This window comes from Sorex fumeus, unplaced genomic scaffold, assembly GCF_029834395.1.
Source record: "Sorex fumeus unplaced genomic scaffold, SorFum_2.1 ptg000013l, whole genome shotgun sequence".
NCBI lineage: Eukaryota > Metazoa > Chordata > Mammalia > Eulipotyphla > Soricidae > Sorex > Sorex fumeus.
This window is the reverse complement of record NW_026606070.1, coordinates 13,471,579-13,543,667: the sequence shown is the minus strand read 5'-3', so window position 1 is coordinate 13,543,667 and position 72,089 is coordinate 13,471,579. Positions and strand designations below refer to the sequence as shown.

Genomic DNA, 72,089 nt, shown 5'->3' with positions numbered 1-72,089 from the left:
TGCTGATTTCCGTGGAAGGATAGAGTGGCTTCTTCCAGTTACCCTGCAAGTAGGCAGGCACAGAAGCCTACCAGGGAGAAGTGGGCACTATACTGTGCCTGGTCACATATTATTATTATTGTTATTATTATTTTGCTTTTGGGGTTACACCTGGAAATGCACAGGGGTTACTCCTGGTTCTGCACTCAGGAATCACCCTTGCGGTGCTCAGGGGACCAGATAGGAATCGAACCCGGGTTGGCCGCGTGCAAGGCAAATGCCCTACCTGCTATCCTATTGCTCCAGTCCCCATGGTCACATATTATTAAGGAGGATTGTTTGACTGGAGGACTTTACCCAGAGAATACTGGGAGAGAGAACTTATTTAACTCATTACAACTTTCCTGTTTCAGGTGTTGAAACAGCCTGTAAGATGAAACCTGAATTTTTTATCTTATATATCAAGAAGTGAGGGGACTCCATGGTGGCATGCTGTCGTGTAGAGAGCTCACATTTTGTACCGCTAACCATTCCTGAATTACAGGTCTCACTGAAACCTCCCATTTTGTTGAGGAACTCTGGGGTTAGTGCCAATAAGCGTTTATTGCCTGCCTCTCTAGGTGGCGATTACACTGATACTCTCCCTTTATAACTGTAACAGAGCAAACCGAAGCTCTGCTCCGTGGGCAGATCACACTCTCTAGACAGAGTTCAGAAATATTATTTCTCACAAAAATACTATTTCTTTTTTTTACCTTAGAGTAGGAGTTGCTGGCTTTACAATTATGTGAGTGTTATAGTTGCCTTTTAAAAATTAAAATGTGGTTAAAATATAAGCTTTAAAAGGATTCTGAATACTGTTATAAAAATAATACAGAGGGAGAGTTATTGAGAAAAGCAGTGCACTTGGAGCAGATTACATAGTGGGCGTGTGGCATCTGATCCATGTGGTCTGGTCACTGTGGTTATGACTGTCAGTTTTAACTGAATTCACCAGTCTTGGATTGATACTGTCTGAGAATGTTCTTATTTCAAGACAACCAAAGACTAAAGGCTACAAAAAACTTCATTTGATGGGTTGGAGAGGTAGTACAGCAGGTAGGGTGCTTGCCATGCATGTAGCTGACCCAGGATCAGTCACTGGCATCTCAGATGGTCCCCCAATTCTCACTAGGAGTGATCCCTGAATTCAGAGCCAAGAGTAAGCTCTGACCACCACTGGGTGAGGCTCAAAAACAAACAAACAAACAAACAAACAAAATTCAGTTACAAAGATCAGAACCCATACTACAAAGTCAATCGACCAAATAGCAAATAAATAATATGTATACACACACATATACACACATACACAGAATCTAAATACATGACAGAAGGAAAGGCATAATGTTTTTTAATGACAATACTATCTTCTTGAGCTATTTTAGTGTTAATTAGTATTTTTTTATAAGGACTGTCCAAGCTATAGAAAATATTCAAGTAATCACAATTAGAGCAGTTCAGGCTTCATCCAAAATTCAGAATATATGTTGCTTTTCTAAAGCTGCTGTTCTCTGAGAAATCTTCAGGATAGAAGATTGAAATATTTCTCAGAAATAATTTCAAGATAAAATAATTGACTATGAGACACAGTGAATTGGGATAAAATGTCCTAGATGATCAGCCTGTGAGTTTGGGAGTCCTGGCTAGGAGATCAGCACAGAACTCACTTTGCTAGAACCCTCTTCTCATCCGTAAACCAAAAGATGGGCATCTTGGCCTTTAAAATAACTTTCGCTTTTAAAAATTTTATTATAGGACATCAGAAATGTCCAAATCAGTTTGATATCACCTTTAGTGGATGACAGTGAATGAATTGTTTCTGTCTTACACTTTTCACATATCTTAAAATTTTTACAGTGAACCATATTTGCCTTCAAAGTCAGAAAGCAGCAAGAATAAAGAGTGCATGAAATTGCATGCATTTTTATTTTTATGTCTAAAAATGGAGACCGATGGGTCATTGAGACAATTCTAAGAGCTGGAACATCTTCCTGGTGTACACAGGACCATGGGTTTAATCCACAGAGACTTATAGCCTCACTGAGTATATCTCTAGGTGGTCCCAGCACACTGGGGAGGCACTAAGGTAAAGGCCCAGGCCCCCAAATTCTTTGCAGTGGTACTTCTTTACCATTAAAATAATTTATTTGCATTGATTGAGTCCTAGGCCTGCTTCAAGATTCTCTGGCTATAAGTCTTCTTGCACAATGGGAGTGGCTCTGAGCTCTGCTTTTGTTCTCTTAGGACTCACCGGTGCTTTGAAGGCACTGCACAGTAGGGTGAAGCAAGGTGTCCGATGGGTCTGGGGGCTAAGCCAAACTGACAGTCTCTGTTCTGGGGAAACTGAGCAAAACCAGCGCTGCAGGGTTCTAATCAAACCTGCCATTTTTACAACTGTGCCTTTCTAAGGAAGGCTAATTTAATCCTCAGTAGCCTTTGGATTTGTGCAATGGGCCCAGAAGCCTTGTTTAAACTCCAGATGACTCCTAAAATGCTATAAATCTTTATTATTCTTATCAAGCCTTTGCACATAGCATCCTACCCAGGTAGAAACTAATCTGCAGGGTCTGGCAGCTCACATATGGTAATTTACTGTTCTAAAGACTTTCAGTCTCATCATCCCATGCATCATTAGACTCAGCTCGGAAATAATGAAGGTAAGACTCACTCAGATGATAATTCAAAAGCAGCATATTCAGCTTCACGTCCCTTTTACCTTTTCCCCCATCTCACCTAGGCAGGCATCTGTGAACACAAACCCCCAACATCTTCGGAAGTTGTTCCAGAGTCTGGCTGTAGCATAATCTACCCAAGCACGGTTGCCATGGCAATGGATTTCTGTCATATCTTTCTTTTCAACTAAAGTCTGACTGGAATATATTTAGCAATGGACAGTAAAGTCTGTTTGTTGAAATTGTTATTAAAAACAGCAAGAAAACCAAGAAAGGTAAAGCATTTTTCTTGGAATCAGAGAAATCTCAGGCAGGTAACAATGTTTTTTTCTCCATGATCTGAAATATAAACAATGCCACTGACAAGAAAGATACTTGAGTGAAGGAACCAGAGACAAGGGGTCTGGCATCGTTGTACATGAAGCATGATCCCAAATGACCAACTACATACTGAATGATAGAATGGACTTGAACATAATGTAGTATACACATACTCTGTCTTTTTAAAAAATTTTTATTAGTGAGACATCGTGAGGTACAGTTGTAGACTTACAAATTTTGTGCTTGTGTTTCAATTATACAATGATCAAATACCCATCCCTCCACCAGTGCCCATTTCCCACCACCACGGATCCCAGTATCCCTCCCACCCCCCATATCCCTCATCCCACCCTGACTCTGTGACAGGACATTCCCCTCTGTTCTCTCTCTCCTTTTGGGTATTGTGGTTTGCAAAAAAGACATTGAATGGCAATGATGTACACCCGAAACCACATAGTCTTAGAATGCAATGTTAATAGCCCAAAAATCTATATAAAAATGATGAACTCCTCTGGACTGGTCTTCACTGTTGTAAAGGACACCCCGGGTCAGCTTTCTTTTACCATCTGTGTGCTGTGGAGTTGCGGAGGCGCCCAGGATGTACCTCCGAGACATCGGAGGTTGAGGGCCCCACACTCAAGTTTTTAGTCTGTTACACACATCAATATTTAAGATTATAAGTAGAATTTTCTACATACAAGTAGGATTTAAAAAGGATCATTGTTTAATTAAGGTTAATTTAAAATGGGCATAGTTGGGGCCTGAGAGACAGCACAGTGGGTAAGGATAAGTGCCCTGTATGCAGTGGACCCAGGTTAGATCCCTTGAATCCCATATGGTCCCCTGAGCCCACTGAGAATGATTCCTCAGTGTGGATCCAGGAATGATCCCTGGGAACTGCTGGGTGTGATCCAGAAAATCATATGTAAATAAATGATTAAAATGGGATTGGTTAATATTCCCATTTTCAATAATGGTAATACCTGTAATAACAAAACATATTATTTTTATATTTTAAAAGGTCTAGTCCTATCAATTCTTTACTTCAACATCTGTCACATTTATTTATTTATTAGTTTTATTTAGATTTCACAGCAATGCTTCAGGAAAGACCACATTATTTCCTTTTTACAGGTAAAATTGATGTTCAATCACATCCTAGCCCCTCTCTCTCTTACGCATTCAATCAGAATGACACAAACTGTAGATGAGGCCTTAGCTGGAAACAGATTTCTGTGGCCAAAATCTTGATTTCTCAGTTTCAATAATTTTTTTTCAAACCCAAACTCCTTATGTATCTTACTGTTTCCTTCTTTCAAGAAACTTAGGATCCTCATTATAATTCACTTGGAGAACTCTTTCCTTCACTAACTCTCCTCACTAGGTATAAGTTTGTGAACTTCAACAAGACCCTGAATTTATACACACTCCTATTGTTCGGTACTCATTGATTCCCAAAAGCTATTGAACTTTCTCTGTAGCAAGCACTGCAGATATAAGAGCAATTAAAATATAGGTGAAGGGGTCAGAAAGATAGCACAGTGGGTAGAGCATTTGCCTTGCACACGGCCAATCCAGGTTAAATACCCGGAATCTCATTTAGTTCCCAAAGTCCATCAGGAGTGATTCCTGAGTGTAGAGCCTTGAGCACCACCAGGAATGCGCCCTTCACCCCCAAGATAGATTGATAGATAGATGGATAGATAGACAAATGGACCCTGTCCATATGAGGTTTCCGATCTATACACTTGAAGCACCTGCCCCAATATTTTAATCATCTTATCACAAGCCTTCATGATCTTTTTCCAAAAGCAATATTACCAAGTACAAAATTTTCCTCAGCACTTACCCCATCATGCACCTTGGTTCTTCTTAGAAAGAATATCAGCTGTTGTGATGCTGATTGAGTCATTGATGGTGTGGTTCACTTGCCAAGCACTGTGGCCATGCAGAGTAACTCGAATTTCCAAACACAGGAACATTGACAATGTCTCTTGACTCCCCACTAGCTATTTTTAGATACATAGGCAATTTTATTAGATATTACACATTATACTCTCTCTCTCTCTCTCTCTCTCTCTCTTTCTCTCACCACACTCAAGGATGTCCAGGGCTTACTCCTGGTTCTGAACTCAGGAGAACTCCTTGTGGTACTCAGAGAACCATGAGGGTGTCAGGGATTGAACCCAGTTCTGCAACATGTACGGTAAATAACTTACCTGCTACACTATGTCTCGATAGAATATATTTATTGGATGTCTCCATTTGACCACCTATTTCTCCCACTTCTGGCTACTGCACCTTTCTTACCTAGGCTTCCTGAAAACTCTTTCCTAGCGTCATCCCATCTTATCTCTACCTTCTGAGCTTCATCCTCTGAACTCTTTATCACAAAAACTCAGTCAGTGCAGTAAGGTAGGCACTTTCTCAGAGAGCAGGAGAGGCTGGCTGGAGACATGTAAAGGTGGGGAATGTGGGTCAGTTACTCATGCCAGCATATCCTGAAGTTACTGAAGATTCTTGTCCACTTGACTCTGAGACACTTTAAAATTGAAATTGTCTTTTTATATTTTATATTTTAATTGGATCACCATGAGATCTGAATTCATTATTATTTTTGCATGTCGCTGACCAATTTTCCCAGCACCACTTGTTGAAGGGGCTTTCCTTACTCCACTTCATAGTTTTGTGGAGCACAGAGATGGACATTCCCACCAATCTATCTACACTTTTCTAGTCCTGGGATATGGATTGATATGTAGGTAGATTAGTAGCTTTAATAAAAAAAAATGCTCATATTTAAAATATTATTAAATATTATGGCAGGCTACCAAAAGTATCCTGCCTATTCGTCAGAGTCTGGCAAACTTCCCGTGTCGTACTCAATATGCCAAATACCAGTAATATTGATGGGTCTCATTCTCCTAATCCTGAAAGAGCATTGAAATGGCTCTTTTAAAATCTCAGGGCTAGGAAGAAGGAGATGTTACTGGTGCCTGCTCGAGGAAATCGACGAACAGCATGATGATCATGATCATGATTAAATATTATATATCAAGATAACATATGGATACATACCCATACTAGAATAATAGCAATTATTTATAAATATGTATATACATATGCTTGCAACGTGGCCGACACGACTGACCCGAGTTTGATTCTTCCACCCTTCTTGGAGAGTCTGGCAAGCTACCAAGAGTATCTCGCCCACACGGCAAAACCTGGCAAGCTACCCGTGACGTGTTCGATATGCCAAACACAGTAACAAGTCTCACAATGTTACTGGGCCCACTCGAGCAAATCAATGAACAATAGGAGGACAGTGACAGTGACAGTGATGCATATTTTTGTATTTATAAATAATTTTTAGATCATCCTAATATACTCACCCACACAGAGACTTCTGGTACATTGTCTGACATGAGATGCCATCTCTTTTCTACTCTAAAGCACCAACCAGTAAGTTCTGCATTTCTCCTGAGCACTCTACTATTGAAGTGGCCTCCAGTTTATAAAAATAAAAAGAACTGTGAACTGCCAAAGTGCTTTTCTAATTATAGCAACTAATTATTATGAAATTCAAGTCAAAATTCCAGAATGTAAAGAATCTGTCCTCTAGTCTCCCTTCCCCCACAAAAAGTTATATTAAGTACTTTTTTTGTTGTTACTGTGTTTGGCATATCGAATACTCTCGGTAGCTTGCAGGGCTCTCCGAGAGGGGCAGAGGAATCGAACTCGGGTCGGCCACGTTGGCCGCTTGTAAGGCGAACGCCCTACCCGCTGTGCTATCTTTGTTAGTGGTGGTTCAATTGAGAAATCCATATCTCTGTTATTTTTAAATCTAGAAAGATAATTAATCGGTCCTCGCAAGATGTAGATAAGGAAATGGAGGATAAGTAAAGGATCTTGCTCAAGGTCACACTGTTACTAAGAGGCAAAATCAAAACTTAAATCTAGTTCACAGTTTTTTAAACAATCACAAAAATGCAATCTCCTAACTTCAAACTCATCTAATGGTTTTGTCACCTTTAGCTCTGTTAGACGTTCAATCAGCTGCTCTTTCTACCGCCAGCTGGTTGCATTTCTAAAAAGAATATAAATTGTGTTTCATTATATGTCATCAGCAATATTATCCAAGATTAATTACACAAGACTTCCTCCAGGAATATCCCCATCATGAGTCTGTGTTCATCTCTTCCACTTTCCTTCCATATCTAGTTTCCTCTATCCTAGTAATAGCCAACTTTCCTGAGTATATGCAAGTGAAGATAAGCCATATCAAGAATTAATTGCCAGTTTTAAAATGTTTAATAGTTGGTTAAAAATAGTTTTAACAACTTCACACCAAACTGAGGCCATGAGTTGCCCCCATGAGTGTCTCTCCGGCACAACCATAGCCTCAGAGGCACACAGACCTAATTCAGAACCCAGCAGCTTGCAGCAGAAATGTGAATGGACTATGCGTTAAACTATGGTGCGGTGCCCTCCCGCCCCCTGGGAGGGAAAGGGTGTCTGTCTCTTCTGCCTCCCCCCCCCCCCCCACACACACACCCGCCAGCAGGACCCAGGACCGTGGCTGCCACCTCAGAGTTTATTGGACAGCCAGCTATGAGCCTATGAGCCGGCAGTGATGGGGCAACAGCAGCCTCATTGGTTGGGGTGGGGGGGGTCATGGCTCTGGCACGTCCTTCATGCCCTACCAAGGCCACGAGTCCGCCCCCCCCCCCCCACGAGCAGCTCTCTAGCAGAGCCATGGCCCCAGAGGCACACAAACCAATCTTGTAATTATCCGGCTTTTGGCAGAAATCCCTCCAGACTTAATTAGTAAAATATCAGAAATCCAAAATTGCGCAGCCGTGATATCACATGGTCTTCATGAGCAGCAATAGAAAACAAATTATTTCACAGTACCTTTTCAGCAGTTCTGATTGTTGGGGGGAAATTCCAAATAATAATGGTGCATCTTTTGTCAAAATAATGAATGTGATTAAAGTAGAGAGAGAGTTAAGTAGAAATCATCTGCCTCACAGACATCGGGAGGAGTGAGGAGGGGGTATATTGGGGTTCTTGGTGGTGAAAAATATGCACTGGTGAAGGGATGGGTGTTTGATCATTGTAGGACCGAGACTTAAACCTGAAAGCTTTGTGACTTTTCTCACAGTGATTCAATAAATAAATTTAAAACAAAAATAGTTTTAACATACACCGTCAAATGAGAAACAGTGATATTTTATAGCATCTACTTAGCTAAATTCTATATTCTTACAACCTAGATACAATTGCATCTTGATGCATAAATATGCAAAAAAAAGAATATTCCAAAATTGTCTCTTTCACCAGGATCTCCTCAAGCCAATTAACCAATATGTTGCTGTGTCTATGTCAACACCATCCCCAAACTAAGAAAAAAATTTTAGGCCTTACTCCACCTCCAACAAGCATGTGGAATTAATCAATCTAGTCACCCATGGACTCACAGTATGGTTCTATTTTTTATTTGTTTGCTTTTGCTTTTGTAACTTAAGGGAAAAGATGAATAAAATGGATAATCTCTGAGTTCCCTTTCAACTCTAAAATGGTATGCTAAACAGGGAACATTTTTTCATATACCTATAGCTTTTCAGGAAATTCATACTCAAAAGGTATAATTACCCGCTCAAGTTTAGTTAGTTAACAAATTCCATGATCTGAAACTGACAATTTATGATTCCAAATTTATTCTATAAAGCTTCCTGAAGTTCTAGTAAAATTTGTTCTTTGGGACCCTCCCAAAGAATGATTCTGGGATTACTGATACAATAATAAGCATTTTAATTTACAATAATGTCCTAAAACAATACATGTTAAATCAGTGAAAATGAAATTCCTGAGAATCTTCTAATCAGAAAGGAAATACTTGGTGATTCTTATCACTTTGAACTACTTGTGTCAGAATACCTTTAACAATAGCACACATACCCAAAACTGTGTATTTCCAGGAAGTAAGTCTCTAATTTGTACATGACCAATAAGATGTGCCAAGAAAAATGTACTGGTTCTTGAAAAGCACTTTTCACGTTCAAAGATAAAATGAGAGCTTCTCAACTTACAAAATAAATTGTCAAGATACCCTTATGTCATTAGTCTGCAATGTCTAAATGCTGATGGAAAAATATCCAGGTGGAGCTGAGATGCAGACCCAGCGTGGTCCTATCACTCTCCCTCACTCTCACTGAGGTACTCTGTCTCCAGAGTCACTTGCAATTGCTCTTTTCTAGACTCTTGAAAAGGGATAAAAAGAAGAGGAAGTACTGGGGGAAACCATCTCTGAAATGCATAGAAACAGTGCTGAGGAATGACTTTAGAATTCACTTAGTGTATCTGAAAGAAAATAGAAGCTCACACCTTTATAGACCAAAAAATTTCAGAGTTGATCAAATAAATCACCTCAGCTAAACAAATCTTTAATATTCAGGCTTATCTTTCTATTCTCCTTTGGATGGGTTTCCACAGCAACCAATATTTATTGGACAACTTCATGTGTTTTGCTGAAAGCAGGTGATTGCTTTTGCTCATCCTCGGGGAAAGGGGTACCAGTCTAGAGGGAGGTCATTTAAGAGAGGGAATCTGATTTTGTCATTTAAGAGAGGAAATCCAATTTTATGAGAACTCAGGCTAAATCTTTAAAAACAACTGAGTTGATTCCATAAATTTTGTGGTATCCTAAAAATGATTTAACTTAAAATTAATAAGAAGAGGGGAGTGAGCAAAGTGCAATAGAGAAAGTAGAGGAGGAGGAGGATCGGAGTGTGAAGGAAGAGAGTGAGAAGGGAAATAAACATGAGTGTGCAATGTAGACTTTCCCTGAAGACACTAGATAATTTTCAGCCATTTTTCACTGCTTGCCTTCAGACTCTTAAGGCATTTTCTCTACATTAATTTCTCTCTCCACATTTCTCAGTCTTCGGTACTCTGATTCTAGGGCTAAAGCCATCACCAGAACTTGAATATCGGTTGCATGTAATTAGACACACCACCATCCTGTTTTGTGTTCTGTGCTCTCAGGAGGAGACCTTCTCCATTGAAGAAGGGGGTTAATCCACTGGTGATAGGATAGCCCAAAAGTTTGCAGGACTTAATATTACCAGTAGTAATCAACCAATGGAGGGTATATGCCTTGAATAAGTACTCCATCATAACACAAGTCTTGGTAGAATTCTTCTGAAGGCATTTTAAAGTTCCTCAAGTCGATCAAGAAAAACTAAGCTGGATTGTCCAGAGAAAGTTTCTTACTAATATACACATATATATGTATAAACATACACACACACACACACACACACACACACACACACACACACGGAACTTCTCTCCTCTCTCTGCTTCATTTTCTCCATCTCTTCACTTGTATATCCTGAAACTATCGCCAAGATAAATGTTGCTCCAGAGAACTAATCTTTTATGTGAATGGAAACTTAAGACATAAAGATAATCTTTTCTGGCATTGTTGTATGTGGAAAATAATAATAATTAAATATTTAAAGCAAAAGAAAGTTAATAGTTTTGAGGGTCACTGTCCCATTGCTTAATAGTTTTGCTAACCCCTTGCTTAATTCTGTGTTTTATCAGGTAAACAGATCCTCCCAAAGTTCTCGTGTGAAAGCAATTCACTCCAGGAATTAGAAGCCTTTACAAGCTGTGAGAGAGCTTGGAACCAAAGGTCAGAGAGCGACAGTTGGAAGCATGTGAGTCTCAGGAATGCAACTGCAGGCCTGTGATCTCTGAGATATCACGCACAGAGAATAATAGTTCTTTTCTTCTACCTTCCAGGGGGAGGATATTTACCTAGCACTATAAAAGAAAAAGATTCAATAAAATAAGGTTCCAAGTCTTGCCCTGCAGAGTGAAATGTAGAAAAGGAGGCTTTTGGGCTGAGGTTATGGTAGCTGACCACTCGCGGTGCTGGACAAACAGACCCTGGGGGTTCTCACCTCCTCCCTTCCTTCTCTGCTCTCACTAATGACAAGGATCATACAGACACTGGCTGTGGTGCTGCCTATCAGTCACACACCAGGTCTCCATGCTCACATTGCACTGCAGTGCCCACCTGGGACCACAGTCCCAGAGTTGCAGTCCTTGATTGATTGTGTGCTTGCCAGGGTTTCTCTCTTTTAATGGTAGGACTCACACATGGGCTTTTCAGGATTCACACATCCTGGCTGTGCTGCTTGCACACCTTTGTCTGTTGCTCTTGTTGTTCATCATGATTTTATTTTGTTTTTATGTTCATTTTTTTCTGTACATTATCTTCCTTCTATGTTTATTTTTTATAAAGCTTTTCATGATTTGATTTCAGTCATACAGTATTCCAAAGCCATTCCTCCTCCAGTGTATATTTCCCAGCACCAGTGTCCCCAGGTTCCCTCCCATCACCCCCCACCCCCAACTCCTCCCTGCCTGCCTCTATGGCAGATTCTTCTCTCTCTCTCTCTCTCTCTCACACACACACACACACACACACACTCTCTCTCCTTTTGGGCAATTGTGGTTTGTAATATGGTTACTGAAAGGTTATCCAGACTATCCCTCACATACTTTTAACCCTCAGCTATGATCCAGCTATGATTGTTATAGTGGTCTCTTCTCTATCTTATCTACCCTCGGGGGTTAAGGAGACTGGTCAATGCTTGGTCTTGCACATCTTTTAGCTGTGGTGTCTGCCAGGATTATGAGAGATGCATCCCTTTATTTTTTTTTATTTGTAAAAATTCGCTAGTAAATCCATCTGGACCTGGGCTTATGTTTTTTTTTTAAATTTATTTTTTCCCTTTATTTTATTTTTTTTACAGTTGTAGATTTACAATTTTTTGTGCTTGGGTTTCGATTATACAATGATCAGATACCCATCCCTCCACCAGTGCCCATTTTCCACCACCATGGATAATATCCCCCCACCCTCATCCCCCCATCCCCCCCGTCTCTGTGGCAGGGCAATCCCCTGTGTTCTTTCTCTCCTTTTGGGTGTTGTGGTCTGCAAAAGAGGCATTGAGTGGCAAACATGTTCAGTCCATAGTCTACTTTCGATATGCATCTCCCCTCCTGGGAGGATCCTCCAAACATCCTTTATTTGGTGCTCCCTTCTCTATCTGAGCTGCCCTTTCCTCTAGGATACCCGGCTGGCCTCTAAGTTATGGAGTAATCCTCCTGGTGCTGATCTCAGCTATTAGAGATGCATCCCTTTAAGTATCACATCCACACACACACAGGTGCACCTGGGAGCAGTGTATCTAGAAATCACTTGTGCTACTAAGGAGCACAGACAGCAGTGCTCCCACTCTCAAAGCAGTCTTCAGGATAGTGCTCAGCATGTGTGGCTGCGGGGGTGGGGGTTAACCATCAGCCCTACACCTGCTGTTGGATTTGCTAACCAATTTCTTTTCTAGATTCCATGAGTGTAAAAAATCACGAGGCCTATTATTCAATGGAGTCAAATTAGACATAGAGGTTCCATTTGTAAAATCAGAGATTTCCTAAGTTATGTCACTCAATCGTTTTTCCAAGTGAGATATCCCTTACCTGGGCTTCTCAGCAAGATATTTAAAAATCTTCTTAATGTATCCAATTCTTAGATGATTTGGGTCACTCTGTCCCATAATAAACACCAACAAAACTAATGCTTAATTATAACCTTCCCCAGGTTCCTGAACTTAAATCAGCACCATAAGTATCTATTTGTGCATAGACTTCTTCATCAAGTAAGATTTGGTTACCAAATGATGCTCACAGGCTTTTCTTACAGAGGACCATATGCCAAGGCATGGACATATCAGTGTTCTCTATTATCTAGAAGGTGCTTCTCAAAGTAAGTGACATCATCTCCCTTTAGGGAGCTGGGATGGTTCAGAGTTGGGCTATAGTCTTGGGAGCAACTGAACAGTGCCTTTTGATTTTGAGTTAAACCAGGTATATTTCTAGGGAACCCTGAAGAGGGCACTGAGTAATAATTTTCTTAAAATGGGCAGTAAGACAAATAAGCTGAGGAAGCTCTGATGCTGGCAGGTTCTTAAAACCTCTGACTTTAGTCTCACCTTTGTAACATAGGCCATCACGGGTCACCTTCTCCACTTGTTTCCTTTCCTTTTTTCCCTCTGGTAAATGCACACACATATCTATTAGAGTAGTGTTAATTTGGGGGGCATATTGTGACATTTTCAGGTTATGACCCTGGTAGGATTCCATGGTCCATATAGGTGCTGGAGGCTGAACCTGGATGTACCATGTGCAAAGCAGGTACCTTAGCCACAATACTGTCTTTCTGGACCCTTCCAGTACCGTTCTTATGTCACTTGTAATCTGCCATTTCTGTCCCTATTCCCCACCTATTCCCGAGTACTTCTACCCACCCAATTTGTAATTAGTTCTGTTGTCAGAGTTTGTTTTTATAGGGTTTGTTTTTACTGGACACTGTCCATTCCCTTTCTTTGTTTCTTTAGATAACACATAAGAGTATTTTCATTCTCCTCCTGACTTACTTCTCTTAACAATGTGACTTTCCAGTTCCATACAATTCACAGGAAAAGGCAAGATTTTATCTTTTTTTATAGCTGAGTAGAATTCTATTATGTGTATGAATTCTATTACAATTTCTTTATTTACCTGTTATTGGGGGCATTCTGGTAGTTTTCAGATCTTGATTATACTAAAAACCATTGCAATGAATGTAATGTTCATCGATCATCTTCAACTTTTTTTGTGTTCTTAGAGTAGAATCAAGAAACAGAATAGTTGCATCATATGGTAATTCTATTTTGTATATATATATTTTTAATTTTGCATAGAAGTTGAAACATAAGACATTTCCACCAATAGTGAATGAAGATTATTTTCATCACATCCTCCATGATATTAAATTTAAACATTAATTTTCTACTTTTTTGCATCACTGAGTACACAATCCTGTCCTAGTCTTGTCTTTCTCAATCCTGTCAGCTACTGATAAAAAGAAGCATCAGTATCAGTATGCTCTAGATTTTGTATTGAGAAATAGACTAAAAATCCATATGGTCTGACACTGAAAAGTGGCATCATACTATGGAGAGTGTGGGGATAAGAGATGGAAGCCAATGAGATTTAAGAAGTTGAGTTAGATAATTAATACAGGATGGCCTTGTTCCCTGTAATCATGATGGCCCAGAAGATAAAATCATGAAGTCACCTGCCTCAGAGTTTAGCATCTGGAGTCAGTAGAATATATAATGGAGGTGCCACAGGGATACTTTAGTTAGCAGTGAAGATCTTTTAGAACAATCCTGGGATCTACATCAAACCTACACTTCCTACATTTTACACTTTTTAATTTCACTGAAGTGAGATACTGTTATAATCTGAGCTCTCTATTCCAGGAAATTTATGAAACAGACTCTATATTATTCATCTAGGCTAAGTTTAAACCAATTAGATGTTTAGTTTGTATTCTTCCCACATTCCCTTTTATGAGCATTCAGGTGAGAAAAACTAATTAGCAATGGGCTAAATATTTACTTTTTACTGCACAGTTGTTTTGAGTGTGAGTCACATTATTTTATGGAAATGCAAATACAAATTTGTGTCTTTCCAAAGAATTTACAGTACTATTGGGGGTAGGATGTAAAGACTGTATTCTACATTAATGCTTTCAAAAGCACTATTCACTCATCATGGTTCTATGTGTTTCCAAAATTTATATTTTCAATTATTATGTATAACTTATGGGCTGGAGCGATAGCATAGCAAGTAGGGTATTTGCCTTGCATGCAGCCAACACGGCCAACCCGAGTTCAATTCCTTCACCCTTCTCGGAGAGCCTGGCAAGCTATTGAGAGTATCTTGCCCACATGGCAAAACATGGCAAGCTACCCATGACATATTCGATATGCCAAACACAGTAACAAGTCTCACAATGTTACTGGGCCCACTCAAGCAAATTGATGAACAATGGGAGGACAGTGACAGTGACAGTGATGTATAAGTTATATATTGCAACCATTAGCAAGATACATTAACTTACATGATATGTAGACAATCTGAAGCTCAGTAACTGTAAGGAAAACCTCTACTCTCCTAGAAAATCTGTTCTCATCTTACTCTTGTTGTCATGAACACTCTGTGTCCATGTCTATTACAGCATCATATCTATCTCTATCCCCTTCCTTTTCATTTATTTACACTGTATTTTATGTCAAATTCAGTGTTTTCCTATGATTCACATCTAGGTTTCACCTTTATGCCTCTATTTCACTTACATATGATTAATGCATGTAAAGCTACTGGAACACTTCCCAGATACTCATGACCTTTATTCCATCTCCAATAATAGTCTTGGATGATTTTTTTCTTAAGCTGTTATTTTATTAAGTGTTTCAAAGGCAAGTTTCATCTCTTTTTTTAACCTGTGCTTTTCTTGAATTCCAACTCTATATTCTCAATTGCTTGCTGGAACTTCCACAAAAATATGTGCAGATCAAATATAAATTTTCAAACCAGAGTCATTATCTTTGCAATTTCACTCTAACCTCTACCAACAGACTGGTCTTCTTCCTCCAACCTCAATGAACTATACCAACAACTTCAAATTTGAGGTTGTCTTCAAAAACTATTCCCTTTTTTATTTATCCAAATCCAATACATCACAAAATTATTCCGATAAAATTATATAATATGAGACTGACACCCAAAGACGGTAAAGACAGGGCCAGAAATATTGCTCCATGGTTGACAGCCTGCCTCATGAGGTGGAGGAGACGTCAGCTAGAATAGAGAAGGGATCACTAAGTCAAGGACGGTTGGAGGGATCGCTTGGGATGGGAGATTTGTGCTGAAAGTAGACAAAGGACCAAACGTGATAGCCTCTCAGTATCTGTATTGCAAACCATAATGCCTAAAAGTAGAGAGAGAGTATGGTGAAAATTGTCTGCCATAGAGACTGGGGGAGGAGTGGGATTGTGGGGAGGGATACTGGGGACATTGGTGGTGGAAAATTTTCACTGGGGAGGGATGGGTGTTCAATCATTATATGCCTAAAAGTCAAACATAAAAACTTTCTAACTGCATCTCACGGTGATTCAATAAAAAAATTATTCTGATTATTTAATTAATATATTCTTTATATTTAAAAGTCTCATCTCTAGTTCTCATTTCTATGCCTCAACTTTACAATTTACCTTTCATATTGCCTGAGGATAAATTTTATCATGTCACCTACCTTCTCAGAACCTTTGTTTGCCATGTAACTAATGAGTCTAACAATCCTTGACATGACATTTTAGTATGCTGTTATCTTGTATTATGCATATGTGACTATGTCATCTTAAAGCATATTCCACCTCCAACTCCACCTACCCCATTCACATTTATAAACACATCAATCATATTTGTATTGATTGCTTTTTCTCTGTTTGGGGGATGTGTCAAACCTAGTGGTGCTCAGGGGTTATTCCTGGCTCAGCTCTTAGGAGTTCCTCTTAGTAGGGCATGAGGGGCCATGTTAGATGCTAGGGATCAACCAATCCAGGTTGGCTGTGTGCAAGTCAAGTCAAATGCCCACCCATTGTACTTTCTCTCCAGCCCCAGGATTGCTTTTTCTTCTTCTTTTTTTTTTTTTTTTTTTGCTTTTTTGGTCACACCTGGAGATGCACAGAGGTTACTCCTGGATCTGCACTCAAGAATTAAGAAATTACTTACTCCTGGCGGTAATCAGGAGACCATACGGGATGCTAGGAATCGAACTCAGGTCGTTTGTATGCAAGGCAAATGCCCTACCTTCTATGCTATTGCTCCAGTCCCTCCCAGATTGCTTTTTTTAAGTGGAAAACTAGTTCTATTTCTTTTTACTTGAAAGGCAGAAAATTTCATTCTATTTTTTATTTCAAAATCTTATAGAAATTTAAATGTAGAGGACAATTATTTACTCAGAATATAGTTTGTACTGTGATTAAGATTCCTGAGTTTTAGATTTATTATATAATTAGTTATATAATTTTTATTATACAGTCACATTTAAATAAAAAAGATGAATGTCTATTCATAATTGGCTAGTCCAAACAATTTTTAACATCTCCCATGATGTTGCATTTACAAAAGTGAAGTCCAACTCCACTCCAAAAATTGCTAGCCTAGGGGGTATGGTGCCGCCAGCAGGTCAATCTATACCTGTGAGGTGAGAGCATCAGCAGCCTGATGGCACCATCAGACTTTCAGATACCTCAAAATTGCTGCTGTGCCTTTGGCCAGACCCCAAAAACTTGGGGCAAAGTTTACCAAGAAAGTAAATGGCCAAAAGTTAGGTATGTGGGAGACACCCCCACAAACCACCTCCAGCTCAGCTATATAATTGGAGGCATGGACTCTCTGGTTCCTGATCAGACTGCTTAACAGTCATGATCCTAGAGACTCAGAAACGAATCTTGGAACCCAAAGGCTTTTGGCAGAAATGTGTCCTGTTCCTGCAGTAGGTTACTGGTGCTGGGCCACTCCAGGTGGGAATAAGTTTCATGCCTTGGCCTGTTCTCCCTGGCGGCCTGGTGACTGTCATCCTCCAGAAGCCACAGGACAGTAGGTCAGGGCCTGCAGTGATGAGACATGTGGGGCCTCGCCAGATGGAGGTGGAACCAGCCCTTTCCTCCCCATCACAACGAGACCCCAAGTCGCTGCCTACAAACGGCCTCTCTGGCTCCTGATCAAGCAGATTAATGGCCATGATCCCAGAGACTCAGAAACAAATCTCAAAACCCAGCGGCCTTTGGCAGAAATGCATCTGGACCACATACAAGGTGGCCGCCACCTCAGAGCTTATTGAAAAGCCAGGTATGAGCCGGTGTGACGGGGCAACTGCAGTCTCATTGGAGGGGGGATGGTACCGGTTCATCCTTCACGTCCTACCGAGGTCACGAGTTGCCTCTCACTAGCAGCTCTCCGGCACGGCCATGGCTCCAGAGGCAAGAGGACTTAATCCAGAGCCTGGCAGCTTGTGGCAGAAAAGTGAATGGACCATGCATTAAACTATGGTGCCATGCCTCCCCGGGAGGGAGAGGGTATTGCTCGCTTCCACTTCCCCCCCACCCCGGAAGCAAGGTGGCTGCCACCTCAAAGCTTATTGGAAAGCCAGGTATGAGCCGGCGGTGACAGGGCAACTGCAGTCTCATGGGAAGGGGAGCAGTACCAGCTTGTCCTTCAGCCCTACCAAGGTAACGAGTTGCCCCCCACGAATGGCTCTCTGGCACGGCCATAACAGCAGATGCACAGAAACCAATCTTGTCTTTGAAGAAATCCAAAATCGCACTGCGGCTATTGCGGCTGCATGACATTATATGATTCTCATTCTAGCTATAGAAAACAAAGTATTTCACAATGCCTTTTCAGCAATTCTGATTGTTGGGGAGGGGAATTCTAAACAATAATGGTACGTCTTTTGTCAAAATAATGAATGTTATAAATGTAGAGAAGAGTTAAGTAGAAATCATCTGCCTCACAGGCATTGGGAGGGGTGGGAGTGGGGATATATTGGGGTTCTTGGTGGTGAAAAATGAGTACTGGTGAAGGGAAAGGTGTTTGATCATTGTATGACTGAGACTTAAACCTGAAAGCTTTGCAACTTTTCCCACAGTGATTCAATAAATAAATATAAGAAGAAAATAAATAAGTAAATAAAATTATGAAAAAAAAGTAAGGTGGAGTTCATGCCCAATTCAATCAGCTAATCAGTGGCTGAATAAATAGCAGTACTCCTACATAAAAAATTGCTAGCCTATCTCAACATAATTAAAACTTACAATATATTTAAATATTTTTTATTGAATCACGATGAGATAGTTACAAAGCTTTCGTGTTTGAGTTTCAGTCATATAATCATTGAACACCCATCCCTCCACCAGTGCATATTTTCCACCACCATTGTTCCCAGTATCCTCCCCCATCACATTCCTCCCCCTGCTTCAATGACAGACAATTTCCCCCAAACTCTCTCTCTACTTTGGGGCATTATGGTTTGAAATATAGATACTGAGAGGCTATCACTTTTGGTCCATTATCTAATTTCAGCATGCATCTGCCATCCCAAACTATCCCTCCAACCATCATTGACTTAGTGAGCCCTTCTCTATTCCAGCTGTGAAATATTTTCAAGTATAATTGTAATAATTCTTCCTTTCTTTTTCTTTTTGAATATTTCCAAGAAGAAAGTAGAAAAAGTAGTGAGAAAATTACAGGGAGAGAAATGGAATGATCTCATAGGATCATTCTTGAGCTAAAATTTTTCACATAAATATGCTTCTGAGAATATGGGTGGAAATATTTTTCTATAGGAATTATAAATCCTCAGGAACACAGATAACTTTCACTGTAACAATACAGTAACTTCAGAAAATCATCTTGTTTTACATAAGAGTGATTAAATAATGACTTTATTACTATTATAATTGATCTCATTAAAAATTAACATTAATTGAACCTTTATATAGAAAGTACTGAGCAGAGCCCTGGCAGCTGAAGACCTCCAGTTCCAGCCACAGCCATGCTTAAGACCACTCTCCACATGTTCGGACGAACCACACCCATGAGGAAACCAGGTGTGTGGGACCCAGGGCTTAGATCTCCAAGCCTGCTTGGATCGGGACTGGGACTCCTCCACCCAGATTTCCCATCTTCCAGTATGTAGGCATTACACCCACCAACTGCCTCCCGGCGCCATGTAATCCCATCAACGGCCAAGACCCAGAGACTATAAAACCCAGATCCCGGAAGCGACATCTTATTATCTAGCTCTTACTCTGGAGAACCTGGCAGGCTACCGACAGTATCCTGCCCACACAGCAGAGACTGGCAAACTCCCCGTGACATATTCAATATGCCAAAAACCAGTAACAATGCTGGGTCTCATTCTCCTGACCCTGAAAGAGCCTTGAATGTGGCACTTTCTAAAATCTCAGGGCTAGGATGAAGGAGACATTACTGGTGCCTGTTCAAGGAAATCGATGAACAACAGGATGACAGTGATACAGTGATAGAAAGTGCTGAAGATATTCTAGGTGTTGGGTGAAGCATTTTGGTAGCATGATCTCATCAAATTCACCCTACTTATTATTGGTTTTCAGCTTGTGAAGACCAGGTCTTCACAGTGATAGCAAACCTAGGAACAAAGTCCAAATCTCTGTGAATAAAGTCTATGCTGATAGCCTCTGCACTAATAGCTCACAAAGTCATTTTCAATCCCTTTGCCATTTATAGAATGATCAAAAGCACTAGTATGGTTGTGGATTCAGATATCTTAAAGTGTAATTTGAGTTAAAAAGCAGAGGGTTTTGGGTTCAGTATCCAAGGCTAGATTATTTTTTGGAGTAAAGAGAACAAAACCAATAATTGACCCAACATGTACTGTTTAAATGATTGTTTTAGAATAGAAAGTGTTGGGGCTGAGTGATAGCACAGTGGGTAGGGCATTTGCCTTGCACACGGCCAAACCGGGTTCGATTCCAAGCATCCCATATTGTCCCCTGACCACCACCAGGAGTGATTCCTGAGTGCAGAGCCAGAAGTAACCCCTGTGCATCGCCAGGTGTGACCCAAATAGAATAGAAAGCGTTGATTTATTGAGCAGACAAGCATTCCTATGGTGTTTACAATAATACACTAGAAACATTCATTAAAATCAACTTACACATTGCAGTATTTAAACATGGCTTCATGAGAGCAAGTTAGATAAAAGTTAAAACTGTGCATACAGAAATTCATTATATATAATCACTTATCACTTAATCACTTAACTTCCCGTTAGTCGTTCGATTTGCTCGAGCGGGCGCCAGTAACACCTCCATTTGTCCCTATCGTGCGCTAGTGTAGCCCAATGGCATCTGTTCACTCCGGGAACATGAAGAGCCTCAAACCGATCGTTCATGATCTTAACGAAGAAGTCTGACCAACTGGTAGGTGGGTGGCCACGCGGTCTTTTGACATCCTGTGGAATCCAGTCAGTAACAGCTCTAGTCCAGCGGTCATCTTTAAATCTCATTACGTGACCAACCCATCTGATTTTTGACACCTTGGCAAATGAGACAGCATCCCTGATTCTTGATCGTCAACGGATGTCAGAACTCCGGATTCTTTCTCTCATTTGAGTGAAATGTGATATTCCAAGCATAGCTCTTTCAATTCCTCTTTGGGAGACCCGAATAGCATTCTCATCCTGTTTACATAGGGCCCAGGTCTCTGAGGCATATGTTAATGCAGGAAAAACAGTTGAATCAAAGAGATGTGCCCGGAGCAGGAGGTTCTTTGTCCTCTTAGCTATTTCTTCGACGTTCTTGAAGGTGTTCCAAGCCGCTCTCTTCCTCCTGCGCAGCTCGGGTGCCAGGTCATTTGCCATGTTGACTTCTCGACCTAGGTACACAAAGCTGTTGCATTAGGAGATGGTCGTTCCATTGAGAGCGAACGGGGCATCAGGAACGAGGCTGTTTCTCATAAACATTGTCTTCGTAAGATTCAGCTGTAGTCCTACCTTTCCACACTCACGGTCGAAGTTGACCAGCATTTGTGCCGCTTGGCTGATGTTTGGTGTTATTAAAACAATGTCATCAGCAAAGCGGAGGTGGTGTAGTTGCCGACCATCTATCTTCACTCCCATTCCTTCCCATTCCATCGTCGCATGATGTTCTCGAGGGTGGCACTGAAGAGTTTCGGTGAAATGGTATCACCCTGCCGCACCCCTCTCTTGACATCAACGATCACTTCTTTGTAGAATGGTGAGATCCTGGTAGTGAATCTGCAATACAGCTCACGGAGGATCCTGATGTATTGGGCTTGAATGCCCTGATTGGCTAGGGTGCCAATTGATTGGCGCATGCCTCAGGCAACTGCAAGCTAACGTCAGAGCTCGCAAAGCAGTGCAGAGATGCGATCAAGGAAGACCTCAAAGAGCAGAAGTACTGGTAGATGCAGCAGAAGCCGGGAAAAGTATTCGTTACGCCCGCCTGTCCTTTGCCAACTATAAGACCAAGATGACTGCCCTCCGACGTCCTGATGGATCCATCACATCCTCCAGAACGGCAATGGAGAAGATTATCCATGACTTCTACTCAAATCTCTTCGATAGCCATGTCCACTTGCCGACATACCAAATTCCACAGGATGGATATGTCGTTCCCAACGTTCTCCCTTCCGATATCCGACACGCCATTTCGTTGGTAAAGAAACAAACAGCACCTGGCCCAGACAAAGTCAGACCTGAACACCTGAAGAACCTGCCGTCAGTACTCATCAATACACTGGCTCAGCTCTTCACTCGCTACCTGTCTGAATGCAAGGTTCCATCCCAATGGAAAACCAGCAGGACCGTACTACTGTTCAAGAAGGATGACATTGGCAACTATTGCCCGATCTGCCTATTGTCTGTCATCTACAAGTTGTTCACTCGAGTCATCCTAAATAGGATTGGCAGAACACTAGATGAAGGACAACCATGCGAGCAAGCCGGGTTCCGCAAAGGATTCAGCACCATCGACCATATCCACACGATAACCAAGCTCATTGAGGTTTCTCGGGAGTTCAAGATGCCGCTCTGTATAACATTCATTGATTTAAAGAAGGCCTTTCATTCTGTTGAGACGGAAGCGGTCATTGAAGCCCTAGCCAATATGTATCATATATAATGAATATCACAACTGCAAAGTATTTTGTTATTCTTCACACATTTTATCAGAATAATTATGCATGACACATTAATAACATTAAAGAAGCATACTCACAAAAAACTTTTTACTTCTTTTAATAAACTCAAGAAGTAAAAAGAAAAAAAAAGTGGTAATCAGAAGTAGCATCATGCGACAGTCTACAGAATGGGAAAGGATATTCGCCGAATACACATCCGACAAGGGGTTGGTATCAAGGATATACAAAGTACTGGTTGAACTCCACCAGAATAAAACATCCAACCCCATCAAAACATGGGACGATGAAATGAACAGAAACTTTCTCAAAGAAGAAATCCAAATGGTTACAAGGCACATGAGAAAATGCTCCACATCATTAATCATCAGGGAGATGCAGATCAAAACCACAATGAGATATATTTCACACCACAGAGACTGGCACACATCCACAAGAACAAAAGCAACCGGTGCTGGCGGAGATGTGGCGAGAAAGGGACACTCCTTCACTGCTGGTGGGAATGCCAACTGGTTAAGCCCTTTTGGAAAACAGTATGGACAATCCTCTAAAAATTAGAAATTGAGATCCCATTTGACCCAGCAATACCACTCCTGGGAATATATCCCAGAGAGGCAAAACAGTATAGTCGAAGTGACATCTGCAATTGTTTGTTCATTGCAGCACTCTTTACAATAGCCAGAATCTGGAAAAAAAAACCTGAGTGTCCGAGAACAGACGACTGGTTAAAGAAACTTTGGTACATCTACACAATGGAGTACTATGTAGCTGTTAGAAAAGATGAAGCCATGAAATTTACATACAAATGGTACTACATGGAAAGTATCATGTTAAGCAAAATGACTCAGAAAGAAAGGGATAGACATAGAAAGATTGTTTTCATCTGGGGAACATAAAGTAACAAAATAGGAGACTAACACCCAAGAATGGCCGAGATTAGTACCAGGAATTTCACTCCATGGCTTGGAGGCCAACCACAGATGCAAGGGGAAAAGGGAGCTCAGATAGATAAGGGAGCACCAAATAAAGGGTGTTGAGAGGATCCTCCCAGGATGGGAGATGCATGCTGAAAGTAGATTATAGACTGAACATGATTGCCACCCATTGCCTCTTTTGCAAACCACAACATCCAATAGGAGAGAAAGAACAAAAGGGAATGCCCTGCCACGGACGCATGGTGGGATGAAGGGATGGGGGGTGAGAGGGATACTGGGATCCGTGGTGGTGGGCAATGGGCACTGGTGGAGGAATGGGTGTTTGATCATTGTATAATTGAAAGCCAAGTACAAAAGTTTGTAAGTCTACAACTGTACCTCATGGTGTCTCACTAATAAAAAGTAAAAAAAAAAAAGAAGTAGCACCATGTACATGTATTTTTCTTATAGTTTAAGCTTGAGTAATACAACAAAACTTGGAGAAAAAAGTCTTTTAAAATTTTTAAAGTTTTTAAAAAGGTGAAATTTATGTTGGGTAACATTTCTTTTTTTTATTAAAAAATGTTTTAATAGTGAGACATCATGAGGTACAGTTGCAGACTTACACATTTTTGTGCTTGGGTTTCAATTATACAATGATCAAATACTCATCCCTCCACCAGTGCCCATTTCCCACCACCACGGATCCCAGTATCCCTCCCACCCCCCATCCCCCCCATCCCATCCTGCCTCTGTGGCAGGGCATTCCCTTTTGTTCTCTCTCTCTTATTGCGTGGGTAACATTTCTTTTATAATTAGAGCACTGACTATAACTGTTGATCAACTCAACTGCATTTGCACATTTTGACGTTTTCTGTGATAGGAACATTCCTACTAATTTGTTTTTTTCTTAGTCACTTAAATGTAGATTTTTGTGCCTATATAGTTTAGTTAGCTTCCTAATATATAATTTTAGACTTCTTCAAACAGCAATAGCTGACAAGTCCCAGGGAAGAATAAATTTACCGAAGTGCCAACTACATGTTATTACTAGATACACATTCCCAGGATTCAGTAATATTAGCAAAGAGGCAAGAATAGACTATTTGTACATTATGTTCTGGCATTAACACTCAGTTGCCAAAAATCATCACATGGGAACTGATTCCTTCACAGAAAAATGTTTTGAAGAATAGAGTATTTAAAAAAAAAAAGAACAGATTCCCGAATGTAACGCTTCTATATTCATCAGTTATAGCAAAAATTAAAAAATTATAAATAAAAATTTTTACACAGGAGAAATGTAACTATACATTTTAAATCATGAGATTCATTGTTAAAATATGTAATGTCAGGGTCAAGGGAAACTTGTTAATCTGACTATATACTAAGATTTTCTGAAAATGGCCATCTTAAGTTTCATGCTGCCAGACGTGTTATTGGTTAAAAAATGTTTAATCACAATGTCCTATGGAAAATGTAAATTCTTGGATAAGCTTTGTTTTAAATTCTCTGCTAAGAAAAATTGTATCCATTAGATTATAAGCTACAAGAGATGACAGTTTTTAAAACATTTTATCCACTGATGTGGCCATAGCACCTAAGGCGTTAGACATTTAGTAGGTACTAAATAAGAGAACTTTTGAATTAATGAATTACAGCAATAGCCCATATGTTTAGCCTCTCATTAATAATCATATGCTGAATCTCTTAAAAGGAAGGCCTTGCTAAAACAATAGTTTGGGGTCTTAAAATCATGAGAACTAAAATATGTTCCTGGATTTTTCCCCCAAATTTTGCACAGACCTGGACTTTATATAAGTTTTGTGACCCACACCATTTCACTCTTCTCTTGAAAGTGGGAAATATGAAAGACTGAAAGAGTTCCATGCACACAAAGAGATCATCTCAGCCCATCACTTAATAATATAATTACTGTTATATTATCACTGGACACTCTTAGCTCACCATGAGCATATATTCTGTCCTGTTATGTCTGGATTAAGTCTAGAATGAAATGTAAACCTTTGGATCCTTCTCTTTTCTCATTCCCTTGTGAAACCACCCACTGGTTCCTCAACCACTAGAGAATGCCTTTGAAACTGTAAAATTTAACAAGAATTGAGGAAATATCTGTCCTTATCCAGGATTTGGGATAAAGGTCTTGATTTCTTAGAAGAATTTTTAAGTTTAGATTAATTTCTGTCAGGAATCACACAGCCCAAAACCATTTTTTCAAATTAACTAAATCATCCTCTTTTTTTAAAAAAAAAATTTATTAGTGAAACACCATGAAGTACAGTTGTAGACTTACAATTTTTTGTGTTTGGGTTTCAGTTATACAATGATTGAGTAACACATCCCTCCACCAGTGCCCACTCTCCACCTCCAGTGCTCCCAATGTCCCTCCCAGACCTCCCAACCCCCGCATCCTACCCCACTCCTGGGGCAGGGCATTCCCTCTTGTTTTCTCTCTCCTTTTGGGTGCTGTGGTTTTCAAAAGAGGCATTGAGTGGCAATCATGTTCGGTCTATAGTCTACTTTCAACATATGCATCTCATCCTGGGAGAATCCTCCAACACCCTTTATTTGGTGTTCACTTCTCTATCTGAGCTGCCTTTTCCCCTAGCATGTGCGGTTGGCCTCCAAGCCATGGAGTGAACCTCCTGGTACTTATCTCAGCTATTCTTGGGTGTTAGTCTCCTATTTTGTTACTTTATGTTCCCAAGATGAATGCAATCTTCCTATGTCTGTCCCTCTTTTTCTGACTCATATCACTTAGCATGATACTTTCCATGGAGTACCACTTGTATGTAAATTTCATGACCTCATCTTTTCTAACAGCTGCATAGTACTCTATTTTATAGATGTACCAAAGTTTCTTTAACCAGTCATCTATTATCAGGCACTCGGTTTTTTTTTTCCAGATTTTGGCTATTTTGAATAGTGCAGCAATGAACATAGTGCAGAAGTCATTTCAACTGTAATTTTGCCTCTTGGGGATATATTCCCAGTAGTGGTACTGGTGGGTCAAAAGGTAGCTCAATTTCTAATTTTTTGAGAATTGTTCATACTGTTTTCCAAAAGGGCTGAACCAGTCACCATTCCCACCAGCAGTGAAGGAGAGTTCCTTTCTCACCACATCCACGCCAACACCAGTCCCTTTTGTTCTTTTGGATGTGGGCCGGACTCTGTGGTGTGAGATGATATTTCATTGTTGTTTTGATCTGCATCTTCCTGATGATTAGTGATGTATAACATTTTCTCATGTGCCTTTTAGCCATTCGAATTTTTTCTTTGGGAAAGTTTCTGTTCATTTCATCACCCCATTTTTTAAGGGTTAGATGTTTTCTTCTTGTAGAGTTTAGCCAGTGCTTTATATATCCTTGATATCAAACCCTTATCAGATGGGTATTGGTTAAATATACTTTCGATTCTGTAGACTGTCTTTGTATTCTGGTCACTGTATCTTTTGAGGTACAGAAGCTTCTTAATTTAAGATAGTCCCATTTGTGAGAAAATGCTCTACATCATTAATCATCAGGGAGATGCAGATCAAAACCACAATGAGATACCATTTCACACCTCAGAGACTGGCCCACATTCAAAAGAACAAAAGCAACTGATGCTGGCGTGGATGTGGCGAGAAAGGGACACTCCTTCACTGTTGGTGGGAATGTCCACTGGTTCAGCCCTTCTGGAAAACAGTATGGACGATTCTCAAAAAATTAGAAATTGAGCTCCCATTTGACCCAGCAATACCACTCCTGGGAATATATCCCAGAGAGGCAAAAATGTATAGTCGAAGTGACATCTTCACTTGTTTGTTCATTGCAGCACTCTTTACAATAGCCAGAAACTGGAAGAAACCTGAATGCCCACGAACAGATGACTGGTTAAAGAAACTTTGGTACATCTACACAATGGAGTACTCTGTAGCTCTTAGAAAAGATGAAGTCATGAAATTTACATACAAGTGGTACAATATGGAAAGTATCATGCTAAGCGAAATGAGTCAGAAAGAGAGGGATAGACATAGAAAGATTGCATTCATCTGGGGGATATAAAGTAACAAAGTATGAGATTAATACCCAAGAATAGCTGAGATCAGCACCAGGAGGATTACTCCATAACTTAGAGGCCAGCCGGGTATCCTAGAGGAAAGGGCAGTTCAGATAGAGAAGGGAGCACCAAATAAAGGATGTTTGAAGGATCCTCCCAGGAGGGGAGATGCATGTCGAAAGTAGACTATAGACTGAACATGTTTGCCACTCAATGCCTCTTTTGCAGACCACAGCACTCAAAAGGAGAGAGAGAACACAGGGGATTGCCCTGCCACAGAGGCAGGGGGGGATGGGGGGATGGGGGTGGGGAGGATATTATCCATGGTGGTGGAAAATGGGCACTGGTGGAGGGATGGGTATCTGATCATTGTATAATTGAAACCAAAGCACAAAAATTGTAAATCTACAACTTTAAAATAAAATAAAATAAAATAAAGGGAAAAAAAAAAAAGATAGTCCCATTTGTTTATCTTTGGTTCTACTTGGTTGTTCAGTGGAGTACTGTTAGCCTCAATACCGTGGAGGGTTTTGCCGACCTTGTTTGTCTTCATGTACCTTATGGATGTTGAGATCTTTAATCTATTTTGATATGACTTTTGTGCATGGTGTTAGGTTGAGGTCTAAACCCATTTTTTTGCATGTGATTGTCCAGTTATGCCAGCACCACTTGTTGAAGAGGCTTTCCTTGTTCCACTTCACATTTCTTGCTCCCTTATCAAAGATTAGTCTCACAATGGAAACATTACTGGGTCTGCTTGAGCAAATCGATGAACAATGGGAGGACAGTGCAGTGCTAATATGATTACAATAGTGTTAACATTTATGGCTTTGATGTTTAAAGTAACTGCAACTGCGGCTTCACCAGCAACAATGGAGCCAAGAAATTCGAAGGGGCCACTCCTTATTCCGCTTAGTATTTGTCACAGGAGGGGATATGGTTTCTAGAATAAAGGAGGTGCCAATGCTTTCTGAGCTTCCTGCTTCTTCACGGTTATCTCTCACAGTCAGCCTCTTGCATGTCTGTATGATGAAAATGAAATGTTGTTGCTTAAACTGTCCCTCTATTAAAATTTATGGCAATGTTTGAAAACCATAATTTGGTATTATGTTTCAGACAATGTCATTCCCCTTTATAAAATTGCTGGCCACAATGTCATGATGGGAGAGAGTGGGTCTGGATTTTGTTTTCAGATTACAGGAACAAACTTAAACAAATGAGAAATTTATTATAAATATAATGTCTCATGGAGCTCGCAGAAAGGAATGAAATTCAGCTAAACTTTGAAAATATGTGTAACGGAGACAGACTGTTAGGAAACTTTGGTTTTATTTCTGTTCGTTTCTGATAAGTTTCTTTAAATATTTTTGGTCCACATGGAACAAAACATGACCACCAATTGTTTTAAAATGTACAGTTTTGTATCACAAAGCCCCATAATGCCAACTTCTGTTCATGTTCCCAATCTCCCTAATAACAGGTCCAACTTCATTAAGTGCCACCATCTAATTAAACAAATGTAGTTAGGGGTAGATTTTTTTAAAAAAAGGACCAAAGTACTGCATAGGGTCCTGTCAGAAGTGATGCAGAGCCATGAGAAAATCCTGAGAACACCAGATGTGGCCCCAAAACAAAAAAACACATGGAAAACATGACTTTTGGGCCAGACTGATAGTATAGCAGATAAGGCATTTGCCTTGCATGCAGCTGACCTGAGTTTGATCTCCCTGCACTCCAGATGGCCCCAAGAACTGACCAGGAGTGATCCCTGAATGCAGAGGAGTAAGCCTTGACCACTGTTGATTTTGCCTAGACAGTCCCCTAGAGCCTCCCTCTGTCCCCCCAAAAGAACAAGGTTTTGGAGGCAAATTTGTGTCTGTGTGCCACACTTGCTAATTTTTCAGTTTGTAAAGATAACTTATGGTTAAAATGAACTATTTTAGATATATTAGTGATTACACCTATAAAATATAAAGTTTTAAGAGGTATAAGACAAGAATTAAATTTTAATTAATATAATTTCAAATCAATAATCCATGTTGTCAAAGTGCCAAAATAAACATCCATTTTGTTTTAAAAATAAATTTAATTTATTGCAAGATAATATTGTTTACATGAACAAAACCATTTAACATATGCAAAACAATGATATAATATATCTTGAAAAATATGAAAATTTAAGTGTTTTTTACAGCATCAAGAGATACCATCAACTTTTTAGAAATCCCTAAGCAGGAATTGGTTTGGGAGATTTTATTGGTTGAGCAACCTCAGTTTGAGTAATAATTTTTTTTCAGGATTGTGTTTTGTTTTTCAATGCTCCAACAAGCACTTGTTTCAAGTCTTCTTAGTATCTAAGACAACAGGCAAGGGCAGGAAAGGGCTGAGGAAGAGACTTGGAAAGAAGGCACATCCAATATCTTTCAGCTGGATATAACCCTGTTTCATAGATGACCATTAAGTCAGGGAAATAATACTTAGGAAAGTATAATTCTAACTTGGCTTTTTACGTTTACATATGGGCTATTTTTACATTATATTAAGCGCAGTCACAGTTTCATTCTAAACACACTGTGTGACAGGAAGTGACATACAACTATACTTTTGGTCTGATTCCCTCATTTCTCTTTGTGTATGAAATGCGAACTAAAAAGTTAAAAAAAACCACCAAAATATATCAATATGAGATTTTCTCTTGGTTTTTGGAAATGATCCAACTCAACAATATCCAGAATAGATTCTTGTTGACTACATGTATGTGTTGTTTTTCCAGGATTGAAAGAGTCTTTATTAAATATCCTATGGAGTTAAAAAATGCATTTGACAAAGTGGCCCCAAGTAATAGATGTTTTCGAGTCATGATTTCATTGCACCAAAATCCCCCTGAGAGCAATCATAGGTACTGCTTGAAAGAAAAGGCAAATGAGAATGTGGTCCCATGGCATCTCTCCTGGGGCTCTGTTGTAATATATATTGCTCTTTAAGAAAATCTTTTTAATACTATTGTTTTTATAGCATGAACATTAACACTACCTGGGCTTGACAACAGTCCAGCATTTACATTCCATTTCTATCAGTCACTGTAACTGCTGAACAAATTTGCTTGTTTTAATCACAAGAGAATTCATTCTTGCCTGTAAGAAGGCATAAAAGATACACGATAGAAGTCAACATTGCAAAAAAAAATGAATGTAGAACATTGAACAGAACTCTGCCTTCAAGTTTCTGCAGAAAAATGGTCCCAGCATGTCAGTCACATCAAACATAACTCGGTATAAAATCAATAAAAAAAAACTGGATTGCACAGGTGTGTCAGATTGGTCCAACTCTGATTTGCAAAAAGAATGACTAAAAGCACAAACTCCAAACTTATAAAAGTATAGGTTTTGATTCCGGCTCTGTCAATTCCTAATTCTGTAAATCTAGGTTAGACTATTTAACTTCTGTGAGTGACTTATATACAGGGGATGTCTTATAGATTCTAGAAATGATTAAAGGAAATAATATATTTTACATTCTTAGCACATGTTCTGTATTGGATAAATGGTGGTTTATTAATTCAATTCCTAAGATTTCAACTCCTTCCGACTTTTTTTCATTTTTATTTGAATATTAAACCCACTGATTAAACTTAAATGAGTGTATTAAACCTTCACTTTTTAACTGGGTCATTTTACCCAATAACTAAACAATAGTAAAATTACAAATTATGTTCATAAAAGCAACAGTAAATGGTAAAAATTAACATAACAAACAAAAAGTAAACACATTTTTTACAGTTCACTTTAGCTGTTTTCCTGAGACACCTTCTGTCCATTTCCAAAAGTATAAGGCAGTTTTCAGCTTCCCAACAGCCTGGAGATATTTTCATAATCTATAGAAATTAAAAAAATATTAATCAGGCCATTGAAAACAAATGTACTATGAGGACTTTTTAAAAAGTCAGTGCAGCATTTTGTTTTCTAATCATTGATGTTTTCTTGGTAATAAGTTAGGGGAACATTATAATTTCTCCATAAGCATTTACTACACTGCACTAACCTGCTGGGAGCTATGGAAAGTCACTGGCTTCTACCGGCATGTGAACAAGGAAGTTACTGGCTCTGATTGTTACAGGTTTCTGCTTTGACTTAAGAGGAATTAACCAAGACTAAAGCCAACTCTTCCAACACTGATCAGAAAGAGAGAAAAAAAAATGTTGTCAGGTCTGGGAGCTTCTGGTTTAACCAAGTGTGAAGATTACCTTTCCTTTGCCAGTTCATGTGAATCAAATTCCCCTCCTTTATTTTAAACCGGTTAGGTTGGATTTGAAGCTATATATTACATCCAAAGGAACCCTGGCTGATTGTATGACAGGGGCCTGAGGTGACCGATTACATCCTACAGGTGCCTTCCAGGTTCTGCTTGGATCTGGTTGATGTGAGGTACGTGCTAAAGATCTAAAGAAGAGAGGCAAAAAATAGAGGTGTTTTTTCTCCACTCCTTGTCTCCTTCCTTGTTTAGATTTCAGCAATGGCTACCTCTATCCACAGCTACGGTGCTTACCCGGGGGTCCTTCTTGTGCCAAAATAACATTTCCCCAGCACTTCCAAATGAGAGAGTGGAGCAGCTGCTATCGCTAGCAGACTCCAGGAGCCTCAGTGTGCCTCAGGGTTCCCTTATCCCAGCCCTATCAGGTCTTTTTCTTTAGCAGATCTGTAGTCCTATAGTACTGTCCTCCTGCTGTTCATCGATTTGCTCGAGTGGGCGTCAGTTAATGTCTCCATTGTGAGACTTGTTACTGTTTTTGGCATATTGAATATGCCACTGGGAGCTTACCAGCATCTGCTGTGGGGGGCAGGATACTCTTGGTAACTGGCCGGGCTCTCCAAGAGGGGCAGAGGAATCGAACCTGGGTCAGCCACATAGAGGCAAACACCCTACCTGTTCTACTGGGTATATACTGTTATAGTAAATAGGAATTTACTATATCATCTAAAGAGTTTCTCATTTGACAAATTCTTTAGAAATGTGGTCATTATAAAACATGGCTGTTATTGCCCTTCTACATGAGATGCGTACACTTACATTCTTCTTTGCATTCAGACAAGGGAGAAAAAAATAAAACCATTTCAACAGTGCCTACAGTGCCTAGAAATTAGAAAGGAGACTGATCTCAGAATATTATAAATCATATAGAAAACTTCACTCTCCTAAATGCCTATCTCTGTGGGAACATGCATGCAAAGAAAGAGGAGAAACTCTCGTATTTGCCTCCAGAGATTCTATTAATAAAAGGTCAACTTATTTTCAGAGCATTTAAACATATAATCAATCAATGATTTACTAGAGATAATTAAGCTTCATTTTATCAAAAAAAAAATCACGTGAATAGTTTTACATCTATCTACTAAGTTTATCATTCTTACCATTAAGCAATACTAGTCTCTTGAATATTTTCATTTATTGGAGTTGTATCTTTACCCAGAGCTTCCATTTCTTCTTCTTTCTTTCTTCTTTTACGACGTTTCTGAAGAGGACTTAGAAAATAAAGTGTTAGAAATAATACAGAACTGCTAGTTAACAGGAACATGAATTGACTCATCATAAAGCTTTCTGATCTTATTTCTAAGCCATTTGATTCTCCCATAACTCACCCTTTTCTCTAGTCTCACAATCACCATCACAACCATCCTGTTGTTCATCAATTGCCTGGAGCAGGCCCCAGTAACGTCTCCTTCGTCCTAGCCCTGAGATTTTAAAGTGCCATATTCAAGGCTCTTTCAGGGTTAGGAGAATGAGACCCATCATTGTTACTGGTATTTGGCATATTGGGTACGCCACTGGGAGTTTGCCAGACTCTGCCGTGTGGGCAGGTTACATTCGGTAACCTGCCAGGTTGTCCAAAGTAAGCTCTAGTCTCAAATGATAACTATTATAGGGAACAGGAAATGGACCTGATTATTAATGCCATTTGGTTAACACAAGAGAATGTTTCATTTCACAGAATAGATAAATATGTGTTGCTGGAGTGTAAAAAAGGCAAACAGTACTAATTGAAAACAGACATTAAATAAAAAACAACAGGAGAATGAGGTGAGTTTCTGAATATGCTCATTACACTTACAGACAAAATAATTTAGAGGTGTGCTAAATATTCTGGACTGCAATACAGTTTCATAAAGTAAGATTAAATACTAATGTAATAAAATAGGCCTTTCTAACTTCTGTTCCATACCTGGCATTATAAGAACTACTTTTTTGCACTAAAGAAGAGAAGTTTTTTTAAAAAATCATTTTATTTTACAGCTAGAGTGAATCCTAAAAAGTTCATAGTTTAATTCTCTCACTTTGCAGAAAATGAAATTAAAATTTAAAGATGTTATTTATCCATTGTCCAAAGAGAGTTAACAGTGGAAGTGGGACAAATTGGGACACTATTTAGACTCCTGTTAGTGTTTTTTTCCAAGGACCTTGTGAATAAAGGAGCTTTAAAACCTCATCTGGTGTTGCCCCACAGTGATTAACAGTATTAGACTAGCTTCACAGGAAAGGAATCTGGCACTTTAAGAAAGCTCATTTTTCAGCACTCTGTAGAAGTCCTGAGCTAATAAAAAAAAAGATGATGGGCTCCAAAACAAAATTTATCTACAACTGTTCTAAGTCATTTTGTCTCATTTTTCTTGATTACAAAGCTGTGATATGCAATGAAAAGCATAGGGAATAAAAAATGTAATCATCTTTTATAATAAAGTTCATTTTAATGTGACTGAGAAAAACCATTTGTATTTCTTTCTTTCCCTCAAAATTACTGTATCATGACAGTTTAAGAAAGTAAAATCTGTTTAGCATAATAACAAAGTCACATAAAATACACAGCCTGTGGGGCTAGAGCAATAGTATACAGTAGGTAGGGAGCTTGCCTTGCATGCAGTCGACCCCAGTTCAGTCCCCAGGATCTCCTGAGCACTGCCAGGAGTAACTCCAGAGTGCCAAGCCAGGAATAATCCCTGAGCACTGACAAGTGTGGCCCAAAATGCAAACAAAAAACTTAATTTTAAAATATATAATGAACTAAGATCAAATAATTGTTTTTTAAATTTACATATAAATTATATGCAATACTGCATTTGTTTTAGGTGTATAACAAAATGATTTGATGTATAGATGTGTATGTACGTATATGTACACACACGTAAATATAGTGAGATAACCATCACAATAAGTTTAGTAAATACTGTTACCATAATAGGTTATATAAAATATTTTCTTGTATTAATCTTAAAATCCTATTTTTGGGGGCCTAGAAAGATAGTATAGGGGTTAAGCTCATGGTCCGAACATGGTCAACCCTATTTGAATCCTAGCACTGCCTATAGTACCCCCAAACCACTAGCAGTGATCTCTGAGCACTACCAGGTATGACCCAACCTTCCTCTTCCCCTAAAATCTACTTTATTAGCAACTTCCAAAATATACATTAGCTATGGTCACCAGGTCACCAGGAAGTTAGATATGGGCACCAGATATACATTACATTCCCAGAAATTATTTACTTATAGGCGGAAATGGGTCCCCTTTGACCATTTTCATTCACTGTGCTCACCTTCTTTTTTAAAAAGGCAGGATATTCATACAAATTTTATTTTAAAGTATAATATATTTAGTAAGTGACAAAAGAATCTGTTTATTATAAACAAATATTTTCACAAAAATAATGACTTTGTTTTTGTGTTTTGGGTCCATACCCACTGGGGCTTACTCTGTGCACTGTACTCAGGAGTTACTCTAGGCAGTGCTTGAGGGACCCTCTGTAACACTGGTGATTGAACCTGGGCTGGTCAGTGTAAGACAAGAACCTGACCTGCTGTACTATTGCTTTGGCCCAAAAGATGGCAATTCTTGAAAGAGATTTATTAAAATCAATGCAGAAAAGAAAAGAGGTAACAGGGAAGGAAAAAGGAAAAAAAATAAAATGAAGATACAATTTGTCTGATTTACTTACTATTAGATTTTAAATACTTACTGACAGCATGCGCAGACACCAACCACCAGAATGATAAAAAACACCATTACTGCTATCAAGCAAATCACCACAACTTGCCCTCTATCTTCTCTCAGGTAAAACAAGTCAATTCTCTCACATCTCGCCCCAGCATAGCCTTCTTCACAGCTACAAAAATAAAACAAGAAAGCAACCAGTTAAAAAAAATAAGATTCTTAAGAATATCTGATATTGTTTTCATAAATATTAAGACTTTCCATTTCTGAGCACTTATAAAGGACACAACTCTTTCTAAAACTTATAAAACTGCACACCATTGTGTGCACTGAGTAATTTCACTTGATTCACTTTGAGACCTGTCATCACTTGGATATTATTAACAATATGCCTAATATAAACAAACAGCAATGAAGACAGTATTCTAAAATTCAGTTTGAGAGTTTAGATTCCAAGCTTGAAAGGGAAGGAATGATAAAATTCCCTTCCTAGCACTTCTCCACTCTTAAATACCTCCAAGACAAGGAACTAAACAATCCCCAGGCTTTCTATTTATTTGTAAGGCAATGCAAACAGCCTCGACATGCCCCAGATCTTTTATTGCATATTTGAAAAATAATGCAATGGGTCTTTCCTCTCGGAAAGACTGGCAATGCAATGGGTAAGGTGCTTGTCTTGAGGGCAGTCAGTGAGGATGCAATCCAGGACACCACAGAGGGTCTCCTGAGACCCACCAGGAGTGATGCTCGGGGGAATTCTGGGGAATGAAGAACCAGGAGCAAGACAAAGCACTATGGAGTATGTGTCCCTCTAAGAAAACCAAAAAGAAAGATCTACTCTGCTTTATTATGATCAAATGGTAATCTATTTAAGTTCATAGATTAGAGCTTAACACACAATAGACAGTAACCTTCATAAACGCTATTCTATAGTATCTTTCTCTGCCTCTGTCTTCCACCTCCTTCTCTTTCAGTACCTTAGACCTAATAGTTCCAGTTCTACTTTTGGAGAAATCACAGACAAGATTAGGTAATAATGCTCTTCTGTTCCTAATTTATCTCCAACCATGTTCCTCAAAGACACAGTAAGTCATAGCCTTTCCAGTATTTTTCTCATTGTTTGAACTATTTTATTCATTTTAATCTTTAGCCCAATGAAGAAATAAATAATTGAAATTCATGCATGACCTGTGGATATTTTTTGAGTAAAAGGCTTGTGTGCAATTCCAACATAATATTTATCAAGGACAGATCAAACAATTTGAATAAAAAGGTACACTACCCAGGCCAGAGATAGCACAGCAGGGGTAGGGCGTTTGCTTTGCATGTGGCTGGCACAAGTTTGATCCCCAGTATACCATCTGGGCTCTTCAGCACAGCCAGAAATAATTCCTGAGTGTAGAGCCAGAAATGACCCCTGAACAACACTGACTGTTTTCCCCAAAACAACAACAACAACAAAAAGTACACTGGCAAAATAGAGAGATGGGAATTTATATTTCCATTGTAGCTAAAAACACTTAGACTATATGGCATTTTCTGTTTCTTTGATCACCTAAAGCTTCCATTTTACATTCATAAAGCATTCGTCTACCTCCTCTACATGCTCTTCTCCCCTTTTTCCATGGGCCTCATGAAATCAGTGAGCAGAACTCAGCAAGTTCTCTCAGTGAGGCTATGACTTTGCTTCCCTCATTCTCTTAATTCTGTTTCAATACAATTTCAGGATTAAACTCAACCCAGCAGATAGCCCAAGTTGGTTATAGATCCATTTCACCAAACCAAGCCTTGCCTGAACAATAATTAATGAGCTGAAGGCTTAGTGTTATGGGGACTATTTATAGCATCTCATGTTATTTTTTCACATGCTCACCAGTACAAAGAAAGTTGATCTGAGGACACTTCAAAATTTAAAACATATGTATGACATCAATACTTTTGAATTAACCAACATTTCCCCTTTTTCTTCCGCACACTTATTCAAAACACAAGGAGATATTGTTCATACTGATATTCAAATCTCAAAAAGATAAAATGACACATCTTCAAAAGAATTGTGTACAATCGTATTTTGTGGTTGCTGTTAACAGTGATATGTTTTGTTGAGTGTGTTTAGTTTTTAAAAGAAAGAATCTATTGTCAGGTTATTCTATAGTTTATGTTTGATAAAGCTAAGCCAGTTAATTCCAACAGAGCTTGTATTTCTCAAGTAAGGACATCTTCTAATGACATAATTGTAGCTGATAATATAACTCCATGGCTTGGAGGCCAGCTGCATACTCTAGGGGTAAAGGCAGCTCAGATAGAGAAGGGAGTACCAAATAAAGGGTGTTGGGAAGAGCCGCCCAGGATAGGAGATGCATGCTGAAAGTAGACTATAGACCAAACATGATTGCCACTCAATGCCTCTTTTGCAAACCACAGCACCCAAAAGGAGAGAGAGAACAAAAGGGAGTACCCTGCCACAGAGGCAGGGTGAGATGGGGGGGATGGGGGAGTGGGAGGGATACTGGGATTAGTGGTGGTGGAGAATGGGCACTGGTGGAGGGATGGGTACTTAATCGTTGTATAATTGAAACCCAAGCACAAAAGTTTGTAAGTCTACAACTGTACCTCATGGTGTTTCTCTAATAAAAATTTAAAAAAATAAAAATAAAAGATAAAAGTTCAATCACAACTATCAGTTGAAAAGTGAGGCATGGGCAGGACTACAGCTCAAAGGACTGAGCTAAAGCTTTCAATGGAGGAAACCTGGATTTCTCCCTAGTCTCAGGAGGAGCAATCTCCTAAGCTCTGACCCAGAAGAGCCCTTCAGTGCTGTTAGAAATGATATAAAAATAAAAACTGAAAAGTGCAGTTCAGTGCAAGCAAAGGAGAAAAAGTACTTAATGGCATGTAATGTAAAAGGACTCTGAGAAGTTTGAGAGAATTTTGCTTCCTTCAAGATTGTAAGATCAAAATAATAGGCAGGAGTAGCAAGGATATGTGGCATATTGGAATGGAATTGGGGGGAAGGAGGATTTTTTTTTTTTGCCTTTTGGGTCACATCCAGCAATGTTCAGGGCTTACTCCTAACTCTCACTCAGGAATTACCATGGTGGTGCTCGGGGGACCATATGGGATGCTGGGAATCGAACCCGAGTCGGCCGTGTGGAAGGCAAGTGCCCTACCCCCTGTACTATCACTCCAGTACCCAGGATTCATTTTTAATTGTATGTGTTTGAGTAATTTTTTAAAGTGCTAGTAAAAATCTTACAAATATAGTATTCTAATTATCTTAAAAGGTTCATGAACAAATTTACAAAATATGGTATTTTTAAATAAATAGGACTTTTTTTCTCCATAAAAAAACACAATAATTGTTTCCCTCTCTTTTAGAATGTTTTTCTAATTATAAAGCTCTAGTTCCCTGGCTTAACTATGCTTTAACCGAATTTCTTAGTAAGTAGTATTCCTGCAAGACACAAACCAATGAAACTATGCTAGAAGATCGAACCATAACATTGCTAGCTATAACGAGTCTCATGTTATTTCACTTTTCATCATACCAATAATAAATCAGATGATGGTCATTTTTAGTCAGTGTGTACATCTCTGATATGAAACAGAAAGAGGCCAAAACTGCAAGAACTTAGTTGGTGTTTATTAAATGCTGAATAAATATTTTTTTCTTTAACAAGCATCTGATAAAATAAAACTTGTATAAAATTTAAAGACATTTATATCCCTTGAAGACTCTGCCAAGTTAGATTGGGAATAGCAAGTCTAAAATAATCATCGGAAAATATTCTAAGAGATTTATAAGTATAAACTCAATTGATCCTTATAACAACTTTTGAGATAGGTGCAATTATTTCACCCTAGTTTTATAAATGGAACAACTGAAGTTTATAAAAAAAAGTTAAGTGAGACTCAAAAACCATAAATTCTAGCTACCATGTTCATGCTCTTAATCACATGTAACACTGCTTAATGAGGTATACTAAGCAAATAAAGATTATTTATCTGAGAACAAACCACTCTCATTCCAAGAGAATGCTGAGAATACTCATCAGAAATTTGAGGTACATAAAGCATATTTTGATCTTTTATGTAAAATCAGGAATTTATATACTTCTGTGATTTCAAATGAAAGTATTTTCTCTGGTTTTCCAAGGTAGAACAATTACCAAAGCAAGAGAGTTCTTGTTTGTACTATTTGAAGACTGAACATATCCACTCAGCTTGATGCATTATTCATCTTTTAAAATTTCAGGAAAAAATTACTTTGTGTCTGGGACCACAATAGGTATTTTTGCTAGCACAGAATTTTGCTTTATTTTCAACACTTGAGAGAAAGACATTATCCCCTTTTATAGAAGTTAAAATTTAGGTTCGGGAAGATAACTGACCCATTGTTAACACTGTTGATAAAAACATGTGTCTACCTGACTCCAAAATTTTTGTTGTGACTTCTATACCCTTCAGTGATCTTCCTATTGATTCTGCATTATTCAACCACTGATTTTGTTTCTGATTCACATTAAGGTCTTTGTTTTTATTGTTGAGATTTGATAAAGAAATATATTATTTGATTTATTCATTTTTCCCCTGAGGCATTCTTTGATTACCTAGTAACTTTCAGATACTGTGCTTGGCATCATCACACAGACAAAAAAGAAGAAGCCAACACAAAAGAAGGCTCTTCTTTCCAGAAGCACTTATTTCTTGAAAGAACATTCAGAGAAACCAACAGGTGTCCCAGGTGAAAGAGCTATCCTAGAATGTGACTAGTTGGCAGAAAGGGTATCTGATTGACACCTGAGTCTATACCTCAGAAGAAGGTTCCATGGTTCCATGACTTAACTATGCTTTAACTGAATTTCTTAGTAAGTAGTATTCCTGCAAGTTACAAACCAATATAACTATGCTAGATCAAACCATAACATTGCTAGCTATATGGCTCTCATGCTATTTTACTTTTCATCAAACCAAAAATAAATCAGATGATGGTTATTTTCAGTCAGTGTGTACATCTCTGATATGAAACAGAAAGAGGCGAAAACTGCAAGAACTTAGTTGGTGTTTATTAAATGCTGAAGAAAAAGCAGAACTCCAGAAGGAGTTGGTTTTTGAGTTGCACCTTAAAACACTATTGAGTTACATCTCTTAAAAAGAGAAAAATGGAAATCACATATGCCCCAGCAATACCACTCATAAGAATTTATTCAAAGAATATAAAAACACAAACTTAATAGGCTATTTGTACCACTATGTTCAGAGCAACATTATTCACAAGAGGCAAAACACGGAATTAACTTAACTGCACATTAACAGACTGAAGAGGCCCATCAATCTTATACATTCCACTGAATTAAGGTTCAGAAACACAGTCCTGAGATATGGGAATGAAAATCTTCTGGAGGAACTAACTACACACCAGAATTTAAATATTCTATAAACTGTAGGTCAAAATTATATTTTAAAAATCACCCAGCTTTTTTTTAAATAGAGTCTCAGATGGCACTTTAGAAGGATATCTGTTTAAAAGAAAATGATTACTTAAAAATTGCCCCCCAAAAGCCAGAGTGATAGTATAGAGACTAGGGCACTAGCCTTGCCCATGGCCAACTGGATTTGATTCTCAACACCATATACATCCCCCAAGGAGTGATCTCTGAGTGCAGAGCCAGTAGTAATCCCCAAGCACTGTCAAATTCAGCCCTCCAAACAAAGAGATAAACAAAAATTGCATTAAAACACTTGTGCCTAACTGAATTAAACTTGGGCTGGAGCGATAGCAAAGCGGGTAGGGCGTTTGCCTTGTACGCCCCCGACCCAACCAACCTGGGTTCAATTCCTCCGCCCCTCTCAGAGAGCCCGCCAAGCTACCGAGAGTATCTCGCCCACACGGCAAAGCCTGGCAAGCTCCCCGTGACGTATTCGATATGCCAAACACAGTAACAACAAATCTCACAATGGAGAAGTTACTGGGCCCACTCAAGCAAATTGATGAACAACAGGATGACAGTGCTACAGTGCAGTGTAGAATTAAACTTGGTCCCTATCTACTATAAGCTGGAAAGAACTTATATACTAGTTCCTTGCTGCATTAAACAAAACTTTGCAGATTTTTGTTTATAACTAAGATTCATTTCCTGATATTTAAACAATGCCTACAATGCTTTATACAAAAGCAGCTTTTCATCTGACAGAAGTTCCTTCATATTCATAAAAAATACAAAGCACCTAAATGAGGCCAGCAGGATTTGTTGTCATTTGAACCACCTAGATGATTGACACTGAAAGTATCACCACCGGCAGAAACAGTTTTGCTTCTATAAAGCAAAAACTATATAAGAGCCCCACCTGCAAGAGTACCTGGACTCGCGCAAGCAGGGGGAAACTGTACAGTTTCTCCGTCAATGGTTACAGAACAGGCCTTGAAAAAGTGTCCGTGGCAGTATCAGCACCTGTGTCCTGATAGACAGCCTGGTCTGAGGCGGCACCATTGTCCTGTTCACTATTGCTTATGGGCTCAAGGTGCTCCACTTACACACAAGAGGGCGTCTGCTCTGCCACCAGGAACCGACATCTCCCTTTGAGGCAATAATGCTTGTATTGCTTGGGGCACCGAGAGAAGTGGTCTCTCCACTTTGATTGTGTGGTGGTAGTAGCTGAAAAAATGAGAAAAAGTTCAGTAAATCCATTCACTTGAAATGCACACTCATTAATAGAATATTTCTGTCTTTCTGTCCAGTTTGTCCCCCTAGAATATCCTTTACCTTTAGTATCTCATTCTCCTCCTCTCCACACAAATAGGTCAGACTTTTTGTGCACCCCCCCCCAATAGCTCTGAATAGCATGAATAGTAGTAGGAATCTTCATAATATCTTAAGAATGAAGATCTGTGTCTGAAAGTCTTGGTTTTGCTTAGATGGGAACACACAGCTTTGATATAGGAGAAAGCCCCCCCCCTTCTTTTTCATAATGAAGATACGAAAAGGACCGATAACATCAAAAATAGAGAAGAAATTATTCTCTTCCCTTTCCTCCTCATTCATTTATTTCTCTTTTCCTAGATTTTAATTTTGCCTTCCACAGAATGCCAAATGTTAGTTATATAAAATATATGCATATCTCAACTCATTTCATGGTGAGCAGGTTTCCATCTCCTATTTATGAATGAGTAAAGCACGATGTATGGGGTGAGAAAGTGGAAGACCTGCAAGTCTAGCCAAGAAACTTGTCTCAAAGTTCATGCCCCAGGACTCTTTCAGGTCTACTAGTGAGCTGGTAATTGACACTTATCCCTAGACTAATGCGCTGCTTGCCCGAATGGGAGATTATGCCTCTCATTGGATCCCTCTACGGGTTCTCTTGCCCTGAAGCAACAAGAAGGTATTAGAAATTTCTTGCCTAAAATTTCAATACTGAACTGTTTTCATCATACCACTGAGATTCCTGATTTCTTAATTTTTCCATGTGCAACAGCAATATGTAAGTTATCTTTACTACTTAAGAATAGAAAGTTTTAATAAAATAAGGAATCAAAAAGAAAACTGTAAGAAAAGACGGTTCATATATTGGTTCAAAGAAAACATGTGCCTGAATCTAGGAAAAGCTGTTGATTAGCTGAGTCCAGCCTCATATTCATGATCTGACCAACAGCCTGAAGGACTCAGATACCGATGGATCTGAACAGTTCATGTTGTCATTTCAGGGAGGCATTTCACACTACGGTTGTGATGGCACCCTGGATCCCAATGAGAGTAAACAAATATTTTCCAATAGCAATGGCTATTAAATTCCTTAATTATTATTATGAAATATATATATATATATAATTGCCCAGGGGCATCAGAGGAAATTACAAAGAATTCTCAGTGATCTATACACAGCAAATTCCTGTGATGCCAGGTCACAGTAGTCACAGTACATACAGAGTTTCAAAGGATGAAAGAATGTTGCCAAAGAACTGGCTGGCCTGGTTTTGTTCAGTGACTTGATTACCACCATGCCCACTGCGTGTACATGCCAAACATTTGCTCCCCTGCATGGCAGTCAATGGATTAATTGGAATTTCTTCCAGAAATAACTTCAAAGTGTCTCAAAGGCAAAAAATCAGTACATTTTGGCTAATAAATTGATCAGGTAATTTCATTCAACAAATGCATTCTCTTTCCAGAACCCGTATCAGGCATTGGAAAATATCCAAGACATAAAGGATAGCTACTTAGATCTAACTATCTACATTACAATGTAGATTACAAGTACAACACTATCTAACTATCTACATTTACAATGGTAAACATGAGGACAACATTAAGCTACTTGTAAAAAACAACTAGAATAGGTACAGCCCGCCCCCAAGGGCCTGGGCTCCTCTCTGGGCACGCGCAGCTATAAACAGCCCCGAGACAGCCGGTTTTCAACCCCTGAGCCGCGTGGGACGGGCACAGAGGCCCAGCTCTGGGCAACAAAGCTGAACGGCTCCAATTCCAACAGGTACAGCCCGCCCCCAAGGGCCTGGGTTCCTCTCTGGGCACGCGCAGCTAGAAACAGCCCCGAGACAGCCGGTTTTCAACCCCTGAGCCGCGTGGGACGGGCACAGAGGCCCAGCTCTGGGCAACAAAGCTGAACGGCTCCAATTCCAACAGGTACAGCCCGCCCCCAAGGGCCTGGGTTCCTCTCTGGGCACGCGCAGCTAGAAACAGCCCCGAGACAGCCGGTTTTCAACCCCTGAGCCGCGTGGGACGGGCACAGAGGCCCAGCTCTGGGCAACAAAGCTGAACGGCTCCAATTCCAACAGGTACAGCCCGCCCCCAAGGGCCTGGGTTCCTCTCTGGGCACGCGCAGCTAGAAACAGCCCCGAGACAGCCGGTTTTCAACCCCTGAGCCGCGTGGGACGGGCACAGAGGCCCAGCTCTGGGCAACAAAGCTGAACGGCTCCAATTCCAACAGGTACAGCCCGCCCCCAAGGGCCTGGGTTCCTCTCTGGGCACGCGCAGCTAGAAACAGCCCCGAGACAGCCGGTTTTCAACCCCTGAGCCGCGTGGGACGGGCACAGAGGCCCAGCTCTGGGCAACAAAGCTGAACGGCTCCAATTCCAACAGGTACAGCCCGCCCCCAAGGGCCTGGGTTCCTCTCTGGGCACGCGCAGCTAGAAACAGCCCCGAGACAGCCGGTTTTCAACCCCTGAGCCGCGTGGGACGGGCACAGAGGCCCAGCTCTGGGCAACAAAGCTGAACGGCTCCAATTCCAACAGGTACAGCCCGCCCCCAAGGGCCTGGGTTCCTCTCTGGGCACGCGCAGCTAGAAACAGCCCCGAGACAGCCGGTTTTCAACCCCTGAGCCGCGTGGGACGGGCACAGAGGCCCAGCTCTGGGCAACAAAGCTGAACGGCTCCAATTCCAAACAGGAGACATTCCCAACTCCTCGCCCAGTGCCAGGGACTCTTTCCGGAGCCGCGGCCGCTAACGCGGCCGCGAAATATTTTCCCACTACATATGCCATAGGAACCATAAGCTAACTTCTTAGATGGAAACTTCTCTATTTTAGCTCAGCCACTAGAAATACAGTTGCCAATAACTCATAAGCCTATCTTAACTCACACTGCATATCAAGCAGAATAGTAACACTGAACGTGAAGGACTAAACCACACCTCTCACAATGGTAAAGCAACGCAAAAGCCCACCAAACATTCATATTGAAGAGTCTAGCCCAGATGACACCAACAGTACTGTAGTGTTAGACAACCTCTCTGACAAGGAATTCAGAAGGGAACTACTTAGGATGCTTAGGGAATTAAAAGAATCAATGGAAACCAATGCCAATAGAAGACAAGAGGATCTGAAGGCAGAAATGAGGAAAATGCAGTCAGAAATGTCAGACCTGAAAAATCTCGTAGGCGAATTGAAAAGCTCAGTGGAAGGCCTCAGCAGCAGAGTAACAGCGGCTGAGAACAGAATCAGTGAGCTCGAAGATGAAGTTCAGAGACTCTCCAGAAAAGAGCAGAAAATGGAAAAGAGACTCACAATTCGGGAACAGATGGCAAGAGAAGATCGTGATGAAGCCAAGAGGGGTAACATAAGAATTATTGGAGTCCCAGAGGGACAGGAAGAAAACCTCGATGAAGAAGAAACTGTCAAAGACATCATTGCTACAACATTTCCAGAGCTGAAGAAAACTTGTGACCACATTCAGGAGGCCCGAAGGGTACCAGCTAGAAGAAATCCGAATAAAAATACCCCAAGACACATTCTGATCAAAATGACCAAAACCTTAGACAGAGACAAAATTCTGAAAGCAGCAAGATCGAAGAAAGAAATCTCTTACAAAGGAGCATCCTTAAAATTCACAGCTGATTTTTCTGATGAAACCCTCATGGCCCGAAAACAGTGGTGGGACATAGTAAAAAAACTCAATGAAATAAATGCCTCCCCCAAAATACTTTTCCCAGCAAGACTCTCATTCATAATAGAAGGAACAACACACAGTTTCACAGACAAACAACAGCTCAGGAACTTCATAGACTCAAAACCATGGTTACAAGAACAACTAAATGGGCTACTTTAAGGCAAGAAAGGCCCCTCAAATACACCCAATTTTAACATAACAATGGGACAAAATCCCATAACAATAATCTCTCTCAATGTCAATGGGCTAAACGCACCAATTAAAAGACATAGAGTGGCAGGATGGATTAGAAAATTGAACCCAACATTCTGCTGCCTGCAAGAAACGCATCTCAATAGTCAAAGCAAACACAGACTCAGAGTCAAAGGCTGGAAAACAATCCTACAGGCAAACAGCTCCCATAAAAAAGCTGGGGTAGCCATCCTTATATCAGACCACATTGATTTCAGAGTGAGGAAGGTCATAAGAGACAGTGAAGGCCATTACTTATTGATCAGAGGATCTGTACAACAGGAAGAACTTACAATAATAAATGTATATGCACCTAATGAGAGACCAGCAAAGTACTTAAAACAACTACTCATAGATTTGGAAAAAGACATCAATAGCAACACAATACTAGTGGGAGACTTCAACACTGCTTTGTCACCTCTTGATAGATCAACCAGACTCAAGCTTAGCAAGGACATACTTCATTTGAGGGAAACAATGGAAGAAAGGGACTTAGTAGATATATACAGGACACTTCATCCACAAAAAGCTGAATACACATTCTTCTCAAGCGTACATGGAACATTCTCCAAGATAGACCACATGCTGAGCCACAAAACATGCCTCCATAAAATTAAGAAGGTAGAGATTGTATCAACAATCTTCTCAGACCATAATGCGCTGAAATTAGAAGTAAATCACACACAAAAACAGAAAACTAAATCAAACACCTGGAAATTAAACAGTGCACTATTGAACAACGAGTGGATTAGACAGGAAATCAAAGAGGAAATCAAAAGATTCCTAGAAACGAATGAAAATGAGAACACGAGTTACCAAAACTTATGGGACACAGCAAAGGCTGTGTTAAGAGGAAAGTTTATAGCTCTACAAGCATTCCTCAGGAAGGAGGAGCGAGCACACATAAGTAACCTAACCTCACAGCTTAAGAGCTTGGAGAAGGACCAAAAAAAGGAGCACAACCCGAACAGGAGAAAGGAAATAATAAAACTCAGAGCAGAGATTAATGAGATGGAAACCCAAAAAACAATCCGAAAGATCAATGAAACCAAGAGCTGGTTCTTTGAGAAAATTAACAAGATCGATAAGCCTCTAGCAAAACTCACAAAGAAAGGGAGAGAGAAAACCCTAATAAACCGAATCAGAAATGAAAAGGGGGTCATTACAACAGAAACCACAGAAATTCAGAGGATCCTCAGGGAGTACTTTGAGAAGCTTTATGCCACGGAACATCAAAACCTCGAGGAAATGGATAAATTCCTAGACTCCTACAGACTCCCAAGGCTGAACCAAGAAGACCTGGAATACCTGAACAGACCTATCACCATCAAGGAAATTGAAATGGTAATAAAAAGTCTCCCCAAGCACAAAAGTCCTGGCCCGGATGGATTCACTAGTGAATTCTTCCAAATCTTTAAAGAGGACTTACTCCCAATACTCTTTAAGCTTTTCCACGAAATTGAAATATCAAAAACACTTCCGAACAGTTTCTACGAAGCAAATATCACACTGATACCAAAAGCAGACAGAGATACCACAAAGAAAGAGAATTACAGGCCGATATCCCTGATGAACACAGATGCAAAGATCCTCAACAAACTACTAGCAAATAGAATCCAACTACTCATCAAAAAGATCATACACCATGACCAAGTAGGATTCATCCCAGGGATGCAAGGATGGTTCAACATTCGGAAATCAATCAACATAATCCACCATATTAACAAAAGAAAAGATAAAAAGCATATGATCATATCAATAGATGCAGAGAAAGCATTTGATAAGATCCAGCACCCCTTTATGATGAAAACCCTAGCCAAAATGGGTATAGAGGGGACCTTCCTCAACATAATTAAAGCCATCTACCACAAGCCTACAGCAAGCATCATCCTCAATGGGGAAAAACTGAGAGCCTTCCCTCTAAGATCAGGGACGAGACAGGGATGCCCACTCTCTCCACTGCTGTTCAATATAGTACTGGAAGTACTTGCAATAGCGATTAGGCAGGAAAAAGATATTAAGGGCATTCAGGTAGGAAAGGAAGAAATCAAGCTCTCACTATTCGCAGATGATATGATACTCTACTTAGAGAACCCAATAACTTCCACCAAAAAACTCTTAGAAACAATAGACTCGTATAGTAAAGTTGCAGGTTATAAAATCAATACCCAAAAGTCCATGGCTTTCCTATACACAAACAGTGAGAGAGAAGAAAGCAACATGAAAAAAACAATCCCATTCACAATTGTGCCCCAGAAAATCAAGTACCTAGGAATCAGCTTAACTAAGGAAGTAAAGGACCTGTACAAAGAAAACTACAAAACGCTACTTCAGGAAATAAAAGAGGACATGAGGAAATGGAAAGATATCCCCTGCTCATGAGTCGGGAGACTTAACATTGTCAAAATGGCAATACTACCGAAAGCATTGTATAAATTCAATGCAATCCCTATAAGGATACCCATGACATTCTTCAAAGAAATGGAGCAAACACTCTTGAAATTTATATGGAACAATAAGCCCCCACGAATAGCTAAAGCAATTCTTGGGAAAAAGAAAATGGGAGGAATCAACCTCCCGAACTTCAAACTGTACTACAAAGCAGTAATAATTAAAACAGCATGGTACTGGAACAAAGGCAGAACTGCAGACCAATGGAACAGGGTTGAATACACTGACATTTCTCCTCAATCATATGCTCATCTAATCTTTGATAAAGGTGCAAGTAATGTGAAGTGGAGTAAGGAAAGCCTCTTTAATAAATTGTGTTGGCATCACTGGACGGCTACATGCAAAAAAATAGGCTCAGAACTCTGCCTAACACCATGTACAAAAGTAAGATCAAAATGGATTAAAGACCTCAACATCAGACCAGAAACCATAAGGTACATTGAAGACAAAGTTGGCAAAACCCTCCATGACATTGAAGCTAATGGTATCTTCAAAGATGCCACGCCACTGGCCGAGCAAGTGAAAACAGAGATAGATAAATGGGACTATCTTAAACTAAGAAGCTTCTGCACCTCCAAAGAAACAGTGACCAAAATACAAAGACAGTCTACAGAATGGGAAAGGATATTCACCGAATACACATCTGACAAGGGGTTGATATCCAGGATATACAAAATACTGGTTAAACTCCACAAAAAGAAAACATCCAACCCCATCCAAAAATGGGGCAATGAAATGAACAGAAACTTTCTCAAAGAAGAAATCCGAATGGCAAAAAAGCACATGAGAAAATGCTCTACATCATTAATCATCAGGGAGATGCAGATCAAAACCACAATGAGATACCATCTCACACCTCAGAGACTGGCCCAAATTCAAAAGAACAAAAGCAACCGATGCTGGCGTGGATGTGGCGAGAAAGGGACACTCCTTCACTGTTGGTGGGAATGTCCACTGGTTCAGCCCTTCTGGAAAACAGTATGGACGATTCTCAAAAAATTAGAAATTGAGCTCCCATTTGACCCAGCAATACCACTCCTGGGAATATATCCCAGAGAGGCAAAAATGTGTAGTCGAAGTGACATCTGCACTTGTTTGTTCATTGCAGCACTCTTTACAATAGCCAGAAACTGGAAGAAACCTGAATGCCCAAGAACAGATGACTGGTTAAAGAAACTTTGGTACATCTACACAATGGAGTACTATGTAGCTCTTAGAAAAGATGAAGTCATGAAATTTACATACAAGTGGTACAATATGGAAAGTATCATGCTAAGCGAAATGAGTCAGAAAGAGAGGGATAGACATAGAAAGATTGCATTCATCTGGGGGATATAAAGTAACAAAGTATGAGATTAATACCCAAGAATAGCTGAGATCAGCACCAGGAGGATTACTCCATAACTTAGAGGCCAGCCGGGTATCCTAGAGGAAAGGGCAGCTCAGATAGAGAAGGGAGCACCAAATAAAGGATGTTTGGAGGATCCTCCCAGGAGGGGAGATGCATGTCGAAAGTAGACTATGGACTGAACATGTTTGCCACTCAATGCCTCTTTTGCAGACCACAACACCCAAAAGGAGAGAGAGAACACAGGGGATTGCCCTGCCACAGAGACGGGGGGATGGGGGGATGGGGGTGGGAGGGATATTATCCATGGTGGTGGAAAATGGGCACTGGTGGAGGGATGGGTATCTGATCATTGTATAATTGAAACCAAAGCACAAAAAATTGTAAATCTACAACTTTAAAAAAAAATAAAATAAAATAAAGGGGAAAAAAAAAAAAAAAAAAAAAAAAAAACAACTAGAATAAATCTATAAAAAGGTGAGTACACTGGAGACAGTGAATTAGAAAGAAGAAAATTAGTGTTTCATTTCCAGCTCTGCCTGTCATTATTGCTAAGAAAGCTGCTTGAAAAGCTTCTCTGTAATCTAAAGACGTTACCTATTTACAAGTCACTTGAGTGGCTCAAATTAAAAAGACAAGAAAATAACTGCCTTGGGCAGTTATATCTAAAGTAGAGGATTTCATTCTAGAATTGGGAAAACCTTGGTAATTCTCAGCTAAATCTTGGATCCGTCGAGAGAATGCTCATCTAATTAAAAAACATTTCTAGAAAATCTATTTTCTTAGTTGTAGGCGAGCAAGCAACTGAACTATAGAATATCAGGAGAAAAGTTCAGCTCAGAATATTCAAGCCTAAGGCAAGAGGTGGAAAACAGATTTGGAAAGAGAAAGGAAAGCTGTCAGAGACTGCTGTGGAGTGAAATTAGAAATGTCTAAAGTCAGTAAATTGAAGCATTTACACTGGAAATGCAATGAAGGAAAGAGTCAAGGAAGGTTCTCTTGGATTAAATTTAATTATATTAATATATTTTATATAGCAAATAATGACAATATATTATGTATAACATACTAGATGATATATATTTTATATTATGTAATTTACAATACATTATGTAGTATATAGTTAATATTTATATTATATAAATATATTTTTTCTCCACAGACAGAGAAATTATATGCCCACCACTCATCTGACAAAGGGTTAATATTCAAAGATATTTAAAGCACTGGTAGAAACCTACAAGGAAAAACACCTGATCCAATCAGAATAGGATAGATTCCTATTCAAAAGTGGGCAGAAAGGATGAATGGGAACTTCTTCAAGGAAACACAAATGGCCAAAAAGCATATGAAAAAATGCTCTATATCACTAATCATCAGGGGAATGCAAATAATTATTTTAGGTCTAACTAGTAACATTAGTACAATGGTAAACATCAAAACAATATTAAGCTACTGGTAAAAACAAGTAGAATAGAATGAATCTATAAAAAGAAGGGTACACTGGAGTCAGTGGATTAGAGAGAAGAAATTTAGTGTTTTATTTATAACTACCTGGAGCTGGAGTGATAGCACAGCTGGTAGGGCGTCTGCCTTGCACGCAGCCAGCATGGTCAACCCGAGTTCGATTCCTCCGCCCCTCTTGGAAAGCCCGGCAAGCTACCGAGAGTATTCGATATGCCAGACACAGTAACAACAAAGTCTCCAATGGAGACGTTACTGGGCCCGCTCGAGCAAATCGATGATCAACGGGAGGGCCTTTACTTTACTTTACCTGTCATTAGTGCTAGAGACAAATCTAAGTGTGGAACAATGAGATATCACCTCAAACCACAGAAATTGGCAATCATCAAAAAGAACAACAACCAGTGTTGGCGAAGATGTGGGGGGAAGAGTGACCCTCACTCACTGCTGGTGAGAATTTCGACTGGTCCAATCTTTTGGGGAGACAATATGGATGTTCCTCAAAAAAAAGACCTCAAAATTAAGCTTCCGTGTGACCCAGAAATTCCACTCCTGGGAACATACCTCAAGAGCCCAAAAGCACTAGTAAGAGAAAGACATCTGCACTCCTGTGTTAATTGCAGCACTATATACAATAGCCAGAATATGGAAACAACCCAAATGCTCATCAACAGATGACTGAATAAAGAAGCTATGGTACATAGACACAACGGAACACTGTCTACCTTTTTTTTTAAATTTTTTTTTATTATTTTTTTTTATTAGTGAAACACCATGAGGTACAGTTGTAGATTTACAATTTTTTGTGCTTGGGTTTGATTGTATAATGATCAGATACCCATCCCTCCACCAGTGCCCATTTTCCACCACCATGGATAATATCCCCCCCACCCCCATCCCCCCATCCCCCCCTGCCTCTGTGGCAGGGCAATCCCCTGTGTTCTCTCTCTCCTTTTGGGTGTTGTGGTCTGCAAAAGAGGCATTGAGTGGCAAACATGTTCAGTCCATCGTCCACTTTCGACATGCATCTCCCCTCCCTCCTGGGAGGGTCCTCCAAACACCCTTTATTTGGTGCTCCCTTCTCTATCTGAGCTGTCCTTTCCTCTAGAATGCCCAACTGGCCACTAAGCTATGGAGTAATCCTCCTGGTGCTGATCTCAGCTATTCTTGGGTATTAATCTCATATTTTGTTACTTTATATCCCCCAGATGAATGCAATCTTTCTATGTCTATCCCTCTCTTTCTGACTCATTTCGCTTAGCATGATACTTTCCATGTTGTACCACTTGTATGTAAATTTCATGACTTCATCTTTTCTAAGAGTTACATAGTACTCCATTGTGTAGATGTACCAAAGTTTCTTTAACCAGTCATCTGTTCTTGGGCATTCAGGTTTCTTCCAGTTTCTGGCTATTGTAAAGAGTGCTGCAATGAACAAACAAGTGCAGATGTCACTTCGACTATACATTTTTGCCTCTCTGGGATATATTCCCAGGAGTGGTATTGCTGGGTCAAATGGGAGCTCAATTTCTAATTTTTTGAGAATCGTCCATACTGTTTTCCAGAAGGGCTGAACCAGGAACACTGTCTACCTTTAAGGAAAGATAAAGTCATTCAATCTGCTGCAATGTGGGTGAATCTGGAGAGTATCATCTTAGTGAAATCAGCCATCGGGAAAGGAACAGACTCATATGTGAGTTATAAAGAAACCTCATATGGGAATATCAAATGCCCAATGGCAAGAGAAACGAAGAGCAGAACTGGTACTCAGCAGGAAGCTTGGCACTGGGGCAGGGGTGAGGGTCATTAAGTTAGGAAAGGAAGCACTCCGACAGTGGAAGAGGGGGAATGTGCCCACCGCAGAAGCAGGCTTGGCGGGGGGAGGGTAAATTGGTGGAATGTGGTGGGCACTGGTGAAGGGATCAGTGTTGGAACAACATGCCTGAAACATAAATATCTGTGTAACTTTGTAATTCATGGTGATTTTTTTAAAATGAGCAAAAAAGAACCCTGCTACCAGCATTCAGTCTCTAGCACTACCTGGGGCTCTGAGCACTGCTGAAGATCCTAGTGCCTACAGGGCAGAGCAGCTCCATAGCCTTAAGCCCTGGCATTGAACCACCTGGTCCCATTGGCAGAGCATCATCGAGAGTGGTCCCAGGACGTACTGATGTAGGCAGTTAGGCAAGGAAGGCAATGAAACTCCTGGGAAGGAATAAAGCCACTAGTTCTAAAGCTGTCCAGACCCACTTGTGGCTACAGCAACCAAGACCTGATAAAACCTTTACCTGCATCTGCAGCCAGCCCAGAGCAGAGAAAGCTAGACCCACTCAGCAGGAACAAAGGTCAAGAAAAGGAGTTTCAAAGACCACCCCAACTCACCCTCCTTGGCAACCACCCGAGCCATGAACTCTTAGCTAGAAGCCTGTGTGGGACAGCTTGGGAAAAACCCTAAGAAAGCTTGAACAAAGGAAAGACATGTATATGCTGCCCAAATCCATGTGCTGCTTACGTGGCTGAGTACATGTGATGCCTGAACACGTGTGTTGCCCGCATCTCCTCTCTTGAAATGTGTACTGGGACTCTGTCTTTGGAAAAGGTTCCATTCTCTCTTGAACAGGTTACTCTCTCTCGCACTTTCTCTCCCTCCTTCCCCTTCCTAAAAACCTTCAAATGAAATCAGTTTTTACCTGGAAACCCTGGGTAAGACCTAGGCCTGACTTTCCTTTCCTGCAAAGAGCAATTCCTCGCTCCAGCCTGAGTCTGAAGTTCCCCAAGAGATGGGTGGCGGGGATCAACTCCCGTGCCAAGAAGCCCAAGTGGACATCAGGCCTGGCTTCATGGCCACCTGGTGGGGCTAGCAGGTGGCCTGTGCTATGCAGAAGCTCATAGCACTGTAGCACTGTCCTTCCAGTTGTTCATCAATTTTCTTGAGCGGGCACCAGTAACATCTCCATTGTGAGATTTGTTACTGTTTTTTGGCATATCGAATACACCACGGGGAGCTTTCCAAGCTTTGCCGTGTGGGCGGGATACTCTCGGTAGGTTGCCAGGCTCTCTGAGAGGGATGGAGGAATTGAACCCAGGTGGGCCATGTGCAGGGCAAAAACCCTACTTGCTGTACTATCAATCCAGCCTGCAGAAGCTCATGGCAGACTTTCTTTTTCTAGAAGTCCTAACCTTCTCAGCCAATCCAGGGGTAGCAGAGGCGGATCAGGAGAAAGTGACCTTCTTTCTCCTCCCTGTCTCACATAAGACACCCGTGGGGGCTCACTGACTTCAACAGCAAGCACTGCCCTGACAACTTTCCTCTCTCCCCCCCCCGGGGGGGGAATAAAAACTTGAAAAACTTTGCCAATGTATTAGATGAATAATAGGTGCCATGTGGAGTGGATCAGACTATGAAGTTGCAATCCTGAAGGCCGGGAGAAAAGCATTGCTTATCAATTTGACTCATGCAGACCTCTGGGGTCTGGGGGATTGGAGAGCGAGGAGATGGATGCAAGAAGCAGAAAATTGAGCAATAGATCTGCTGTGCTCCAGAAAGGCCTATTGTACTTTGCAAGCAGATTTAGCTTTCAATACACGTCATTTCTCTAAATCCTAAACTTTACTAATTCCTCTAGCTGTCTGTCATGCCCCCTTTAAGTTTATCCAGCCTTTACATAAATACCACACGAGTCTGATACCAAGAAGCACCTTCACCAGGAGGCTGCTGGATGCCGTGATTTGATTAGCCTCAGTTCATCCAAGCAGTACAAATCCATGCCAGGGAAATGGTTGCCAGGACCTGAGCTGATTCCTCGCACAGCTCTCTCCCTTGCTAAATAGGCATTCACTTAAATATTCCTAGCATGACTCGGATTTTAAAACCTTTCCATGCCACCAAGCAGAAAATGTCCATTGATTTCTCCATGGAACTTTAAAATGCAGGCTGAGAAAGGTATCACCTACTGTAGCGGGGGCCGAAGGCTCAGATGGAACAGTCACCACCAACCCCAGTGGGGAACAGACGGATTCTCTTCCTCTCTCATGCAAATGAAAGGCATTTCAGCATTCTTCCTTCGGAAAGGCACCTGAAATTTCTGACGCTTTTGTCTAATATTCATCAAGGTCATGTTGGTAGGTCAACTGTAAAATCCAGCCTTTTGTGCCTAGAGTGAGATCTGATGATACAGGGCTAGGGAATCAAATCTTATTTTCCTTTCATGAATGTTTATCAAGAAGCAGAAAAAGTTAATCCTATGACAATAGAATTCTTATTCCCATGCATTGCATTTCTCTGTTGAGAAATAAAGGACAGGCATAGTCTTGAAAATTTAACAGCCACAAAGATTCCCCTGACACTGGGACTAGAGGAACTTGATCTGGTTTTCGGTTCTCTCTCTCTCTCTCTCTCTCTCTCTCTCTCTCTCTCTCTCTCTCTCTCTCTCTCTTCCCTATTGCCTCATTTCCAACCCACATTTCCAAACTAAAACATTTCTCTGGAGTGAGTTTGTCCCACAAAACAGCACTGGAAAAGAACAACACCCACAAGCTCACAAGTATTGGATACCCACCGGTGATACATCTAGCTTTGCTTGCAATACAAAACCCAAGGCCAATGGCCAGCCATAAGAAATGCAAAGAGCCCAATTTCCATTGGGGCTACACTAAAAAACCTTTAATTTTCCTGTATTCTCTGTAACACAAAGACTCACTTTTCCTATAAACCCCCCACAAAATGAGTTATAGTTAACTAAATCCTAAACTAAGTTCCTCCTCACACGGGGAGTTCCTTTTCCTTTCTCTACTTTCCCATAAACTTTTCTACTCTCTAATTCTAAGCATTTTTACTACCTAGTATTTTCATTCTTGAAAATATTGAACCTGGGAACTGTGGACAAACCTGCAGTCACCACTCCTGCATCAGTGCCCTTGTCCCTTTAGTTAGAAACACAGTTAAACCTCTATGGAACAGATTGAGAAGGAAACTTTAAAATAGAAGTCCAATAAATGCTAAAATAGAATGAAAATAAAACGAATACGTATGAATTAATTTTCAAGAACAGATACTAGCCTAAAATAAAGGACCTAATGCAAGAGAACTTTTAGTGACTCTGCAGAGTTTAAAGAAAAGTTTCTTCCTAGTCTAAGAAGTAGAGCTTTAATATTCTAATTTCTGACATTCAGGCATCTTCCCAGTTGGAATTTCTTCATTTCACAACTTTCTTATGTCATGAGGTGAAGAAAAAAAAAGCTTTATAATTTTTTTTGTTTAATTTTTCTTCTTGTCTTGCTAACTATCTCCCTGAAGCAGGGAAGTGCAAATTCAGAATCTCCTTGAAGAAGTACAAAATTTGAAATTCTATTATAATGAAGGATTCCCATTTGTTTTAAATTCAGTACCATTTCCAACAGAAATGGGAATCAATTATTTTATGAAGAGAAAAATAGATCACAGATGTACTTATTGACCATTCTATAACATTAAAAAAGCTAATAAGACCAGATCAGTATGTCTTTTAACCATGAGGTCAATATCGACTATTTCTAAGCTTACAGAAGTGTATCTTTACTTAGAGTTGCAATATTTCATTTTATATATTTTTTAAAAAGAAGCCAATATTTAAATCTGAGTGTCATGCTTATATTTAAATTTATTTATATCCGGGAGACAAGCAAAGAGCAATGGACAGGAAGAAAACCTGTATTTTTTTTTAAGGAGAAAACATTTTTATTACCATTTTAAAAAATCGGTTGTCCTAAAATGTATTTTAAAAAAGTAAAAGAACTACAGGCTTCGTTTTAAAATAATCTTATCTACCTGGTCCAGGATCTTGGAAGGAAAAATATAAAACTAATCTCTAGCTATTTGTGCCCCTAGGGTGCCCAGTAATAAGCAAACATAAATCTGGACAGACACTCTCTCATTCTCATCCAGACAGGATTCCCATGGTCAAAGCCCCAAGAAAATCCAGAGACTTCAAAATCGCCTTATCACCTATGGATAGATGGACAAGAACAAAACTCAGCAAGGAAACATTGGCTTTGAAGGAAGAAAAAGAACAGAGAGGGCTTATAGACCTATACAGAGCTTTAAACCCCCCAAAGAAAGAAAACCTGTATTTTTTCCACAGTGCATGATATAAAAATATTATATGTATATTGCTCCTTTTCTCATTATCCTTTCCTAGTTCTTCCTTAGTTTTCCTAGACCCTATTTTACAAAGCAGTGGTGCTCAATGCTTTTTCAGCAACTTGCCTCTATTTCTTTACTGGATGTTTCCTGACTCTCAATAATAGTAACAATTTACCTTAATAGTAATAGCTCCAAATTTATATTATATATATTTCCCTCTAGATTATTTCTCTCTTCAATGCCACCTGCGAAGAATTGAATGTCTTTCAACTTCAGACTTCCAAAAACTAATACCTGATTTCCTCCTCGAACATGATTGTTCATCATCTCATCAAATGGTATCTTTATTATTTGTAGTAAATTAGTAAGGCCCCCAAAGCACAAAGTAATCTTTTTTCTTTTACTTTACATTTAATTCATTATATTGGTTGTATTCAAAGTATGTGCAGAATCATTCCACCGTCTCTACTACCCAAATGTAAGCCTGACATCATCTCCAGGTTAGAAACAGGTCTCCATGGCAACGACTCTTAACAGATCTCCTTGCATGTGGTACCGTAACACACAATTAAAACATTCAAAATAAGGGTCCTGAGCAATAGGATAGCAGGTAGGACACTTGTCTTGCACGACCCAGGTTTGAAGCCCAACATCCCTTATGGTTTCCTGAGCCCCACCAGGAGTAATTCCAAGTAACTCCTGACAATACCAGGTGTGAGCCCAAAGCAAGAGAAAACAAAACTATAACACTCAAAATAAATCGAAAAGGGGCTGGAGCAATAGCACAGCGGGTAGGGCGATTGCCTTGCATGCAGCTGACCTGGGTTCGATTCCCAGCATCCCATGTGGTCCCCTGAGCACCGCCAGGGGTGATTCCTGAGTGCAGAACCAGGAGTTACCTCTGTGCATCGCCAGGTGTGACCCAAAAAGCAAAAAAAAAAAAAAAATCGAAAAGCCTTGTAATTTTGACAAGACTTTTATGATAGCATTTGTTCCATACCCTTCCCCTAAAGAGGGAGGCTCCCTTCTGAGTTCCTGTCTCGCCATTTTATCCATTTTTAATCCTCTGCACCTAAAACAGGGCCTTCTGCTTAGTGGGCGGCTCCTAAATACTGGTAAAATGAATAAGTACTTAGGACAAAATAGAAAATAACAGGGTAAAAAATGGAACATTTAGATATCAGAGCTATTTGAAACCCGTATTACAGAGAAATAGAGAAGACTCCCGAAGATCATTTTATTAACTTTTTCATTTCATAAGCTACAAATTGAGTTTTTGAAAGCTTAAGTAACTTAGACTCAAGGTTACAGTATGTAAATAAAGACAATTTGCACCTGTTCCAGATTAATTCCTTTTCCAAGAGTCTATTGTCATATTTGAAAAGTAGTTCTAAGCAACTGCTTTTCAAATTTAGCCCCATGTAGTCAGCATTCTGATTTTCCCACACTACCTGAAGATTTTAGCATGGTGATTAACAACACACAACAAACCAGTCTCTCTGGATTCAGGACAGGTTTTACTTATGACTATGCAACCTTAAACAAATTACTAAACTTCCCTATACACAGTTTCCATCTCAACAAAAAGGATAATGAAAGCACTCTAAGTTTCAGATCAATTATTATATGCAAAACATTATTATGAATAAGAATATTTATTTACAGTATAGATTTTAGATTATGGTATTGCTAATTTTGATTAAAAGATGATGATGCTATGTTTCCAATGCCTAAAAATATACTAAAATGAGACAGCAAAGAATGGAAGGAGAATAAAAAGTGTGAGAGAAAATAAAGTGAAACGTCATACCAAAGTAATTTCTATGAAAATTTCTCTGAGTTTTTAAAAATTTAGGATTTTTTTGATAAAAGTAAGGTAAATTAAACCGAATACATTAATTTTAGGACAAAAAGACATGCTAGCACTGGACCTTTTTCAAATATAATTATTTAGGACAAAACAGACAATTTTCTATTTAAATATTTAATTTTTCTTAAATTATAGCACAGCGGGTAGGGCGTCAGCCTTACAAGCGGCCAACATGGCCGACCCGAGTTCGATTCCTCCGCCCCTCTCGGAGAGCCCGGCAAGCTACCGAGAGTATTTGATATGCCAAATACAGTAACAACAAAGTCTCCAATGGAGATGTTACTGGGCCCGCTCGAGCAAATCGACGATCAACGGGAGGGCCTTTACCTTTACCTTACTTAATGTTGACATGTTATATAATGTACTGAAGTACATATGCATGCATGTGTGTAAGGGGACATTTAAAATATAAACTTATCATATAAATTATCATCTACCATAATAAAAGAAGAAAGAGGAATCATGAGCAGAAGTCAGCAAATTATGGTTCATGGACCAGATCCATCCTATCATAATCAATTTTTCAAATAACAGTAGTGCTGGCTCACAACCCTGTCCCTTCATTCTTGGATTATTTCTGTGTTGCTCAGTGTTTTTTACATGTTCCAGTGCCAGATCTATAAAAATTTTGACAGAAAGAAAAAATTCTAAAATTTATATCAGAACCACAAAGTACTGTAAAAAGAGAAGAATAAAAAAAGGTATAGCAGGAAAAAACATACCTCCTAATTTCAGATTGTATTGCATTGGTAGGAGAGATAGTATGATCAAGTATGATGTATGTGGCTGACCAAGTCCAATCCCTGGAACCCTCTATGGCCACCTGACTATCACCAGGACTGATCCCTGATTACAGAGTCAGGAGTAAACTTCGGACGCGACCTCCCCCCCCAAAAAAAAGAATAAAAACTACATATATCCATACCCTGACATATACCACATATATATATATATACATATGTGTGTATATATATATATATATATATATATATCAAAGGCTACAGTAGTTAAAGCTGTATGATACTGGAGTAAAGGATCAAAGAAAAAAAACGGAAGATGCCAGAAATAAACCCACACATATATGTTCACCCTAGGGTACTAAGAATACACAATGGAGAAAGGGCACTCTTCAACAAATGGTGCTGTGAAAATCCAAGTCCTCAAGAGAATGACATTGTATCCCTTTTCTATACCAATTACTTCAATACCAATTCAAAATGGATTTTAAAATAAGACCTGAATATCTAGAAAATTAGATATTCTTTATGATTATTATTTCGATGTAGTAGCAAAAGTATGTGCAACAACAACAAAAAAATACATGGAAAGATGTTCAAAATCACTAATAAGAAATGAAAATCCGAAGCACAGTGAGACATGTTTCATTATTAAAAAATACCTCAAAAATAAAAGAAACAAAAGTTTCCATGAGCTTGTAGAAGAACTAGGACTCTTGAACAGAAATGTAAAATGGTGTTGCTGTTACGGAAAACAGTATGTAGATTTCTCAAAAAAAATTAAGACAATATCATGCCACTTCAAGATATTTATCCAAAAGAATTAAAAGCAATATTTCAAAGGGATCATTACATAACATTCAATGCATCATTAGTCACAATTGCCAAGACTTGGAAATAGCTTAGATAGCCATCAAAGAGATGAATAAGGGTGAGAGAGGAAAGAAGATTGTGTTTTATATATGTTCAATAAAACATTATTCTGTTTCAAAGGTGAGAAAATATTGTAAAAATGCTACAATGTAGATGAGACTGGTGACCATTGTACTAAGTTAAGTGGCAATTACAGAAGGACAAATACTTTCTGACAACTCTTAACTAAGGTATGACAATAGCCTATCCACACAAAAAGTGAATAGAACGTAGGATTCCAGGAGCAAGGGGCTGGGGTCGGAAATAAGGCATGTATTGTTCAATGGCTATAAAATTATAGATGAATAATGTCTAGAGTATTCGATATGCCAGACACAGTAACAACAAAGTCTCCAATGGAGACGTTACTGGGCCCGCTCGAGCAAATCGACGATCAACGGGAGGGCCTTTTAATGTCTAGAAATTTGATGCACATTAAGTCCATAGTTAATAACTCTAAAATCGTGCATACTTTAAAACTTTTGTATACTTAAAAACTCAAACAGTGGATCTCATGTTCTTACCTTAAAAAACATCAGAATGTATATTTATGGGAGAAATGAGGAAGATTTTATTTATTTATTTATTTATTTATTTATTTATTTTTAAGTCTACAACTGTACCTCATGGTGTTTCACTAATAAAAATTTTTTAAAAAAGTAATGAGGAAGATTTTAATGTTGTCAATTGTCAGACTATAAAAGGTCTCCCAAGGGCAATGTGAAAATTTCTATCCTTTGTAATTCTTGAAATCAAATTGGAAAAAAGCACACAAACACATATACTTGATATTTTTCTTTTCCCTAGATCGACTCATACTAGGATGACTTAAGTCACCAACAAATTCTACAGGCTTCTAGGGACACTCCAGCCCACCCACTAGAATGAGGAAATAAAGAGGAATTGGGCTGAAAGTGATGAATCAGGGCCACCTGTGTAGCATGTTACTAGCCCAGCTACAATTTCCAGAGAGGAAAAAAATTCCAGGAACAGTTAACACCAGGTCTCTGCACTCCCTTATTAGAGAAGTTTTCAGGGAGTACGTGAGGGAGGCTCTTCTCTTCATCCTCCTTCTGAAAATTGGCACATATTTTTTTCTTTAAAATCAGAAGCAACCCCTTTAGAAAACCAGATTCTATTATTCATAATTGAAAGACAGGCACTTAGACCAGATGCCAGCAAACTATGAGACAAAGGGACAAATGTTGCAAAGGGACAGATGTTACCCACAGTCTGTTCCTTGAAACAATGTTTTGTGGAAACACATCTAATGTGTGATATTGTCATTTATGACAAGAAATAAATATTTGGGCTTTGTTCCTGTACATGGAACAAAGCTCCTAAATACTTTGGAATTTCCTAAATGACAAGAGAGGAGGAAAGTATGGATTTTTCGTGGGGGGGCGGGGTAGCAGATAGCACAGCAGATAGGGAACTTGCCTTGCATGTGACTGACCTGCCTTCAATCTCCAGCACCCATATGGTCCCCTGAGTTCTGCCAGAGTGATGTCTGAGAGAAGAGCAGAAAGGAAGCTCTGAACACAGGCAAATGTGGCCCCAAATTCCAAAGATAAATAAATTAAATAAAGATTAAGTGCTATTATTTTTCAAAAATGGGTCTTGACACATTAATGTGATGACCTAAAAATGTGGAGTGAGTATTCAAGAGCACCCAACACATCATTAGAGGTTTGGAAGGTTTAGTCCTTCCCCAGAGCCCTTGGGAGACAAGAGGGTAAAGATATTAAATCAACTGCTAATAATCAATATGTATGTATCCATGAAAATTCAAAAGTACAGGGTTCACAGTATTTCTGGGTTGGTTAACATGGAGAAATTGAATTGAAAGGACACTGAGAGGGACTATGGAAGTTCTGTCTCCTTTATGCATCTCTTCCACCTGTCCATTTCCTGATTATGTCCTTTATAATAAATAGGTTACAAGTCAAATATTTTTCTCAGTTCTGGGAAGAGCTACAACAAACTAAATTAACATGAGGAGTGTGTCCTTGGAACTCCTGAATCACATATAAGCAGCTGATCAGAGGCACAAGTTTCAACCTAGGATAACAATGGGCACCGGAAGCAGGGAATGGGAGAACTTTGTTGGGGATCCTTAGTCTTTTGAATCTAAATCTATTTCCAGATAGACAGTGTCATAACTGGATTCAACTATAGGACATCCAGCTGGTATCTGAAGAATTACTTAATGGCATGGGCTGGGGAGTGGCAGAGCCGGTTACCTTGTTCTCTATGCATGCTAGAAATCTCTGTTCCTGAACACCTATGTACGAGATCAATAATTTACAGACTAAAGTAAAATAAATTTACTAAGTAAATTAGTAAATTTACTAAGACTGACTCTACCCCATGCTAATAATTCTGAAAATATTAATTCAAGCATCTCCACAGTGACGTCTTTGTTATTTTAAATAGTCTTTGCTATTCTAAAATTCTTTGAACTATAATTTAACAATACTTTAAATCCGAATAGAATATGCCAAGTTTTAATAAATATAGACTCAAATATCACATACTGGAGTCTGAAGAACATAGATAGGCACAACATCCAAAATGATACAGTAATGGTGATGGAAACTTTAGAATCTAAAAAATTTAAATCTGAATTCCAGGGTTTATCTTTACTAGCTGCTCATCTTCATCAATTATGTAATCTCTTTGGTTTCCAAAGTGAAAAAAAGTAAAAAATACCAAATATTCAATTCATAAGGTTCTAGTGAGAAATGGATAAATTACTTACTATATGACGCTCTTGTGCATGCTATGTGCTCAAAATGCTGTCAAGTTTTATGACTACATTATCAAAATCAATGCTCTGAGATTGAATATGAGGCCAATAAAACATAAACACATCACTTGTTAAGCATTACCTGTGCAGTTTTCGCCAGGATCTCCACAGAGAAGGACAGTGCTATCAGGACTTCTGGTGGAATTTCCATCTGCCACAACACAGCGGAGGATCAAGAGACCTTCAAGTTCAAAACAAGTGAAATAAATATGAAAATATCAATATTTGCTCAATTTAAATACCTGTCCAATATTGTGACCTGTTTATGAAAATAACATGCACATGGATTCTATGATTTCCAAATCATTCTCCAAAAGCAAGGGGGCAGTACAAGACTCTGTTGATCTTCTTTTATTTAAGCCTAGAACTAAACACAGAGTTTTCAGTTTAATATCATTTATTTCTAAGTATACATCTTAAATGAAGGGATTTGCCCCTGGCTTGGGAAGGAGCTGTACCATATAAGCAGAAAATAGACAACATTTCATCCTCTTGATGGTTGTAATGATTAGCTTCCAGTGAGAAAAGATGAAAAACTTTATCATTTTTTTTTTGTGGATTATCATTACATAAGGCTGATTCATTGTTTCTGAAAATTGACTACTCAGGGTCAGACATATAACTCAGAGTTAACTGTACTTGCCTTGCATGTGTGAAGCTCTGGGTTGAGTATGGCACTAAAAATAAATAAATATTGAGTGGACTTAGGCATGGAGGTATGGAGGTGTGTTGGGGTTGGAACTGTTTGGGGTACAATACATGGTGCTTGCCTGAATTCTGATTCAACAAACCAACTTTATATAATAAATGGTGACAGAATATCCTGACCCTGCTCCAGGCTGTCTTCCCTGGGGCAACGCGGAGGGGAGTGGGTTGAGTTTCCCTCCCTGCACAGAACACCACCAGCCAAAAACCTCCAGAACCCAACCACAACCATGCTCAAGGTCACTCTCCACAGGCTCAAATGAGCCTCACCTATGAGGGAAATGCAGAAAAACCCAGGTATGTGGAACCCGTGACTGAGATCTCTAAGCTCGCTTGGAAAGGGACAGGGCCGCCTTCCCCCAGATCCCCAGTTTTCCAGTAGCATGGCAGTCACACCCACAAAATGCTCCCGGCATCATATAATCTCATTAACAACCAAGATTCAGAGACTATGAAATAAAGCTCCCTGAAGAGAGCGACACAGAACCTCATATACTCTAGCCCACTGATATACTAAAATTAGCACACATTTGTTTGGGTTTAACATACATGTTTGTAATCTCTTATACAAGGGCTTAGGGCTGGAGCGATAGCACAGCAGTAGGGCATTTGCCTTGTGTGCGGCCAGCCTGGCCGAGACAGGTTCGATTCTTCTGCCCTTCTCGAAGAGCCCAGCAAGCTACCGAGAGTATCTCGCCCACATGGCAAAGCCTGGCAAGCTACCCATCCTGTATTCAATATGATAAACACAGTAACAACAAATCTCATGATGGAGACGTTTCTGGGCCCACTCGAGCAAATCGATGAACGATGGGAAGACGGTGTTTGATGACGGACAGTTATACAAAGGCTTAAATGGCTCCAGGATGAAATACAACAATCTTCACACACTTTCCTCTTATGGTGGTAGTCAGGTGCACGGAGGTGGGATTGGTGTTTGAATATTATCTGTAATGAACTTTTGTGAACAACTTTATAAAAATAAAATTAAACATATATATTTATACATACTTAAACATATATATACACATATATATATGTATACATATATATGTATATATGGGTAGAAACGGCAGAGGAGAACTGATAAAATAAACATATATAAACATATATATTTACCACATTATATATACATATAGATATACAATCACTGGTGATATAACTAGGGCTATTTGACTTTGACTGGGAGTTAGATAATATTAAGGAGTTGTCCTAGTTGTTTTATGGTGTGGTAATGACTTGTAGTTTAGTTTTAAAAACAGATACCATATCTCTTACATAGATAGATTTAAATGATAACTAATAAAATTTATGTATCAGACATTTGCTGAAAAACAATCCAATGAAGGAAGAGAATTACAAGGTGGAGAAGGAAAGGTAGAAATGAAAAGCTGTGGAAGCTGATGTGGTTGGTATACCAGGTTTCAATACTGTCCTCCCGTTGATCATCAATTTGCTCAAGCGGGCCCAGTAACATCTCCATTTCTTTTTTTGAGACTTGTTGTTACTGTGTTTGGCATATCGAATACGTCACAGGGAGCTTGCCAGGCTTTGCCATGCGGGCAAGATACTCTCTGTAGCTTGCCGGACTTTCCGAGAGGGGCGGAGGAATCGAACCTGACTCGGCCGGGCTGGGTGCACGCAAAGCAAATGCCCTACCGTGCTCCAGGTTTCAATATGCTGTTCTATTTTATTTATATTTGACAGTGTTTATAGTAAGTAGTTGGACATTGGGTAGAAACGGCAGAGGAGAACTGATAAAATAATTAGAGATTAGCTGGCTCTGTATGTGCCCGTGACTGTTTTGAATATTTTACAGCCCAGTACCATGGGGAAATTTCATAAAGATTTCATTCCTCTTTAGCAAAGTGGAAATAATTTTAATCTATTTTCAGGAAGTTATGAGGATTTAACCAGGTTATCATGCAAAGCATGTAACAAAGTTTTGATGCAAAATCAATGCTCAACAACAAAATCCCCAGGATGATGCATTTGCAAGTATAGACCATCTTCCCACCGGTACACTGACCTTTATACATCTAGCCTGGGGTTTCTAAATTGTCTCCTCCAATTCACTTCAGTTGCACAAACATTCATTTGCATCCAAGAACAGAGAGGTGGATACAATGGTTACATTTGAGAGTTGACTGGTTACTTTTGCATTAGTTAGTAAGTCAACCAGTCATCCACAATCCAAAGTAACAGCAAGTGTCACAGAAAAACAGAACCTAGAAAATTCAGAGGGTATAAACCAATTTCCTGACTGGACAGATTGGACTGAGGTTAAGGCACTTGCCTTGAATGAAGCTGACTCAGGCTGTCTCTGGCAAGCCACCTGGTCCTTGGAGCACAGCCAGGAGTAAACCTTGAGCACAGAGTCAGGGGTAGCCCTTGAGCACTGTTTAAAAAAGAAAACTGTCTATGGAAAGAGTGACCATCCTCTGCCTATCAAATTGTAACGAATTATTTTGGAGGGGAAAAAAATAGTTACTGCCACTGGAAAAGGTGAAGAGAGAAGAAACACAAATCCACCATTATCACAATTAGAAGGATTCTTTAGCACTTTGTGATAAAAGCAAAATTTTTTTAATATGCAAGTAATTAAATCTAGAACACTTCTAGTGATTTTTTTAGATAACAAACCTCTAAATGAAGTAGTCTTATTTTATAACAGAAATTAGCACTATAGCACTGTAGCACTGTCCTCCCGTTATTCATCAATTAGCTGGAGCGGGCCCAGTAACGTCTCCATTGTGAGACTTGTTGCTACTGTGTTTGGTATATCGAATACGTCACAGGTAGCTTGCCAGGCTTTGCTGTGTGGGTGAGATACTCTCAGTAGCTTGCTGGGCTCTCCTAGAGGGGCAGAGGAATCGAACCGGGCTCTGCAGGGCTGCTGCACTCTAAGCAAACGCCCTACCGCCCTACAGCTGTGCTATTGATCCAGAAACAAGAAGTAATCTAAATACCAATAGAGATCATCTACATAACAATAGAGAATTGATTAGAAATACTATTTAGTCATAAAAATAACTTTATTTTTTATGACAGCAGGGAAAGGCCTGGCACAGGCTCAGTCCAAGGTTGATCTCTGTCACTGCAAAGGCAAAGGGTCCCCCAAGCACCACCAGGAATGAATCCTGAGCACAGTCGGGTGTGAATCAATGCCTTCCCTTCAATGAGATTTTCAACATAAATAGAATATATCAGTGAGTTCCTTAGAGAAGTAGGCCCCAGAATAGTCCTTAGAATATGATTTATATGTGCAATTGCTTACACGTCAATGTGATAGATGTAACAAAATATCCATGCTGATAGAGATGACCACAAAGGTGTGTAACTACAGTCGCTCACTACGAGTTTTGGTTTAAAATTTTTTTTTTCCTTAGCTTCCCTCTCTTATTTTCAACTTGAAAGAAATTTGCTGCAGAAATTTGCTGTAAACAAAACAAAGTGATAATTTTTAAAACAAAAAAAAATGCCACCAAGTTTCTAGAATGTTTTTTACATTCCACCCTATTCTTAGTCTCCTCTTTTAATTTTTAGAATAAACCAGAAGAAAGCAATCCATTAGAACTTCTCAAGCACAGGAATTGTGTATTGCAAGACCAGTCTATAACACAGATTCATGGATATTCAACTAATGTTGAAGAATGAACGTCAGTTTATAAAATAAGCAACAACAGTAAAAAAAAATATAAAAAAATCAAATTAAAAAAACTCCAATACCAATTTTCAGTGTCCAATTGCAATCAATTTATTATTATAAACAAGTCTAATTTAGTTCTAAAATCCCATATATGAACTTTCATCATGGGAAGAATCAGGACTGAATTCTAAAGCTAATTTGTTATAACACGAAAATGAAAAATAAAAAACCAAGATATAAATCTTATCAAAATTCAGAATCTGCAAACAGAAATGGTAGTAACAAAAATTTATCTTATGTAACAATAAAAAGTCACCTTGTTTGCCCTGTAGTAACTTTGATCTAGTCAAACCCCTTTCCATTATCACTTTCAGTTTAGCATGTTATCATCTACTTTCAAATATAGAGCAACCCTGGTTCCATTGAAACACCGCTCAGACTAAATATTCTGGTAGGCTGGGGCCTCGATCTGGGCTCTCTTCTGCTTAGACATTCCACGTGTGCCATCAGTTGTTGAAACCAGACCTCTGGGAAGACCTTTGGAAGTACAGCTCGGAGGAAGCCTTGTAAGGAGACCTCGTCAAGGCAAGCAAATACCAAGAACAGGGTAAGCCAAGGGCAGTGTTCCACCTCCTGTTCCCACTCAACAAATTTCAAGCTGTGAGCTGGTGGCCATGAATAACACTCGCCCAGAAAAAGCACTTCCTTCATCAGCATAGTTTTAAAATTTGAATCAAGATTGACACGTTTAAACTAGATTTTCTTGCTTCCACTTAAAAGATAGAAACTCTGGCAACATCATCTAAATCCCTTCATTGAAACAACTGTGTGTAGCTGTGCAGTAGGTGACCCTTAAAGTGCCACAATCCCGTGAGAGTTTGCACTAATCTACTTTATTGGGTCCCACAACTGAAGCAACTAAAAAATGAGAGAAAGGGGCCCAGAGGGATAATACAGTGGTTAGGGCATTTGCCTTGCATACACCAGACCTGGGTTCAACCGGACCCCGACATCCCATATGGTTCTCCGAGCCTGCCAGCAGTGATCCGAGTGCAGAGCCAGGCGTGAGCCCTGACCATAGACGGGTGTGGCCCACAATGAAAAAAAAAAAAAAGGAAATCAGGGAGACTCAGAAATCATTGGCTAAACACTAACGGCTATTTCAAAGAGAAAATATGTTCCTGGTCTATCTATAATTCAATATTTGTTAGGCACTGTGTGATTGGCACTGGTGCAAGTTACTGAAGATTTAAAGATATTAGCTATTACTGACTTCAAGGAGTTATGATAGGAAGTTAGACACAAAAATCTTTAAAATATGTGTAGCAAGCACAACACAGAATGGAGATTCTGACTAAAAGCAAGGGCTTGTTACAGAAAAAGAAGCTTATGATATATTTTCAATAAGAAATTTTAAAAATTTAAATGTCAAAAACTCGAGAATATGATCATAAGCAAGATAAAACAATCATGGTATATTATTTCAGTAGTGGTGTATATTTACATGACTATAAAATATAAATGTCAATAATTTAGCAAAAGTTCATTTCAAATAAGGAACTGTAATTTGCCTACATACAGAGCGCAAAGAAACTGAAAGTCTTCACTGATTTGCATTGCATCACATCTTAAATATTTTGAGAATTACCTCCTGGTAATAATTCCCGACTAAAAACAGAAACCAAATAGGTTTAGTTTAGTCAACTAAATTTGACATGGAAAGAAATAACATTACAAATAAATTGCTTAGCAACATAAAGATGAATGCAGAAATAAACACCTAAGAGAGATAAAATTGTTCTTGAGAGATAGAAATATGGGAAGGACTGCAAATAAGTTTTGTTGCTATAAGCTTCTTAGTACTATTTGACTTTTAAAAATATATACATACATATTTATTAAAATAAAAGTGCTTTTTTAATAAAGATAAAGTTAAAGTTAAACAGGGTTTCTGAATAAAAGGGACAAGTTACAAAAAGGCACAGAAGGAATGCTATAGATTATCTAGTTTCTTGGACGGCAGATGTCCCAGGTAGTAACAGAGAACAGGTATGAAACACATGACTCAAGATATTTAGTTGCTGTATCTTCTGCTTTACAACAAAAACAAGGACTTTGGAAATGTTACATAAAAAGTAACAGACCTTTCTTAAGTTTGAAAGGTCAACTCTTTATCACTACAGGTGATTCAGACACGAATTAACTAAATTTGTGGCTCTGGATATAAAGAAAAAAGAATATGAGAGATGTATGTCAAAGTAAACTATATAAAACAACTAATGGTATAGGGTGGGGACTGAGAAAAAAGGGTATCCTAGAATAACTTCAGAGCTCGTTACTGGAGTTTGTGACTGGTGACAAGCTATACTGTGAGGCCAATTACGGATGTAACATATACTAGAAGACAACCAGACTTAGGAGTGCTAGAGATCAAATTCTAAGATAGAATCTATGCCCAATATCATAGTATTTGGAGGTGGGTTCTTTGAATGTGTGCAGAGATATTATGAAAGAGGCATCTCAAAACTCTTTTATCCATTCCACAGTGTTAAAGAGAATGAGCATCTAAGAATGTGGATTTTCACCAGACACGGAATCTGCTGGAGCCATCATCTTGGGCTTCCCACCCTGTGGTACTAAGAGAAATGTTTGTTGTAGTTACCCAGTCTGGTATTTTGTTATAGCTGTCTGAATAAGAAAGACAGAAATGGACACTCTGAATCCAAAATGACTGTGACTTGCTTAGGAGATCATAGATGGATCTTAAGTCTGGAATTCTGGAGGGAAATAATAAGAGGTTCTACATTTGGAACTCAGGAAAAGTAAAATGACATTTTATGAATGCTAATGAATTTCTCAGTAAGCATACTGATAAAAGAGAAACAAGATAGAGACAGAATCCTGAAGAATATTGATACAATAAAAGGATAGAAGAAGAAGATTCTTTGGGGAACTGGGAAGGAGAAGTCACATTAAGTTGAGATTCTTTTTTGTTTTGGGGTCACACCCTGAAGTGCTCAGGGCTTACTCTTAACTCTGTGCTCAGGGATCATTCTTGGTGGAGCTTGGGAGACCATATGAGGTGTCTGGGATCAAACCGAATGAGAATCTTTCTTACTGTATTATTTCTATGACCCAAAGGAAATAAGTTTTAAGAAAAAACTGATCAACAGTAAAAATTAAATTATTGGAAAATTAAAGAAGCATAAACACTGGATTTTAGAAAGTACCAATAATATCTTCCTTGAGAATATTATATTCATGACATAAAATGTGTGCAAATCATTGCATATTACTCTTCAAGGATATCAAACTTTGAAAGGAAGGAATAAGATTAGTAGGATGTACAGGAAAATGGAGTTTTGTTTTAAATATGAGAAGTCATTGATTGGAAGAAGCAAAATTTATCGGGAAATAAAGCACAGGAAAGACTATCAATACAGGCAACAGAATGAAAGGTATAATATAATACTTATTTATTTATTTATTTATTTATTTTGCTTTTTGGATCACACCTGGCAATGCACAGGGGTCACTCCTGGCTCTTCACTTAGGAATTACTCCTGGTGGTGCTCAGGGGACCATATGGGATGATGGGAATCGAACCAAGGTCAGCCGTGTGCAAGGCAAAAGCCCTACCATTGTGCTATCGCTCCAGCCCCTATAATACTTCTGGAGAATATAATTTTATTCTGAATAAATGCGACATTTTTAGAAACCAATGCTTATAGATAGTTTGTATTTCTTAC

At 39.3% G+C, this 72,089-nt stretch overlaps 1 protein-coding gene across 1 annotated transcript; it reads right to left on the bottom strand.

The window, feature by feature from the left end:
- Positions 1-31,418: 31,418 nt before the first annotated feature.
- Positions 31,419-70,953, bottom strand: BTC (betacellulin). The gene is made up of 6 exons (XM_056111160.1): positions 70,926-70,953; positions 64,069-64,167; positions 42,180-42,300; positions 35,670-35,816; positions 33,073-33,183; positions 31,419-31,538 (listed from the first exon to the last, which is right to left on the bottom strand). The coding sequence occupies exons 1-5, from the start codon at positions 70,951-70,953 to the stop codon at positions 33,075-33,077; spliced, it is 504 nt and encodes a 167-aa protein (XP_055967135.1). The 3' UTR covers positions 31,419-31,538; positions 33,073-33,074.
- Positions 70,954-72,089: the final 1,136 nt, after the last annotated feature.

Bases quoted from the DNA above. Each gene is read 5' to 3' on its own strand.
- BTC (XM_056111160.1), bottom strand. From the start codon at position 70,953: ATGATGGCTCCAGCAGATTCCGTGTCTG. The intron at 64,168-70,925 runs GTGAAAATCCAC...TTGAACTTGAAG, and splicing joins TCCAGCAGATTCCGTGTCTG to GTCTCTTGATCCTCCGCTGT. The intron at 35,817-42,179 runs GTAAGTGGAGCA...TTATTTTTGTAG, and splicing joins GAGCAGACGCCCTCTTGTGT to CTGTGAAGAAGGCTATGCTG.